General features: G+C 42.2%; 4 protein-coding genes across 4 annotated transcripts; 3 read left to right on the top strand and 1 right to left on the bottom strand.

Moving 5' to 3' along the window:
* Window positions 1–34,858: 34,858 nt before the first annotated feature.
* Window positions 34,859–41,983, bottom strand: LOC121605955 (fibronectin type III domain-containing protein 7-like). Its single transcript, XM_041936100.1, has 13 exons — window positions 41,930–41,983; window positions 41,713–41,728; window positions 41,286–41,537; window positions 40,756–41,016; window positions 39,468–39,731; window positions 38,843–39,106; window positions 38,397–38,651; window positions 38,020–38,277; window positions 37,328–37,582; window positions 36,125–36,379; window positions 35,311–35,571; window positions 35,008–35,037; window positions 34,859–34,890 (listed from the first exon to the last, which is right to left on the bottom strand). Exons 1-13 carry the CDS (start codon window positions 41,981–41,983, stop codon window positions 34,859–34,861), a joined length of 2,457 nt encoding a protein of 818 aa, XP_041792034.1.
* Window positions 41,984–42,876: 893 nt separating this feature from the next.
* On the top strand, window positions 42,877–53,023 carry stxbp3 (syntaxin binding protein 3). Its single transcript, XM_041935018.1, has 19 exons — window positions 42,877–42,930; window positions 44,159–44,208; window positions 44,437–44,518; window positions 44,645–44,721; window positions 44,860–44,932; window positions 45,429–45,529; window positions 45,923–46,068; window positions 46,452–46,545; window positions 46,813–46,937; window positions 47,086–47,184; window positions 47,271–47,328; window positions 47,418–47,483; window positions 47,847–47,927; window positions 48,311–48,446; window positions 48,940–49,046; window positions 49,265–49,363; window positions 51,233–51,318; window positions 51,915–52,063; window positions 52,366–53,023. Exons 1-19 carry the CDS (start codon window positions 42,885–42,887, stop codon window positions 52,467–52,469), a joined length of 1,779 nt encoding a protein of 592 aa, XP_041790952.1. The 5' UTR covers window positions 42,877–42,884; the 3' UTR covers window positions 52,470–53,023.
* Window positions 53,024–54,670: 1,647 nt separating this feature from the next.
* ankmy1 (ankyrin repeat and MYND domain containing 1) lies at window positions 54,671–61,285 on the top strand. Its single transcript, XM_041935017.1, is given in 20 exon segments — window positions 54,671–54,889; window positions 54,998–55,144; window positions 55,257–55,480; window positions 55,577–55,586; window positions 55,745–55,789; window positions 55,869–56,107; window positions 56,259–56,475; window positions 56,689–56,850; window positions 56,977–57,122; window positions 57,259–57,852; window positions 57,956–58,127; window positions 58,338–58,478; window positions 58,583–58,690; window positions 59,075–59,182; window positions 59,298–59,420; window positions 59,952–60,053; window positions 60,275–60,437; window positions 60,537–60,642; window positions 60,736–60,890; window positions 61,122–61,285. Coding segments are annotated over 20 exon segments (3,345 nt in total).
* A 1,457-nt stretch (window positions 61,286–62,742) lies between these two features.
* LOC121605817 (E3 ubiquitin-protein ligase RNF14-like) lies at window positions 62,743–67,459 on the top strand. Its single transcript, XM_041935910.1, has 7 exons — window positions 62,743–63,029; window positions 63,317–63,447; window positions 63,596–64,198; window positions 64,392–64,470; window positions 64,843–65,052; window positions 65,662–65,834; window positions 65,975–67,459. Exons 1-7 carry the CDS (start codon window positions 62,876–62,878, stop codon window positions 66,116–66,118), a joined length of 1,494 nt encoding a protein of 497 aa, XP_041791844.1. The 5' UTR covers window positions 62,743–62,875; the 3' UTR covers window positions 66,119–67,459.
* The last annotated feature ends 4,077 nt before the right edge of the window (window positions 67,460–71,536 follow it).

Here is a 71,536-nt window from a genome sequence, read left to right as displayed (position 1 = left end):
AAATCTAAAATTCACAAAAACTTTAGAAAATGTATTGCAATTCCCTGAGTTGAAGGTGATGCTCACAGGTTTGGTATTTGCTTGAAAATTTACTTAACAGACCAAAATAGTTGCAGATTATCTTTCTGTCTATTAATCATTTCAAAATTCTCAAGATCTCAAATCCCAAACCGAGAAAAGATGCATCTCCTCTCCAATGGAGAAAGATTAAAAAAATTGTTCTCTCAACGTTTATTCTCACCTGTCATAATGATAACCGTTTCCGTTGAGGTGGACACGCCTTGGCACACGTGATTGTTCGCCGTGACGTTGATGCTATACATTTGGCCACAGTTCATGCTGTACATGGCACAGTAGGTGTCGTTGGTGGTGCAGGAGACCATCCGGCCCTGCTCCGTCACCCCCTCAACTGTGTAGTAATCAGCACCAGCGGTCATGTCCCACAGCACCTGGCCGATCGTCAGGCTGTACTGAGTGCTGATGTGCTCTGGGATGCACGGCTCTGGAAGAGAGGATCGAGGAAAGCACTGATGGGTGAAGAACATTATGTTATCTGTAAGCTTTAGGGTAGAAATAGTGTTAATTAATTCAAATTAATTATGTAACTCCCTTACAATGAAACCTTAAATACTCTAGAAAAGCTATTCCAGTAGGAATGTGGAAAGTGGAAATGTGCTATAAGCAGGAAAAAATATTGTGGTACTTTACAGCTGAAAGACTATAAACCCCCTCTCCCCCTGTGGGAAGAAGGGACCATTAATACAAACATAAAACTTGTACTAGAGTACACTTGTCAAGACTCAAAATTCAGGGTTAATCGGTGTCATTGTGAGATAAAACTCTGCATTGAATATATTATATCCCTCAGTGAAAAATCCAGAAGCCGTACAAATATTTCAGAACTGCTGGACACAAGATGTCTCCTACTTCCCTGAAAAGTCCATTCTCAGTGTATGTGAACTAGGCTGAAGTCAAAAAATAATGCCCATAGGTCCTTGTTAGCCTCAGACTCATGGTGAGCACAGAGAAACTTTCCTTCTTCAGTGGATGAAAGTGAAAACAGCCTCCTACTGTCAAACTCTGCACGAATCATTCTGCTCCGTGAAGGTCAGACCAAAATGATGATGTGACGCAAAACACATTACTGAGTCGGAGGACACTGAACGTTCATGTGGCTTCGCTCACCAGTGACCAGCTGTGGAGTCATGTGAGCGATGCTGCTGCAGGTCTGTCCCACAGCCTTGACAGAGACAGAGTAGCTCTGGCCACAAAGCAGCCCGTCCAGATCACAGTTGGTGGTGTTGGTCTCACAGGTGACACTGTGGCCTGACGCGGTGGCCACGACCATGTACATCAAAGCTCCATCACTTGGGTACCACTCGACCAGTGCCGTCTCCGTCAAGCAGTCCATCGCCGCTTTGATATGTCTCGGTTTACAGGGAACTGAGTGGACAAGCAAGGCAGATATGACCATCAATGACCAATTTTCTGTCATATTTGTCCATTTTTTATTGCACAGAGAAAAAGCACACATTTCATTTAAATTCAGAAGACTTTTAGAAAGGGTAAATCTTGGTTTTAGCAAACCATTACCCATTCAGATGTTGAAAGGGTTTCCACTCAAAGACTCTCCTCAACTCCAAGAGACACTATGAAACCCTTTATTTCAAGTATAACATATGAAAGCAAATACAAAAATTTGCTGACAGCAGGAAGTATTTATTTTGAAGCTGTGTAGTATCTGTCACATTAGCGCATTCATTTCTGGTCTGGTCCGATTCCAGCCTCCATCCATAAAGATACACATCTGCCACTTGACTATCTGTCCCACCTGACGGTGTGTCAACCATAGGAGTGGACGGGCTGTTGCAGTATCCATCAGAGGAGACCACAGAGACGTGGTACACCTGACCACAGCCGACTCCTGTCACATTGCAGGAGCCCTCGGTCGTGCCCTGGCAGGTTGTGGTCTGAGCGTTACTGTCCTGCACTGTGGCGATGTAGGAGTCAGCTCCTGAGCTCTCAGACCAGGACACAAGCAGAGTATTGGTCTCACAGTCCACCACAGAAGACCAGTTTGCAGGGATGCATGGCACTGGAGAGAAGAGATAAAGAGTTAGATGAGAAGATCGACACCCGTATCACGGCTGTACGCTAAATATGAAGGTACAGGCACCAGCTGGGAAGGTCTGGACTGCTTCCAGCCCGTGAAACCGTTTGATCCATTTTAAATACAAAAAATCAAGACCATATTAACATTCAACTCTCGGAAAGAAAGAAAATAAGCATATTTCCTAAAATGTCGAAGAACACCATGAACAAAAAATAAATCGGAAATCACTTGCATAAGTGTGCTTTTTTTTAAGGGAAATTTATGACCATAACTTGTTGAATGCTGTTTAATAGCACACAATGTAAATTATTTGAGAATTCAGCAGTGAAAGTGTGCACATACCAGTCTTGATCGTCACGCTGTCGCTCGGTTTGCTCTTGCAGTCTCTGTGTTCAGCCAACACAGTAGCTGTGTAATGCTGTCCACAGCGCAGACCTGTAAGGTCACACTGGTTCTCGTTGGAGCTGCACTCGTCCACGTGGCCATCGGCACCCACAGCCCTCACCCGGTACAGCTGTCCTGCTCCCCTGCTGTAGTTCCACGACATGGAGGCCACATTGTTGCTGCAGCTCAGATTGGCTTTGAGGTTCTGAGGAACGCATGGCGCTGAGGGAGGAAGGGTCAATATAGGAATTTGTTCCTGAACACTGGAGCTGTACGAATGTATTTTCTTCTGTGTTCCCAATTCTTTCCACCATTTCTGAAACAGGAGTGTGCATAGGTGTGTGACATGTACTGACCTGTCCTGATGATCTCCCCTTCGCTCTGGGAGCTGTTGCACGTTCGTCCCTCAGCCACGACGAGCAGAATGTACATTTCTCCACATGGCAGATCGGCGATGTCGCAGCCGGTACCCGATGTGGTACAGCAGGTGGTGGCGCCTCCGTTTATCTGCTCCAGCGTGGCCGTGTACCTGACTGCGCCAGGTATATCTGACCAGGAGATGCTGGCCGTGTGATTGTCGCAGCCCACTGATTTCTCTACGTTCTCGGGAGGACAAGGAGCTGGGGAAGCAGGGGTGCTGTCAGTTGTCAACGGTACAATTTCAAATGAGCCTCCTGATTATCCCCCTTGTATGGCATAAACCTCAGATCTGTACTGACATTACAGCAACTAAACTGTTGGTGCATCATCTTACAGCCAACTGAGCCAAGGTACATGAATTAAAAAGAGGTAAATAAATCAACAGATGGAACAGCTGGCATTACAGGATCGATGTTCTGAAAAATGTTAACTAGTAAGAAAAAAATGTAATCAAAGCAAAAGTCATTCATCATGTTTTGAGGAAACTGAAACTCTAAATTCAAGTCCATTTCCATCAACAACATAGCTGGACACTGACATTATCGACAGTTACAGCACAACACATCTGTGTTATAAGTTTAGAGTAACTTCCTGTTTTTGTCTTTTGGAAGTGATAAATACTGTTTCCAGCTACCTGTCTCAGTTGTGACAGCGTTGCTTGGTGCACTGAGGCACTGCTGGTCGAGGGCCTTGAGGGCGAAGGTCAGGTTTTGGCTGCACATCAGCGGCGGCAGACCACACATCCCATCTGACGTGGAGTTACATTCAAATGTCTGGACGTTACCCTGCCTGTCTGTCACCATGACGACGTAGTCCTCAGCCCCGGCAGACTCCTCATACATCACCCAGGCTGAGTTAGAGAGGCAGTCGATCTCCACGTCTGACAGGCGAGGCACGCAGGGGACTGGAGGTTGACAGGGAACAGGTCAATTAGTTGTGCTTAGTGACCACATTTACAGATTTCACTTCAGGTACAGAGACTTTCTTGTTGTTCTTTTTAAATAATAATCAGACAATTTGGGAATATGGTTATTGGCTTTTTTGCTTAAATCTAAAATATTATTGATCCTTGCCTGTCGTGATCATTTTTCTGTGGCTGTCTCTGCCCACACATCCATTCCTGGATGGTGTGACGGTGACATTGTACTCCGTGCCGCACTCCAGCGTGCTCAGATCACAGCCGCTGGTTGTGCCGCTGCAGTTGTGTCGGCGACCTGTGGCGTCAACCGCCGACACCATGTGCTCGACCTCCGCCACGCTGTTGTTCCAGGTTACAGATACAACACCGGTGGCACAGTTGACAGTGGGGAGGAAGGTCATGAGAGGACAGGGAGCTGAGAGGAAGGGTGGGAGAAGAGGAGAAGTTGAGATGAGGATGAAAGATGAGGAGCAGAGGACAGTCTTTTGAATCTCTATCAGATCTGATTGGATATGCTCAAAAATTCAAGGTTAAAGGTTTTCACGCAGCAGCAGCATTCAAAGAGCACAGAGACAAAGACAGACATACTTGTATTTGTTTGCTATCAGATGGACTCTACCACCTGGAGCTTTACCTACCTGTAAGGACCTGCTCTGTGGGGCTTTGGGAGCTGTTGCAGGCCTCGTCTTGGGCCACCACTGTAACACTGTAGGTCAGACCGCACTGCATGTTGCGCACCACGCAGTGATGCGCTTCTGTCTTGCAGCTGCTGATGTGACCTTTGCTGCTCACCACGGAGGCGCGGAACTGAACGACGTAGCCCGTCGACTGCCAGGTAACATTGAGGACGCCGGACAGACAGTCGAGGTTGTTCTGTATGTTCTGTGGCACACAGGGAGCTGGAGAGAGGGAGCAAAAAGAGTGGTTAGAGAAATCATCCTGTCACTGTATGGTCACAGGTTTGAGCCAGCCACAGGCTCGTGAGTCCTCGAGGGAGACACTGAATTGCTGGCAGGGCTGTTTGAAGCTTCATTTATAACATTCGGATTTGAATTCTAAGTCAGCATTTCAATGCTGTGCAGCTTTAAACCTGGTATTTCTGCACAGTTGTCGATTACATTAATATTATTGGTATTAAACTATTAGTAGAATTAAATTCCAGTGGTAACTGTGGAGGATGGTTTCAGACTCGTGTGATCTAATTTCCAAAAGTTACTGAATATTGACGTGTCTTGCGTATTGGCATAAAGAAAGCTGATTCAATATTAAAAAAAAAACATTTGATCACTTAATCTGATGAAAGACTTTATTCAAATGAATGATTTTGTTCGAGGATTTTTTAATTTTTTCAGGGCATTTGAAGCTTAATTCAAGAAGTTCAATAGAAGCTTTTAGAATTATTCAGATATTTCAAATATTTTGTCCACCTCATTTACATGTTTGGAGGAGCAATAATATTAAAAGTCAAATCAGTGCTTGCCTGACAGTGCTAACTACAATTGAATATTATAAGTTTCCAAATGTATTAATATAATTTATTTATTTATTTTGTTATTAATAACAGGAAAGTTGTATATGGATTCAGCATAAATGTAAACAAATGTAAAAGCATCAACAGGTGTATTTTCTAATATAGTAGAAGCTTTATTGGTCAGTTTTATGTGATTATAGCATCTTTAAAATTAGTCAAATGTCATAAATAGAATAAGCTGGAATGTGTAGTATGTATTGCTCCCCGGGCGCCTGATGCGGCAGCCCACTGCTCCTGTGTGTTTCACTGCATGTTGCATGTGTGTGTTTCAAAAACAGTGATTGGTGAAATGCAGAGAAGAATTTCCCAGTTTGGGATCAATAAAGTAAATTAAATTAAATTAAATTAAAAATGAAAATGATTGCTGTCTGACATGTTGTTCGTTTGTTTGTTTTTTGGATACTACAGCTAGGGGGCACCAAAGATGACCATTTTAAATCCTTAATGAGGGAGATACGTGAAACCTGAAGAAGACATGAATAAGATAAGAATATCATGCCATCAAAAATGAAATAAAATTAATATAGTTTGAGATGATGATAACAGTTATATACAGAATATGCAGTTTCAAATTATGCTAGACGAGACAAATCATGACTTGGCTTTAAATGCTTACCTGTACGAATAATTTCAATGTTGCTCTTGGCTCCAATGCACTTTTCATCAACACCAGCAGCATAGACCTGGTACTGCTGTCCACAGGACAGACCAGATATCTGGCAGGTGGTGCTGCTGGTGTTACAGGACCACCGGCGGCCCTCTGCATCCTCAGCTACGGCCATGTAGGAGACTGAGCCCTGCGAGGCCTGCCACGACACCGAGATGTTGTTTGATTCACAGGAGGAGTAGACCCGCAGCAGGGTTGGAGGGCAGGGCGCTGGAGGGGTGACAGAAGAATGGTGAGTCCGATCAATAACATGCAATAATACAGCATAAAACTGCATTTTTTTTACATGATTATATTGGTAATTAGGGTTTTTTCTCTCAAACAGTTAAAATATATGAGCTATTTAAAAGCAATGGATAAACTGTTGTTGAAAGTCACTGGCAGCCAAACTAGTAAAGTGTACTGAGGTTACCTGTGTCGATTCTGTGCCAGGACTGGGCAGGACTGGGGCAGTTCTGTCCCTGCCCACTGACGCTCACCCTGTACCTCTCCCCACAGCGCAGAGAGCTGATGTTGCAGGAGGAGCCACTGGTGGAGCAGGTCTGCTGGTGATCAATGGCAAAGGCATTGGCCGAGGCGTTGTAGTAGAGGATCCCGCTGCCGGTGGTCCAGGACATCACAGCTGTGTTGGTGTCGCAGTCCAGGGAGGTCTGCAGGCCGCTGTGGGGACAAGGTCCTGGGCAGAGAGAGATGAAGACAGGCAAAGTAAACACATAGACAGAGGGCCTTTGGGTGTGCACTGTGTAAATACAATTGAATCCATGTAAGCAACAATAAAAATGCAGTAAAGCCCTTCAGTTTTGTATGGTGGCCCATCAGAACATACGGCTGCATTTCACACTTTGCGGAGATAGTAGTTTTTACACAGTGACAGTCACTGTTAATCCGCTGATCTGCTTCTGCTTTATTACCTGTGGTGGCAGTGATGGACTCGCTGGTCAAACTGACGCAGGAGTCATGGCGAGCCACCACCGTAATGCTGTAGTCCTGCCCACACGCCAGGTTCGGGAAGTTACAGTTGGTGTCAGTGCTGTTACATTCAGCGTTGTGGCCGAGATTGCCCCGAGCGAACACGGTATAAGATGTGGCACCACGTGCTGCGTCCCATGTGACCACAGTGATACCAGTGTCGCAGTCCACTCGTGCTGTGAGGTGGGTGGGAACACACGGCGCTGGTGGAGAGAGAGAGAGAGGTTACTTTGAGTTCAGTATTCTGTATCTATTGAACACAATTATTTCCAGCATCACTCAAGCTTGTGGTAGGTTTCAGTTTCACAGTTTTGATTAGTAAGAGTGGCTGAAAATGACTAAGTACACTTCCTGTACTTGAATAAAGCGAGCCTTTTGCACAGCAGCCATTTTTACTTGTCATAGTAAGAAAAGCACAGGTGTTACTACGTGTCCCTGAAAGCCAGTGGGACCATGATTCAACATGCACAATACCAGGACCCTAATACTGACACAGCTACATGGAATTCAGCCACATTTTATTATTGCCACTTTTGTTTTTCCAATTGTGGTATTTCAAAGCGTCTTCTGTGAAACAGCCAACCTTGCAAATCGAATAATAAATTAATTATTCTTTACTGAATCTGAGAAATTCAAATAAAGTCACAGGCTGAGCAGTCATGTTATGCTGACACTTTGAGTTCCTGAGCAGCTCGCTGTTCTTCTGCGCTAATTTATTAGTACCTGTGTTGAGGCTTTCTGCAACAGCTGGTTGACTTCTGCATGTATCTGTGTGACCGACCACACTGATGACGTAGCTCTCCCCGCAGGTCAGCTGGTCAAAGGTGCAGTTGGAGCTGCTGGAGTTGCAGGTGGTGATAATTCCTCTGCTGTCCACTGCTGACACCACCTGGGTCTGGTCTGGCCCTGAGTTTCCCCAGGTCACTGATGCCTTGTTAGTGCTGCACTGCAGATTCACCAGCACCATTTCTGGTTTGCAGGGGGCTGAGGATGAAGAGGTGGGTCAATGAAAGAGGCAGAGTCTAAGAACAATTCATAAATAATAAGACAGGACGCAGAGATGTGAGTTTTACTTAGTATCAGAGGAGTATGGCATTATTTTACTATAGGGCCTTTAAAATCTGTTTCCTTTTCTTGGTTCAACAACTCCCACTAGTGGTCACTCATGCTGCAAAGGCTCCATGTGCCCTTAGTGACTATTCAATTTAATGTACTGTAATTACAGTAAAAACTTGAACTTTTGCACCTGACTGCATCATGTAGTCGGAGCCCTCGATGGTGCCACAGTCGACTGATGATGTAGTGACGACAATGCTGTAGCTGAGGCCGCATATTAGGTTCTGGATGTTGCAGTTTGTATTAGTGGTGGTGCAGGTTGCACGGGTGCCATCAGTGCCAATGGCGATCGCAGTGTAAGAGTCTAGGTCGCTGATGCTCCCCCTCCACTGCACGGCAAAGGAGTTCTCATTGCAGTCTAAGTCTGCTTCCACCCTGTCGGGCAGACAGGGAGCTGTGGGAAGGGGCAAGAGCACAAGATGATTGCTTCATGATGATACAAGTCATTCATTCATTCAGTAGTTTTGAGATTTAAAACAAAAGGAGTCGCTGTAGGTGCACCCCAGTTATCTGCAGGGAGAAGCAGGTGTTATTAATTACCTGAGTCAAAAGTTAAGGATGCTCCCGTGCTGCTGTTGCATGTCGCACTGGAAGCAATCACAACGGCTGAGTACTGGTGTCCACAGTCCAGCTTCACTGAACAGGATGTTGTGTTGGAAGAACAGGAAACTACATGGCCGTGGGTACCAGTCAATGTAGCTGTGTAGGAGATCGCGTGGATACTCGGCATCCAGTTCAGCGTTCCCAAGTTGGTGCCACAGTCAGCTCTGGCAGTCAGGTTGGTTGGAGGACACGGAGCTGGCAGGAAAGACGGTTTGGAACAAATCATTTCATGTTTCTCTGAGAAATACTGACTGCTGTGAAAATGATTGCTTCTCACTGTAACAGCTCTGCAGTGACAGATCCAGATATTAACCTGTTTCAGTTCGTGTGGGCTCGCTGAAGACGCTGGTGCACTCGGTGTCTCTAGCAGCGACTGTCAGCGTATACAACTCGCCACACTGCAGTCCGGTGAGCATGTGAGACGTCTGGGTTGTGGAGTAGCTGGCATTCATCCCGCCAGCTTCTTGAGAGTGGACGAAGTAGTCAGCACCACTTTCTGGACTCGGGTCCCAGCTTACTCTGATGTCATTGTTCATGCAAGTTGTCACCCCCATCACACTGGTAGGTGGGCAGATGACTGAGAACACGAGAGAGAAGACAGAAAGGCTTTCAAAATGTTGTAAATGGAGTGATTTAAATACAGATTTTTGCAAATTAAAACAAATATGATGTTCATATGATTGTAACACATCACACAGAATACAATAAAATACGTATCATGAAATTGATTATATTATACTAACAGGTTTAATGATAATCAAGAAAAAACACTAATGTGTTAAACCTAAAAGCAGAATTTTGAAGCAACTATTAACTGTGAAAAACATTATATACTACAAATAAGACTCAAGGGATTGATATAGGTATTTTGGGAAATACACTCTCATTTTCTTGTGGAGAGGTTAGATAAACGTCATGTCTCATTGTGTCTGTTAATGTGTTTTGTTCACTGGTGTCATGTCTTGTTATGCACCTCTGTTTTATTGTGAAACCTAACTCTACTCTCATTTCAGACCATTGACTTCCTGGTGTCCTTCCCATCTGTCTGATTGTCTGCCCCGCCTTGATTGTTTCCACCTGTTCCTTGTTACCGCATGTATATATAGTCCAAGTCTCCCTGTTTCCTGTGCCAGATTGTCTTGTGTGCCATGTCTCATACCAGCCTTAAATTCCCTAGCCTAGGATCCTTGATTCCTTGTTTTTGCCTTTTGTGAATTGTGAGTAGTCCAAAAGACCTTTTTGTGTTTGAAAGTATTTTGAGAGTTTTGTTTCCTTTTTGCCTAGAACCTAGCGCCTTTTGTCTGTTACTTTGTTGCCTAGAGCTTCTTGTTTTTTGTCCTGTAATATCCTGAGCGGCTTTTGTTTATTAAACCACGCCTTTGTGCGATAACCTTCTTTTGTGTGTTAAATCTACGTTTTTGAGTCCTGAAAGCCTTGCGCCTGAGAGCCTGTCAATAAGAAGGTCGATACCACTCATGTCTCAAAAAATGCACTAAATTTTCTTTCTTTGGTTTCACTGTTAATGGATCACTACGAAACACAACCAGATACAGACAAACTCAGCTGCTTGCATCCACAGCCTGAGCACTATGATCTGTATGCAGCATTGTTATCACCATGAGGCTGCACTGAACTATTGGGTGATATGCTGTTCGTAAAGAAATGGATATAGCACATAACTCCCTCTACACTAATCTCCTCATCGCTCCAGTCTCGTACTTAATGCACAGCCGTTAAGAGTGTTTTCAAACTTCTCTTCTAACTCTCAACTGGAAAACAAAAAATGTCAAACTATTCCTTTAGTATCTGCATATTCATTTTCTGACCTGACTGGAAAGTAAAAGGCAGGCTGGGCTCGCTCATGCAGCCCCTCTCGACGGTGACCACCGTGACGGTGGCCGTCTCGCCACAGTGGAGGTCTGTGAAAGAGCAGTTTGTTCCACTGGAGGTGCAGGTGTGATTGTGCTCATCCACGGCAGACAGTACCGCTGTGGCCACATACAGATCTGCTTGTAGGGCGCCAGTCCAGGTCACATGGCCCACGTTACCGACACACTGCAAGGACACATCAACATTGGTGGGAGGGCAGGGGCCTAAAGACAGACAAGGGAAGAGGGAGTTAAAATGGAACGAGCACTATGGCACGTAGCAAACTCAATCAATAGTTGATAAAAACACAGTATTGAAGATATTAATTTAAACCAAGGCAAACATATTAAGAAGTGAAATTAGCTGCAAGAGTTTTCTTGGAGTCAGCAGTCTCTAGTGGCATCTAGAGGAACTGCATCCACATTTAATATGAATGATCAAGATGGAGCAAGTGGGTTCAAGTTCTTTATCTTTGTATTAGTCTTTCACCTTCATAAAATGACAGCATTAAAATATATAGGCTATAATATTTTTCTCCATTTTTCTGGTTCCACCTCACCTGCGACGTAAGTTTTTGGGTAGCTCTCGAAGCCCTTGCACTGACTGGAGAAGGGGGTGATGGTGATCACGTAGGTCTGGGCGCAGTGCATGTTGGGTAGGTGACAGCTTGTGCTGTTAGTGGTGCACTGTTTGACATCACCGTCCCTGCCGTTGGCCGTCACTTTGTAGTAAACCGCACTGGGACTGTGCTGCCAGCTCACCGCCGCCGTGTTGTTGTCGCACACCAGGGAGCAACTGACATTCTTAGGAGGACAGGGGGCTGATGGGAAAATAGAAGGAGAAACACCATTGAGTCTTGCGAAAGCACAAATGTTCACTTGCACAATGGAAATATGGTAAAATCCAGTCTTATCAAGCTGCAGTATCATTAAACAATACTAACATTTGTTTGGGAAGTGTGCGTATTTTTGTACAGGCAAATACTGGTGCTGCTGTGATCAGCTTAAATGCTACCTACCAATTTGTATAACTGCATATACAGATTAATCATATTTGTAGTCAGCACTCACTTGCTTTTAATGGGCCATACCACTTTATACTGCAGCTAATCACTTTTGTAATCACTGCTGTGCTGTTTTATGGACAGAATGCATTTTTTCCACCATTACAGACATCCTATTTCAGTCATTTTCTATTAATCTATTAGTCCAATCTTGAAACCTATTTGCATTGTGTCAATTATTGCCATTGAGTCTGGAATATATTTTTCAAATCAACCTGCTATGTAACTGCATTACCATGCAATGATAATGTAGGAAACACAAAAAGAAATATTCTCAGCTCTATAGTATACAGAAATAAAAGGAAACCAAGGCCTGAAACTTTTTTCACCAAAAATTAAAAAATGCCTTGGTTGCATCCACAAAATGCTATGTAGTTGAGATAAAACTAAAGCAAATGCACTGGTTTCGAATAGAGTGAAGTAGAGAGCAAACCAACAGAAGCTCGAGCCATTCTTCACCCTCGTCCACACACACACCCCGTGAGAGTCCCTGCACCCAATCCTTGCTCTCTCACCTGTCTGTATTTGTGTTACGCCAGGCACACTGCTGTTGCACTGCTCAGCCACACCTATCACTTTCACATCGTACATGCGACCACACAGCAGTGTGGGCAGGGAGCAGTCGGTCTGGTTGGTGCTGCAGGAGGCCTCGTGGTCTCCAGAATGGACGTGGACATAGAAACTCTTTCTTCCCAAGGTCTCGTCCCAGCTCAGGAAGGTGATGCCGGTCTCACAGGAGTATGTGTACTCCACGTTTGCAGGGGTGCAGGGTGCTGGGTGAGAGAGGAGCACAGATCAGTTCCTGAACACCTCATACTTGAGCACCTCCTGAACACCACATGCAATGCCAGCAACATCAAGGTGGCCCTGACCTCGAGGTTTAGAAACTAGGGTACGTATATCATTAGAGCTCCTATGAGATCATACCATACACACCATATCAGCATCTTACACAACACACAGAAAGGAAGGAAGCATTAATGACATAAAATCCAAATTATGTCCCAGAATTAAAGAATCACAATGCACCAAAAAAAAGCATCCTGAACACAAAGACAGTGTGAAAAATAACTGACCTGTGACAATCTGAAAGGTAGAGCTGGGTTTGCTCAAACACTGGACTCCTTGTGCAACAGCCTGGACGGTGTAGGTCTGCCCACACTCCAGTTCATCCAGGACACAGCTGCAGTTGGTGGAGGAGCTGCAGGACGTCGAGTGGCCCATGCTGGAGGTTGCGCTGACCATGACGCTCATGGCATCCTCATCCTCAACCCAGGTCACCGAGGCGTGGTTGGAGACACAGTCCAGGGAGTGGTCCTGGATGACTGGAGCGCATGGGGCTGGGGAGGGTGCAGTCGCACATTACAAACTATCTTTTAGAAGAACGTTGTGGGTGAGAAACAAAGGACAAAGGACTTTCTGCTGTAGACTCGTAGACTCTGTAGAGTTTTTTGTCAAGATGACAGAAATAAGACTACTCTATATAGTATGTCATGTGAGATATATATCTGTGGGGTATTTTTGCAAACTGGGGGGAATTCAGGACAGGAGAAAGACTGGAACACCATTTTGACCTCTATCGGCAAATTGCACTTAAATAAAATACATGAATTATGAACATTTGACTGACATCTTTTTCATGTCTGATTAAAAAATTGTGAGGATGTTGAGAGGATTTGTGACATTAGTTTTTCTAAAATCCTGTCTTAATCCTGTCTTAATCCTCACTTTAGCACATCTGAATTCACAGATAGCTGTCAGTGTCCTGCTGGAGGCACTGACTGCATTGACATCTCAATAAAAACAGGATAAAAAGTCACATATCCCACAAAGAAACAACCTTCTCTCATGACAATCTGAAAATGGCTACTCAATGTATCCTAAATAAATCTCCACATGTAAATCTAAAAGCAAAGTCTCTTCGCTGTCACTCTTTCTTTACCTGTCATGACATTGGTTTTGGCGAGTATGGAGCTGTTGCAGCTCCCGTCCCCTGCCAGTACAGTCACAGTGTAGTTCTCCCCACACTGCAGCTGGGTCAGCTCACAGGACATGCTGCTGGAATTACAGGAGTCAACGTGTCCACTGGCCTCAGCGAGGACTGTGTAATAATTTGCTCCAGCGCTGGCCCCCCAAGTCACCGTCACTACACCAGAAGGGCAGTGCAGAGCAGCGCCCACATTTGTAGGGTCACAGGGTGCTGGAGAAGGGAGGGGAAGATGGGCATTACAACTAGATTTATGTTATGACCTGACATAAAGTATTATTTTCAACTTATGGAATTCAACCTACAAATATGTTTTGACAGTTCTGATCAGCTGTACTTTGTCAGCTGTGCTTTGAGCTGAACGCTTACAATGTTTCCAAACTCATGAAGCAAATCAGTCATAAAAATGATATGTCAGAGTTTTGAAATGTTTTGCTCTAAATGACTCCAGAAAGTCAAACATCCTCAGAAAGAAGTCCAAGAAAACGATGTTATGGTGACTTTCACAATGACTGATGGAGAAACAACCTGAAAGTGCAGTGCAGATACTACTACAGTTTAATATTGTACAAAAGAAATGATATATCCGATTAGGTAGCAGAGTTGTAGAAGTTTAAATTATGGAGAAAAGTTGATTAGTCAACTTTTTTGATAATGTTGTCATTATTTTATATTTAGAATATTGTAAACAAATGAAAGGACCAAAACCAATAATGTGTCAGTCCACCTCTGTATACTTTCTGATTCATCCCCCTGTTTGTTTCACTCAGCCACTGGTCCACTGGTTCCTACTGAAGATGCAAATCTTGAAAAACAAATGACCTATATAAAATTTACATTTATTTAATATCCTTAAACAGCTGGACACTGTGATTTTCAGTCATTACTCATACAAGAGTAAAAAGAGAATTTATTGGGGACTATTTTCAACAGTGGATTAATACACTTTGATATTCTAGTGAGTATTTATGAACAGAGGAATAAGCAATGTTTGTTCCACAGAAAATATTTATGCGTAGGCTCAATTCATTGTAGGTTTTGGTCTTTTCATGGGATTTATTCAGCAGAAAAATGGAGAATATCACTAGTCCTTTGTTTTTTAATGTGCTCACATATGTCCAAAATAAAAGGTTCAAATCCCCTTGTACCTAAAATTAAAACCTTAAACCTACTTACCTTCCTAAAACCTAAAAAAAAAAAAAAAACATTTACCAGTTCTCGCTGAGATCACGGCACTCTCAGAGCTGTTACACCTGTCGTTTAGGGCCACCACACTGAGCATATACGTCTGAGCGCACTGCAGATCAGGGAAGAGGCAACTTTGGTCAGCTGAAGGACAGGAAGAAGAGAAACCTCCCGCTCCCGTCAGTGTGGAGATGTAGAACACTGCCCCAGCAGCTGCATCCCAGGACGCCTGCAACGTGTTAGTGGAGCACTCCACAACGCCTTCGACATTCGCAGGGACACAAGGAACTGAGGGAGATATGATGTTGGTGGTAAAGAGGCACGTGAGGAGGAAGGAAGAAGCAGAGAACCATTTTACTATCAAGTAACATCATGTCATTTACTGTGCTGCATTGTCTGTATTTATATATATGGTCTGCCCTGTGGCGTGAACTGACAAACTTACCAGAGTTAACTATTTCTGGGACACTGCTGCTTCCTTCACATGTGCTGCTGATGGCTTTGACCGTCACAGTGTACTGCTGTCCACACTGTAAATTAGCCATCATACATCTTGAATCCTCTGTCATGCAGCGAACTGCAGTTCCATCTCCGGCCAGGGCGGTGGCGCTGTAGTTTACCGGCATGGATCCAGGCTCCCAGTTGATGGTTAGCATGTTGGTGCTACAGTTCAGGGTGTTGTGCACATGTTGAACAGCACATGGAGCTGACACAGAAGGCATAGCGTGAGACTCACTGGTAGTTGGATTACAAAAGAAGTTGCTGAATTACTTAAAACTGAGTTAATAGATTTTTTTTTGGCCACTTGGGGGCAGAAGAGCACCACAGCTCTTACACAGTACTAACTTATCATGTATTCACTCAGTAAATAGCTTTACAGATATACCTCTGATGCACATAGTAATTGCACTACACTATACATTACACATAATAAAACATTACTGTCAGGTTTCAAGGCAAAGTAATATCACAGCAAAGCCCATTTAGTAGCTGTTCTGGAGCTTTCAGTTTCACCACATGATCTTCCTCAGCAGACAGACTTTACCAGGCTGTTGTGGAGCATCGTCCAGAACAGCTACTCCATGGAGCTTTAATTGAAATTGCTGTGTCAACTAATGTTTTTTGGCTTTTGTGTAGGATGGAGGACGTAGAGGAGGAAAAGGGTGTTTTTTAGCACCCATCCAAGAAGAAGCAAGACGAGAGGATAAAAACAGGATAAGCACGGAAGAAGAAGGGGTTAGACAAAAATAAAACAAAGATGTTAAAAGGATGAGTAAGGACAGGTTCAGGGAGGGAGTAAGAAGAAATCACAGATGTCACTCCCTCTCACCAGTTGTAAGCATGACCGGCTCGCTGTCAGGAGTCTGACAGTCGCCATCGGACGCTGACACAGTGAAGGTGTACTCCTCGCCACACTGCAGACCATTCAACCGGCAACCAAGGTTCATTCCTGCATCACAGGTGACCGTGTCTCCGCCTGTGCTCACTGCCTTGCCAGTGTAGGACACCGCGTTGGGGCTGCTGTTCCAGGTTAACATGGCAGAGTTATTGGCACAGCTCACTGAGACGTTGAGCTGAGAGGGAGGGCAGGGTGCTGCAGAGGAAGGGAACATAACGGATTTACTTATTTCAGAGCTGACAAACACTTCAACACGGATAGATTCTTGCTTGTTTTTACCTGTCTGTATTATCCCAGCAGAGCTCTCATTGCTGGTACAGTTGTCGCCCATGGCCGTCACCCTGACGCTGTAAACCTGGCTGCACATTACGCCCTCGAACCGGCACGACGTCACATTGGAAGTGCACAGCAAGAGGTGGCCGTCTTTATCTGTTGCAGCTGCTTGGTAGGATAGGGCGCCACGGCTCGCTTGCCAGGTTACTTGCACAAAACTCTGGCCACAGTTTCTCATCGCCGTCACATTAGTGGGCACACATGGTGCTGAGGGAGAGAAAACCTCAGATCAGCTCAGTACATTTTAAGGAAGGGCAGTTTGGTGTCACTCCGAGTGAAGTACAGATGATGATTTTATATAACGATGATCTCTGTACTTACATTTCTATCAGGTCAGATTTACCTGATATATAATGATTTACAAGTCATTTATGACTATACATGACAAACACGTCTTGGATGTTGAAAGTCTAAACAAAAACGTTAGTAACAGAGGTCCCTTACCTTGCCAGACAGGTAGTACTGAGGGTTGACTGACACAGGTGCCATTGAAGGACATCACTTTCAGTGTGTAATCAAGTCCACACTCCAGTGTGTTGATCCTCAGCGCTGGCTCTGTGGTGTTGTAGGACATTTGCTCGTCGCTGTTTGAGATCATGGTTATGTAGCCTTCTGCGTTAGTCGACGCGTTCCAGCCGAGGGTCAATACCTGTGACCGACAGTCTAAGGAGGCGTTCACGTTGGGCCCACATGGAACTGGACAGAGAGATGAGAGAACGTTGAAGGCTGGCATCCAAGAGTCAGATGACTATTATGTTTTGGCCTCTGTCAGACCTTCTGCATGTAGATGGTCATCTGACATTGAGACTAAGACTAAATGTCATGTCTGGACAAAAAATGAGAAGTCTTGCTATTGTAAGATTCTTACTGTTCGTGGGGTAAATAAGGTTTGATCTGAGGGTGGTGCCAGAGTCATGTTTGCAAAGGGTTTATCTGTGCGGTCGACATTTTTGAACTTCTCAGACTCATCTTGTCAGGCTCATCTCTACACTTGCCCATTTACCTTTCATCGATATGAGAAGCACTTTGTCAGCCTTAAACCTTAAACTTAGATTTTTTGACCACTGCTCTACAGGCTGCAAACACATTATCACATTATCACCGTGTGTGAGACAAAACCCAAACAGCAAAGCCTTGTCTGAGAGGCCATATTCTAAACTTTTTGTGCTGCTTATACCTGTCAAACATTTCTCAAAGGAGACCAGAGATGCAGTGACATGAAGGGAAGGATCACATGTTTCCTACCAGACTCCATGTAGATGGCCTCAGACGGCATGCTGGGGCACATGCCATCATGGTGGCAGACAGTTACTGTGTAGAACTGGCCACATTTAAGGTTGGGTATCCTGCAGCTGGTGTTTGTGGAGCTGCAGCTGAGGAGTCCTTGATCTTCATCCACAATGGTGGCGGTGTAGGAGTTCATTCTGGGCTGGCCATGCCACGAAATCAGAGCCTCATTGGCTGCACAGTCCAGGGAGGCCATAACATGATCCGGTGGGCAAGCAGCTGAGGTGAGGCAAAGGGACAGTTGAGTATCAGAATGAAAAAAAATATTATTAGACTTTGGACACTTGGAAATGAAACACTTATACAGAATTTAATCATGAAATTCAGCAGCTTGAGATTCTGATTCTTATAAGGCAGCTCTGTGGTCTGTGTATTCAGTCTGATTTAACTGGCAAATAACTCTACATGTATGTAAATAACAGCAATATCCTTCTGAGATTTACAGATTTGAAAAAGTGTTTCCAGAAATGTGGTAACCCGAGTTTGCTCAGTCCTTCCAGACAAAGTTTAAACATATGACACATTTTAGACCTTATAACAGCTTCCTTCAGATGGAAGACGCATGTTTCTCCTTTTCCGTGTGAGTTAAATAAGAAACAAGCAGCCTCATAGTACCTGTCTCTATGATGATCATCTCGCTCTTGGAGCTGTTGCACAGAAAGTTGGAGGCAATGACGTACGCCGTGTAGTTGGTGCTGCACCTCAAACCCTCGATCTCACAGGTCAATTGCATGGAGTTGCAGCTGTGAATGACGCCATTGCTGTCCATTGCTATGGCCACGTAGAAGATTGCACTGACGCTTTTCCAGGTCATCACGATGGAGTCGGCCCCACATTCCTTCACTGCTGATACGTTCTGAGGAGCGCATGGGACTGGAGGACAGATCACAATGAGAATAAATGTAACCCCCTGACAGCTGCAGGTGATCAGAGTCGAGGTCCATCCTGAGGTCAACACAATCACTCTCTCACAATCATGGCTGGCTGATGCCTTGACTTTCCTTTGTCTTTGAAAAGTGATAAAACTACGCCGACAACTTAAGATTATTTTCTTTATTTTCATTAAAATGACACACACAAAATTTTCAAAAGCTAATACGAACTCCACCTTGATGAGTTACAACATCAAAATACCTCTGACACTCTGTCAGTAACAATAATCTAACGTCTGATAATAATATAATATAATGCTTTGCCTCTTGTGTGTTTGCGTTGTCTGTCCTCTTTCCAGGTCTCCATGGTGGAGACGAGGTCATGTGACCCAGGTTTGTTTTTCAGTGGCCTCCCAGACTCATACTGTGTTTTGGGGGGGAGTTTAATTTGAATTAGGGTCTCAGGACAGAGGGTATTGTATGCTGCACAGACTGTAAAGCCCCTTTAGGTAAATTTGTGATATTGGGCTATATAAAGGACTGATTAACAGTGAAAATGGTCATTGTTGTGCATTCTGAGTACTTTTACTTTTGATACCTTAAGTACTTTTTGCTGATAATACAGTACCTCTTTTCGCATTTCTTAAGTAAACTTTGTTCTCATTGTGGATGATTTTTTTATGAAGTGAAGAAGTGAAGGATCTGCTTCTACCGTTTCTGATATCAGACAAGCAGGCACTAACAGCTTTTCCTCACCTGTCTCAGCCACTGGCCCCAGTGTCCTCGGGCTGGCACAGTCGTCGTCAAAAGCTGTGATGTAAATGGTCAAGTGCTCCCCACAGTGGACGCCCTGTATGGCACAGCTGTTGGACATTGAGCTGCAGTTGTAGTGGCTGTTGTTTCCCTTGTTGCCAAAAGCCTCCACAGTGTAGCGCAGAGCCCCCTCAGCAAGGTCCCACTTGCTGAGCAGAACATCGGAGCTGCAGTCGGCTGACGTTTCCAGATTCTGGGGAATACATGGTGCTGGAGGCAAATAAAACCAAGGGTTAGCTTATTTAACTTCATTCTTAAAAGCGCTTGTGTTTATTATTTATTTATAGAAGACAATAACTGAAAATCACAAGCTAAACAGAGCTGAAATAATATTGTAGAATCACAGTAGGGTAGACACCCATGTCATTATGTCAGTATTTAACAGTATCCACCAGAGGGCGCACACATGCAAATGGATAACCGTCTCAGAGCTCAGTTCAGCTATTTACTAAGCCAGCACTAATGTTTTGAACTGTGTTGTACAAAAAGTGGCAGCAACTTCAAATTATGGAAATTAAATTAATGTTACATACTGCAACCCTTCCTCACTCTTTGCATGTTTGTAATAAAAAAAAGAGATTTTCCTCTCCCAGATTGTTTTTATGTGAATACTTTACTTAAAGGCTTGAGGAGATAAAATTGTCATATAAGTCACAGACAAATCAAAATGAGAAAAAAGTTACAAAAAGTTATGTTTTGTTACATAAAGGAATCTGTGTATCTACTACTGCTGAAGAGATAATGCAGTCATACCTGTGCGAATGTCAACAGTGGAGCTCGTCTCACTTCTGCACTCCCCTGAGATGGAGTAGACTGTGAAGAAGTAGTGTCGTCCACACACTGTGTGTGTGAAGTAACAGGAGTTGTCTTCAGTCAGACACTCCTGGACCACTCCCTGAGTAGAGAAAATCACAAAATGCTTCAAACATGCACTAAATTACAGACAGTTCAACACTGTGGGGAATATGATGTGGATTCTTTCATCAGTTACTGGCTTAACCCTTTAGAGCAGTGGTCCCCAACCTTTTCTGTACCATGGCCCAGTTCAATGTCTGACAATATTTTCACAGCCCAGTCTAAAGGTGTAGCAGATAAAAACTAAATAAAATGATAAGATCGGCATTAAAAACTGTGGTATTTTCTCTTTAACAATAATAGTAATAACAATAATAATGAACGTAAATCCACTTTTTAATCAAGAGGACCTGGCTGCAGACTGGCACTGTCAGGCACCACCTGTTTTTCAAATTATGTGAAAAAACAAACAATGGAAATTATTTTTTCTTTCTGTGCGGCCCAGTACCAAATGACCCACGCCCCACTAGTGGGCTGCGGCCCACGGGTTGGGGATCAATGCTTTAGAGTGTGAAGTCTAAAAATGGCAAGTTGGCCTGAGTTTGTCAGAAGAGACTTCAGGGAGTAACAGCTCCCAGCCAGGAAATAGTCGGGCACATAATGAATTGCCTATAAGAACACCCCTTGTCATTTTTTCATGGCCTTTTGAACAGTTTACACAAACAAAAAATGTACCTGACATAGAAAAGTTTTGCTGGAAACATTTTTGGTCCAGAATGCAGTACCTGAGTGTCCACTGCCCTGGCCATGTAGTGGTCTGTATTGTTTGTGTTGTCCCAGGAAAAGACGATGACTTCACTGGAACAATCTCTCAACAACTCCAGGTTCTCAGGGGGGCAGGGAACTGAAAGGAAATGGATATTTATACATCAACATCACATAGATAGATAGATAGATATACATATCGACAGATCGATCGATTGATATAAACTAGAAGAGAGGTTAAAAAAGAAGTAAATGGGGTTAAATATCAAGATCAAAGTCAAGTGGCTCAAATCCCTTTTCAGGTTAAAACGCCCTGATACTGAAGATTACGCTCCAGCATTGCTTTTCACTGTATGAGGTATCAGGTTTAACACAAACACAGGCTCATTCTTAGCAGCTTGAACACAACACAATATGATATAGACAGTGGAGCTCAATGGGAGACCCAGTTTTCAAAGCTGACACCTATAGTGATGCACTCAAATAAACGTGTGAATTTAGACACCAAACAAAACAAACAAGGGGGAAAAAAGATGTAAACAGCTATTCCCAAACGACTGCTGACTGACATGACATCAGCGACTCTTATCCTGAGCTAAAAACAAGTAGGTCAAAAGCCTATTGTCTTAAAATAAAAATTCAAACCTGACGGCACAGTATCGAAGTCCAATCCACAATCTAATCTTGGTTCTAATGATCAGCTTGGTGTGGTTTAACGTCAGAATTCAGATGTGGATCATATTCTGTGAATATAAGAACTATACCCAAGAAGAACTTTATTACTGAAAGACTAATATCATCTTCCTTTTGCTAGTGCCTTCAGGCTGTTGCTAAATGGTTTAATGACACCAGATTGCATTATTCATTGTTTTTTTTTTAAGTATTAAATGATTGTAAACTTCGCAAGTCGGAAATACTTGTCATTAAATCATATTCAGCATCATCCAAGTTCCAACAGCTTAGCGGGGGCCCCAGGGGTGGGGCAGCACAGAAACACTTGAGCAGGCTCTCTGAATAGAATGATACGTGAGATGAAAGGATTAAGAGTATGCACAAAATACATGACAGGGTGGAGCGTGCTGTCAGCCAGAAATTTAATATCCATGGAGCGATGCAGTCAGTGACTGGCACTGATGGGTTGGTTAATTGTTGATTCACTTCGTTAAAATAACCAAATCCAGAGCAAGGTTTCAGTTTGTTTTGTGGATTTTAAACCTTGGTGAAATGGGATGAATCTGCCAATATTTATACAATCACGTGGACTTGGACTTATTGTTACAGGAACTTTCCAACGTCTAAAAAACTAACCCTAATGATGTTATCTCAGTTTAAGTTTGGAAGCTTCAAGTCCATATCAGAAAGCTTTTGTTACAAAGTAGTTTAAAAGACATGGGTGTTAATCAGGCAGTTCAGGTTTAATAAAAAATGCTATTGAGTTGCATTATGGAAATTTTAAAATCCTTTTTAAAGCTGTGGAGATATTTTAGTCTGTCCTGCTTTATTTTTGACCATTCTTCTTTTTAATGTCACTAGTTTCCTAACTTTGTGGAAGTGTGGTCCTCAATTGCTGAAGTATCTCTTTAAGGCAACATCATCATGAAGGATGTCCATGGGTTGTCTTCCTGCCTAATTTTTCATTTTTTTTCTAATGTAGTTCACTCAAGGGCTTTGCCCCATTGAAAAATAAGAAATGGCTTAAGTAAAAAGGAATGGCGGTTAATTAATATGATGCCCATTTAGTCACACAATTGCAGCAGACTGGTTTTCACTACTTTACCTGTGCAAAAAACCCAGCTTCTGACATGATTTGAGAAAGAGTTTAAATGGAGACGCGGAGAGAACAATGCCTCTATTGAACATGTACTGTGAACATGTTTGGTGGAAGAATATCCAGCAGGTTATTTCTTAAGTCCTAAACAAGCTGTTCTGAGTCAAACCTTGGCTCAACCAGCCAGGACTCTGACTTCCCCTCTTCTGAAAGGGGGTGTATCATTTTGTTGTTTATAACAGCTAAACAGATACTGCTGAGTCACTGGAGGAAATACCATCCACTCCCATGAAGAAAGGCTTACAATGACTCAGCTGAGTGGTTATGAGGGGGTCGCACACTCTTCTGTTGAACAAACTTTGGAGAAGATGTCGCTGTGTGTACATAGGTGTTTATGTCTGATAGTTCACCTTTAGTGACCCTTGTTTCTTTCTTTGTGATAATTGTGTCTCACCCGTCTGAAAAGTGGCCGAGGTGGTGTTCAGTATGTTTCTGCAGCTCTCTGACATGGGAGTTACATGCACCACGTAGCTCTGGCCACAGCTCAGGCCAGTGATCTCACAGTGGGTCCACTGACTGGTGCACGTCAGCTGCGTGCCATTTTCGCCCACCGCCGTGGCCTTATACGAGTCGGCCCCGTACACAGCCGACCAGTGCACCATGGCAGAGTGGGTGGTGCAGGCATAGTCCACGGAGACTGATGAAACTGGTGTCAGCTCTGTGAGGAACACAGTACATTTGAGTATTATACAACATGGCAAAAAAAAAAGAAAGTCGAATGTAGTGGAATGACACTTTATATAGCTGTTGGGCAAGAAATATTGACGCGGTGATTGTTGACTGTTTTATATCCAATGTTTACCGTAAATAGCCAAAAATAATCACCTTAGATTTCTGTTTGTTCTTAGGTCTATGTTTCGTGAAAATCAAGTAGGTTGTCAGGGCACCTGAATCCTTTTCCCCTAAGGATCATATTCTGCATGTCTGAAAGGAACACCTCAGAGAGAATAGCCGACCTAGATCCTAATCACTGAGTTATTGATATTGGTTTGGCTCTGCCGACTCACTGTTAGTGGTGTATGTGTAGTCTGTGGGCTCGCCCGGTACCAGGAACATGTTGAATGAGGACACTGATATCAGATAGGTGGAACATGGGAGGATGCCGTGAACATCCAGCTTGGTGTCTGAGACGTTGTACACAGACGGCGGGCTGGTGGGTTCATCGGTGTCCTGGATGGTGACTCGGTACATGAGAACGTCCTCCACCGGCTGCCACGTCACCCTTGCTGTACCCCGGCCGGTCTGTGTTGCTGTGACGCCCACTGGAGGCTCCACCACTACAGACAGACAGAAGGATTTACAGAGGGTCTGCCATTCAATCTGCTATATGCCAGATGACGTTCAGTATATGACCAATATATTTTAATTTACTAGTCTGAAGAAATAAAAGTTTGTTATTTTGTTGCCTCCTTGATCCCAAGAAGCAAACAGGGTCACTGTTACTATTCAATTTAAAAATTAATATTCCACTATTGCAGCCAATGGCAAGTTCAGTAATGTTAAAGGATCAGTTCCACGAATGACGTAAATACATATATTCCAATTTACTCCAAGCAGTGTCTATGCATGCTGAAAGGTTTTAAATATCAAATATCTGCCTCTGAAACTGTCCCCAAATAATGTGTTTACAGCTCAAAGAAACGAAAAATTACATCAGAACAACTCAACAGCACGAGAAACATTATCCCTGTTACTGATAATCCACACATTTTAAAGTTTTAATTGAAACGATTCGTCCTATAGAGAATAGCTTCAATGAAAACTGTCATGGATGAGGTCTGGATTCTGAAAATCAGAAAATTGAGTCTGGAAAAGTTTGAAATATTGGCCACATTAGATACATTGTTGAGTTTTCCAATGTAATTTTTCAGAACTTTGAACACCTCAAACAAACTTCACCGCAATGAGGAGAAGGCAAAAATCTCTGACACATTTATCTTATCAAAACTTGGAAAAACAAACTTGGAGCTACCAGCAAGGTTATATTTACATTAGTCAAGATAAGAGAAAAAAAAAAATCATGATTTTTGGTGAACTGATCAGTTGCAATTTGTGTTAGAACCACTATTATAGATAGTGTGTTGTTTCTTGTACTGATTATGAAGCCCTTTGAGGATAATTTGTCTTTTTCTTTTTGCCATATAAACTGACTTTACTTGACCCCATATTTAGGCAGACCTTGACACTCAAGACCCACATTTTGAGGAACAATTCATAGCAGTGTAATAACTCAAATCAGCAGCACTAAATGGACAGTTTTGGCACTTTTAGTCCTTGTAGCTTACTCTGGTGGTGTAATATTTTAATGACGTTTAATGCTACATCCATACATTCACTTTAGCTGTAGCCACCGACCATAGAACACAGAAAACTTGTCTCTCTTTGATATGCGTGAGTGCGACTTTTCCGGCCAGAAAGCTAATTCTTTGCAGAGAACACTAAATTTATATCAAGGATTAATATCAGCAAAATCATCTGAACAATAGCTGTTGATCATTAATCATCCACGTGCATTACGCGAACATAAGCAGAGTTTTGAGGCTCTGTTGCCAACATGTAGAGACATGTCTTCAGGTCAACTGATAAACATCCACCCTGTCTTAAACAGCTTTCTAGGTTTCAAGTGGACTGAAACTGATCACTCACGGGTGGTGATGGTCCTCACTTTGCTTCTGTCTCCAAAGCCGGCATCGTTAGCTGTGTAGATGTAGCAGTCGTAGTTGGTGGAGGGATGCAGGTTTTGCACCACTGCGGAAATGTTGGTAGTGGTGAGGTTGAGCATCTGTGTGGTGGTCTGAGAGCGCACCGTCAGGTAGTAGTAGTGCGCCGAGGGTACTTCAGTCCATTCCACCATGATCGAGGTACTCGACAGTGCCAGGCCAACTACTATCTGCGATGTGTCGGGGACTGGGAGGAAAGAGCAGGGGAGAAAGCATCGTTTAGGATGCTACATAGCTGCGTTGTGTTCGTGCGTAATGGCGCGTTTTCGCGCGTAAAGACGCAGCCTGAATGGACTATAATTTGGCACAGCTATTATTACGAATACTTTTTGGTTCAAATTACTGTTTTGAAGCTGCTTTTTATATAGAATATCTTAAAATGTTGTGTAAATATGTCTATGTCACTTGATACAGTATACATATGTATAAATGTGTGTCACAATTTGATCCCTGAGATCTTAATAATTCCAATCAGTACCACATTTTAAGTGTTTATCGTGAATGTTGTGTTGACTGTCTCCTTCTTTACCTGTGGACGCCAAATCTGTATCCACACACACCACAAAGTAGAACTGAAAGACTTTGAGAGTCACATTATACTCAGTTCCTGGTCTCAGGCCATTGACATCCTTTTGTGTCGCAGTGGCTGGCAGGGTCACCACAACCGGTGCAATATTTGTATTGTTTTTCACCCGAAGGTCCAAAAAATAGTTTGTTGCCCCAGAAAATTTTTCCCATTTTACCAGAATCGATGAGGCGCCTGAGTGCTGTGCTGACAAGATGTTGCAGCCTGTAAGAGATGAAAATACATGGCAGTGAAGTTATTTAAGGTTTGTGAGCAACAAATAACATCACAACACACACACAAAAAGCACTCAATGTTGTATATTTGCCATTATTTTTTATTATTTTATCTGAACTACACTTCCTAAGTTCCATTTAGTGCGACATCATTAGCTTCAGTGATCCATTGTGCATAACAGATATTGATAAAATAACACACATTTTTCTATCCAAATTATCACACATTGGGTCTTCTGCAGAATTTCTTGGTTTGCTTACCTTCTGCACTATGAGGTATCTGTAAATAACAAAAAATACATCAATAAAAGGGAATATTCTAATACCATATCAATGCTATTGAGTTTTACAGATTTTAACATAAAACATATTTACCTGAGTTAGAGATACCAAAGCTAAAGAAAAGCCTATGGCTCCCAACAATCCCATCTTTGACATTGAGTGCGGGATTACAATCAGTTTAGTATACAAGGGAGCCAAATACAAAAGGTGTTCTGGATTCTTTTGAGCTTCAGCCTAGCATGCATGGGAACCAATCAGTATTCCCCAAATGGGGCCAGGCTGTCCCACCAGCAGCCCCAGGCAGTCAGGAGGGAGGGATGGAGGGCGGGATGGATGGATGAGAGTTTGGTCAAGTCAAGTCAAGTCACAGATGAAAATAAGGTCCCTCTCTCTCTCTCTCTCTCTCTCTCTCTCTCTCTCTGTGTGTGTGTGTGTGTGTGTGTGTGTGTGTGTGTGTGTGTGTGTGTGTGATCTCTCAGTTTGTGTGTAACATCCATCAGGCCAATTTTGTCTCATAACTGAGCTGTCTGCCTGCATTTAGTGTTTCATTTCATTCATTTCATTTCTGAAATCTGATGACACGTTTCAGAAGTCCACCCCAAAAAAAAATCTGCTAATTCTGTTTCTGTTCAAATAAAGTAAATTTTCATGGGCTCTAAAACAGTGGTTGGGGATGACAGTACTTTTTATTCAATGTATCCACTTGTGTGTCAGTAGTTTAGTCGCATTTCCGTTGCTTGAGTTTTACAACAACTTGTTTTGTTCAGAACAGGCTGAACTACCTGTTGGGCTCCAGATAACCCTAAACATGTCACTTTAAATGATACAATATTATTTATGTATTTATTTTTGTCCATGAATGACTGTTCGGATGGCATATGGAATATGTATTTGTAAATGTGTTGCCCAGCTAACATAGAAAATATGAATTATTTCCTTATTTAGTGCAATAACAATTCTTTAAGGTCATTTCTGTATTTTTTTTTTTTTTTGCCTAGGTTAGTTTTGCAATTATTGGTTTATACATTATTATTATTATTGTTATTATTAGTAGTAGTTGTAGTAGTAGTATTGTAGTGATAGTAGTACCACACAGTCACAGTTTGCATCCACTTCTCTCTGTGGGTCAACAGGCAGTAAACAACATTTCCACAGTTGTGATTTAACATCCGCTGCTAAAACTGTAATTAATATCAGCAAATATTGTACAAACATGTTGTGTCAGATTTCATCAACTATGGTTGTGTTAGCTCAATATTTTTTGGGCTGAATTTAGCCTCATTTACTGGTCGGGCATGGTATGAGAGAGAGCATTAGACATGAAACCCTTGAACATCAGATCGTCACAGAGATAAAGGAGAAACTCTGAAGAAATCTTAGTCCAGACTCATCACCAAACTGCGAAGTGCACTTTGATGAGCTGAACTCAGCTGTACTAATCAATAATGCAACACTAGTGAAAACAATGAAGGACTCAAGGGGGAAAAATTAGGTGATCCACTTTAAAGTTCAGTGATTCAGTTCAAACGGATCCCAGGTGTCTGACCAACATTGATCTTATCACAGCAATGCCATAACTTCTGTATTCAGGGGCCACAGTTTACATGTTGCTTCAACTCTCCTGACCTACTAACACAGCCTGTCTCCCATGAATAGAATCAACCTATCACTCCTAGCATCAACCCAAGCAGGAGCATGCTGAGTAGAAGCTGTGCAGACATTAAACATGTCATCCTCTTGTTTTCTCTGTGCCTGCGCCGTTCTTTATTTCTCTCTTTGCAATCAGGGGTCTGCATTTTGTTTCTGTTTCTTTCCATCCTTCCTCCCCGTCCGAGATACCGTAAATACGAAAACTGTGAAGGCACGCTCAGACTTCACACATGGCCATGTTTCTGTGTTAACTGTTTTTTTTTCATCCCTGTAACAATACATGAGAACACAGTGAATGACCTGAACCAAAGAGATAAAGGCTTGGGAGGGGCCGCCCGAGCAAAGGAGACAAGTGACACTGAAACCAAAGTCAAGAATGCAAACTTGGGAATTGGGACTCCATCTCAACGGGATGAACTTACAAAACACATCACGCTTGGAACTGTTAGTTTGGTCTCCAAGCTTTTAGCTTTAGAGGGTTGGTAATGGTCTTCGATGAAATATGTTATTTTCCATAGGCTAATCCCTTGGCTACCTTTATGTAGGCTACATGCTGGGCTGAAAAGGGCCTTTTATCACAGGAGAATAAAGGCCTATCACCTCCTACCTCCTCATCGTGTATTAGAAAAAAGGAAGTCAACATGAAAGTGGATATGGGCCATAAAGCTGCCAGGAAACTTAACCTGCCCTGCTTAAACAATAGAGCAATTTTGAAGCACGGCGAATAGGAACAAGTCATGTGAGCATCTTGATATTTTATTGTCGTTTTATGTGGCTGTGTGCTGCACAGACACTGTTAAAGGTCACAGGTATTGAGGATCTTATGATGCAACTTACCAGAAATATCTCAAGCCTTTTTCATCACAGCTCTGGCTGCACCCGAAAATGCAGCTAAGACAGTAGTCTTTAGAATAAAAATAGAGTCGACTGGTTGCTAAATCAGCTTCACACACTGTAAATTCAGAATCACCGGGAGGAGGATGAAAAAGAGTCACAGTAAGTGGTGTTGTACCAATCAGCACTGATTTGATGCTCTGCAATTCAAAGCAATGTCTTTATTATTTATTATTATTAGATTTCTTTATCAGAAGTGGGATGAATATGGTTCATGTGAAGCAGGGTATTGGAGTCAGTCATCAGTCGTTCTTCTGAAGTGCTGTCACTGTGTGTTGTGTGTCGGCATGTTGTCTTTCAAAGGTGCCACATTTGGGACTTGTCTCCAGACTTGTATACTGAACTGTTTTTTTTTTTTTGTTTGTTTGTTTTTTTTTTGCAGTCCATACATCTCCACAATGCTTTAGTGGTTTGTGGCACAAAGACACATCACTCCACGGTACGAAATGGGATGGACAGCATTGCTTTTCCAGCTCAAACAGAATTACACTGCAGTTTCTGGACAGCTGTGTGGTCTGTTTCAAATCCTGAGAATCAAACTGGCCAATCAGCCACGCTATTTAACTGCTGCTGTTGTTGAGTGCAATGTTGAATGGTAAACTGTTGGGTGATTAAGCCTAGCTGAGATGTTATTTTAGTTACTCTCCTCAAGGTCATATGATCATGAAGACTGGTCATCACCATTTTTTTGAACTGGTGTCCAGCCAGCAGTCCAAAACCAAAGGAAATGGCATCTGCAATAAATATAATATCTTTGGTTTTGAGAAGGTGGAACTATTCAGTTAATTAACTAAACATGTTGCCCTATTTTCAGGCCTGTTTGTTCGGGTGTAGAGGGAAAACGTCTGATAACTCTGAGGAGTTGAGTTAGAACTATGTGGCTAAAATAAATTGATTGACTGGAAAGACAGGTAAGGCTGACCAGCCCATTATCATCCATCCCCTTTAACAGGCCCTGCCTAAAGTCATACTCCATTCAGATGATTCAAAAATGCAGTTCTAGCTAAAGTAATATTCACATGAAACAGACAAGACAACATTGCCACCACTTAGACAGAAAACTGCACTGACATCTGATCGGATTACTCCTGACACAGATGACACAGTGAATTTGATTTTCAGAATTTTACATAGTGAAAAGAAAATCCAAAAAACGGAAGGTGTTCATGTGTATATTCAGTGAGGTGTTTGTTTTGCAAGGACATTATACAGTGAGGTGTCGGCAGTTTTGGCAAGAAACATCAGATAAGCTATGTAACTTGGTGGGTTTCCAACAGTGGGATGTTATGTAACACGGTTAAAGAGTTGGGTGTGGAGATCTGCAAGATCACTGTGTCTAAAGTAAATGCCACCTCTTTGGCTGAGTCATATTCCACATTTTACCTGTGAATGGCAACTATTCCCCACTGAGAGCCACCACAGTATCCTTACTGATAACCTATACTGTGTACAGTGCAATGGGAGTAATAACAGAGCTATTCCTTTTGTGTTTGGAGGGACTTAAGCCAACAGAAACTTGTGCTGTTCAAAGGAGGCAAGGCGGCACATGTTTCTGGGATGGGTGCCCTGTGAAGCTGGTGGATATCCTGAAGTCACGCTGGCGGTTAACCCCTGCACTGAGGTGAAGGAAGGCGTCGTTAACGTTCAGTCGTCTTCCCCTGCGCCTGTTAATGACTTACTGTGAGATCCATTGCCATGAACATTAAAATGTTAGGATGAGTGCTTCGGTATTGCCATGCACATGAGCTCTGGTGAGCTTGCTTTTCTTTTTACTCCTGGATGGATTATGATCACAAAGAAAGTCTAATAGTTCATTTACTCATATACATGCATACTGTATGCAGATATAAACCCAGAAAGTATTTACAGTATTTGCAAGATGAAACTGACAGAAGGACTGAGGAAAAAAAAGGTGAAATTATAAATTTAATGGATTTATCAATACACAGCACAGGCTTCTGATATTTCAGAGCCACGGCTGGGGCCAAACATTCTAACGTGCACAAACCTCAGTCAGATTAAGGATCAATGAGTTGATATATTCACCTGAACAACCCCTCTGTCTGCACTCTATGTGGTTGAAGATGGAGAGGTGGGATGGCAGGTTGACAAGGGGGATGCATTTTGGTCATTTTGCAAACAAGGAGGATGGCATCCCACCTCATCCCCCTTCAAATCCCATACTGCATATCTATAGTTTTATTTTAGTTTATTGGCACAACGGATGTGATAAAAGCATAAAGAAACAAAGAGCATGGATTTAATACACTGCTCAAAAAAATAAAGGGAACACGTAAACAACACAATGTAACTCCAAGTCAGTCACACTTCTGTGAAATCAAATTGCCCACTTAGGAAGCAACACTGATTGACAATCAATTTCACATGCTGTTTTGCAAATGGAATAGACAACAGGTGGAAATTATAGGCAATTAGCAAGACACCCCCAATAAAGGAGTGGTTCTGCAGCTGGTTACCACAGACCACTTCTCAGTTCCTATGCTTTCTGGCTGATGTTTTGGTGACTTTTGAATGCTGGCAGTGCTTTCACTCTAGTGGTAGCATGAGACCGAGTCTACAACCCACACAAGTGGCTCAGGGAGTGCAGCTCATCCAGGATTACACATCAATGCGAGCTGTGGCAAGAAGGTTTGCTGTGTCTGTCAGCGTAGTGTCCAGAGCATGGTGGCACTACCAGGAGACAAGCCAGTACATCAGGAGATGTGGAGGAGGCCGTAGGAGGGCAACAACCCAGCACCCTGCCAGAGCCCTGCAAAATGACCTCCAGCAGGCCACAAATGTGCATGTTACTGCTCAAACGGTCAGAAACAGACTCCATGAGGGTGGTATAAGGGCCCAGTGTCCAAAGGTGGGGGTTGTGCTTACAGCCCAACACTGTGCAGGACGTTTCACATTTGCCAGAGAACCCAAGATTTGCAAATTTGCCACTGGTGCCCTGTGCTCTTCACAAATGAAAGCAGGTTCACACTGAGCACATGTGACAGACGTGACAGAGTCTGGAGACTCTGTGGAGAACGTTCTGCTGCCTGCAACATCCTCCAGCATGACCGGTTTGGCAGTGGGTCAGGAATGGTGTGGGGTGGCATTTCTTTGGGGGGCAGCACAGCCCTCCATTTGCTTGCCAGAGGTAGCCTGACTGCCATTAGGCACCGAGATGAGATCCTCAGACCCCCTGTGAGACCATATGCTGGTGCTGTTGACCCTGGGTTCCTCCTGATGCAAGACAATGCCATACCTCATGTGGCTGGAGGGGGTCAGCACTTCCTGCAAGACCAAGGCATTGATTCTATGGACTGGCCCCCCCGTTCCCCAGACCTGAATCCAATTGAGCACATCTGGAACATCCTGTCTTGCTCCATCCACCAACGCCACGTTGCACCACAGACTGTCCAGGAGTTGGTGGATGCTTTAGTCCAGGTCTGGGAGGAGATCCCTCAGGAGACCATCCGCCACCTCATCAGGAGAATGCCCAGTGTTGTAGGGAGGTCATACAGGCACGTGGAGGCCACACACACTACTGAGCCTCATTTTGACTTGTTTGACAGACATTACATCAAAGTTGGATCAGCCTGTAGTGTGTTTTTCCACTTTAATTTTGAGTGTGACTCCAAATCCGGACCTCTATGGATTAATACATTTGATTTCCATTGATAATTTTTGTGTTATTTTTTTTGTCAGCACATTCAACTATGTAAAGAACAAATTATTTAATAAGAATATTTCATTCATTCAGATCTAGGATGTGCTATTTTAGTGCTCCCTCTATTTTTTTGAGCAGTGTACATTTCATTATCTATATTAACAACCATAACTGTACTCATACAGAATGATAGTTAGTTAGTGTATATACAGTAAATTCACTCTGGGTAATTTTAATTACGACTTCAATTAATATGCTGATGACCTTCAAATGTTTGCTGTTTTTGTCATCAGATGAGTTTGATCACAAAACTTTAAATTGTTTGATTGATAATATGAATGTATGATGGTCCCATAACTTTCTGCAGTTGAAAACAGACAAATGTGTGGCCTTTGTAAACGTGCCTAAAAAACAACACAAATAAACAGCTCCTAAAGGCCAGACAACAAGGAAACAGCATTGATGTTATCTCACCTTTTAGTTAAGAAAGAAAGAAAGAAAAAGCATGAGTGAACAGTATTGTCCAATGAGATCTTCTTTGTAATGAAATTAATTGTAAATAACATCGTGTCTTAATTGCTGTATTGAATTTTCATGGCAAAAAAAAAAACATCTGAAAATTTCAACAGCACAATTACAGACAATAGACAGGATTTGATGAATAAGCATACTGAATTATGACTAAATTTGACTCTTGGTGTCTTCCCTTTGATTTTGTAAAACATGTTTATGTGCAAAACAAACCAGAAAACACAAAAATTATGCTGGGGATTCTTTATTAACTGTAATATGCATCAGGTTACCACAGTCACAGTGATACATACTGCAAACAGTTAAAGACTTCCTGAGAACAAGCAGCTGCCCACTGTAGACTCATGATGAGCTGCACAGTTATACTCAGGAGGCTTCCTATTTGGGGAAAAGGCTACAAAATGTGTTTTAATTTGGTCAATTCAATTAATAATTCTTTAAATGAAGGGGCAAAATGTTTCATTGGTTGTGTTAAATGTTCGTTGGGACCCTGTTACTGATTCACTAATTGATTTATTTTTTTTATTTAAGATCATTTGTCTGGAGTTTTTCAATTTAACAGCTCAGGGATTAGCTAACTTGTAATAATCCAAATTAATCTGTTGCAACTTTCTCAGTACATCACAGAAATTTAGTTCTGGTTCTTTGTGGATCAAATGTTTTATCATGAGAGCCTCATGAGAACCTTTTTTTCACCTTTGCAAAATATGATTTTGTCTCATGGTACATATTTTGAGGAGCACACACACAAAACATACTCTTGTCGTTTGCGTCTTTGTCATATTTAAGTGCTTGATCGTGATTGCTGAGGGCACAGTGATGGCTTTGCTTGGCATTGATACATGGACATCATTTAGTGGCAGCTTCACGAGACCGAACAATATCTAATTTCTCATGTATTTCTCGTTATTCATCATGTTATCACCTATGTGTCATGACTTGTTTATTTCTGGCTAACAGTTGTTCGTCTGTTTAGCTGTGAGCATTGCTTCATTCCGGCAGAGCAGAGGTGATGCAGGAGGAAGAGGAGGATGAAGAAGATGGGAGTGTTTGTTGTGTCTGTGGAGAGGAGGCTGTAAAGACAAAAATTCAAAGATTCAGCTTGCAGGAATTTTATATTTACTGTAGTCACTTACTTAAATTTCCCATCTTAAAACAACAGAACCAGGAGTCGGTGATGGATTTTTTTTTTATGCAGAACTGTTCAAAATGCAAGTAGTGTTTCATTGTGACCAGCAGAGGGAGACAGTAATACACAACAAAGCCTGATCATGAGGACTGATGTACGCTCACTGACGTCACCAAACTGTATACTTTCTCATTGTCTGCAAAGTCAAGCTTACACTGCAGGTCAGATGTATCACATTACTGTGTGACTACTGTATATTTACTTACACTGCACTAGTCCACACTTCTCTTCCCTCTGTAAATAACTGGAGAAAAACAGGTTAAAATTATATTATATAAATCAGCAGGTATCAGACACTGTTGTGTGGTGTCAAACAGCCCAATAGATATTTATGCAGATTAAAGTCAGAATGGTAACATACCCGTGCCAACGTTACTCCCTGAGCAAGTGACTGAGAGAGCAGAAACAAAAGAAAGTAAAATTCAGTGAAAATGTTCCATGATCCATACTCACAATGTTTTAGCTGCAATACATTCTGTCATCATGTGAAATGTTCAGAATGTTTTTACTGCTGTTGTGCTGATTTCTAAATTAGCATTTTAAAACATTATGAAAAATCTGTTGACACGTTAAATCAGCATAATCAGATGAGTTTAACTACAAACAAATGTTTTGGGGTTTTTTTTCCATCTTCAGAGGGTTAGGCTTAGGGTTACTGTCATACCTGAATACAGTCTCTGCGGGCAGAACATGACTTTGCTGCCCTCTGGTGTGACTGGAGCCACCACTACATTAAAGACGTCCCCACACTGGATGTTGTCAACATCACAGCTGTTCTCCCCGGGAGATGCGGTGCAGGTGTAGTTGCTGCTGCTGCCCACCATCTCTGTGATGTAGCTGTGGCTGGTGCCAGCGCTGCGCCAGTACACCCGCACGGAGTTACCAGCCATCCTGTAGAGCCTGACACCTGACGGACAGCAGGCACCTTCGAGACAGAGAGAGACAGATAATAATGAAATTATGTGGCAAACTGGAAAATCTAATGTGTGATACTTAACTCAAAAAGCATAGATTTGGGAGGCTAAATATTATACTTTTTACTGCTACTAAATACTGCTAAATACTACATTTATTTCATAGTTACTTTGCATATTTACATTATTAATTCAAATTATAAATCATAATTGCAAACTTTGGGTAGAAATTGCTGTCAACTAACTTGTATGTTTTTATGCTTTAGCATTTATTGTCCTATATTTCATAAGGTGTGACTTCTACTTTCATACTTTTTCATACAAATACAAAACATAAACAAACATCTTAGATATGTATCCTTTAAATTTGATGTTGAAGAAGTGAGAGCATGATACTGAGCAGGACGTTTTAAAGTTAGAAAATTAACAGAGTGCTGTCTGGTGAAGGATGTTACAATAACTGAAATGACCCTTGAAAAGAAGGGTCAGCACATTATGTCTGTGGGTATAGATACTCTTTAATAAAATCTTTCCTCGTCACTGGTAGGAAACATCATCACTCACTGGACGAGAAGCCCTGATAGGTGCAGTTGGAACTTCGCCCGCTGTGGCTGAACGCCTCCATGGTGACGGTGTAGTTGGTCCCACAGGTGATGCATCCCATCAGGCAGTGGGAGTCCTGGGTGTGGCAGCGGGCGTGACCACGTGGTGATGTCAGAGAGGTGATGAACGAATGCGCCCCTTTGGCGTGAGACCATGAGACGTTGGTCATCGCCTGTGTCACCTGATACACTGTTAGATTCACCGGGCAGCAGGGCTCTGGAAAAGATGATGATACATATGGATGCTAGGGTCCAACAAAAGTGTCAATGATGAAAGTGAGATAAAAACACAGGCAATAATAGAGCGTGGGGGCCAAATGCATATGTGAAAAAAAGAAAATCTTTAGCCAAGCTTTATTCCATGCTGCACAACTAATCTGGACTAAAAGGAAATCTTTTAAAAAGTGACTGATAATGCACATCGCTGAGTCTCGAGGTACTGAACTTAAAGTCCTCTGTGTTTTTAGTGCAAAACCTTTTTGCTTTGCTACATTCTGGCACATCTGCATCATGAAAAGTTGTGCTGCTGTGGTTGTGGGCGTGAATATTACTGCAAAAATGATCTTTGCATATCTGAGTAATGTCTTGTATTCAGGCACACCCTTAGTTGATAACAGGTGTATTTCTGATACTCCAACTAGTCAAAAATCAAGTCATTCCTAAAATAGCTTTTGTGAACTTGTAATGTAAACAAACATGGGGACAGTGTCAAAGACTTTAATTAAAGGGAAACTGACAGTCTGAGTCAGAGTCTATTGAAAAGGCTCTATCCATTGGCATTATGAGAAATGTGGATCTACTGTTTTTGCCACTTGACTCATACTAGGAACAGTGATCATGAGGGGTAAAAATCAAGATTTTGGCCATGAAATCATGATAAAATCAGTCTTTATGTACATCTTGCTGATGATTACATACAAGTGATGTTGAATGCATAACCTACATTTTTGTATTGCTACTTTTTAAAGATCTGAATACTTCCTGGTGTTCTTGGTGGTGTTCATCCCTTCAGCAGAGGTACAAAGACTTGTAAAATCAATATTGACGAACACTCAAGCCGTTTTGGAGACTTGTGGTGGCCCAACATGTTCCTAACATGCATTTAAACTTTTCACTGTCTGTACTTTTTAATTGAATGAATCAATCCAAACCTTCGACTACTCACCTGTTTCTAGAGAGTCAGAGTAGCTGGGTAAACTCTGGCCAGCAGCGCTGGCTGCTGTGACGCTGACTTCATAGGTGGAGCCACAGGGAAGGTCAGTGATGTCACAGCTGCTCCCGCTGGTGGTGCAGGTGTGTGCGCCATCACCTCCTGACGCACTCACAGTGTAAGTAGCAGCCCTGTTGTTTGCTGTCCAGCTGACACTGACGCAGGAGGAGTTTTTCAGATTGAGCATCAGATTCATCGGCATGCAGGGAGCTGATGGAGATGAAGGAGAGACGGAATTAGAAGCTAATAGCTAATAGTCCTGCTTTCAGGAACAGAGGAGGAAATCATAGCAATCATCTAAAGCAATTATAGACAATTATTCACAACTCATCATTTCTAGTCATTTAGGGAGGCAGCAGATTAATAATACAAAACATGTAACCTTTTACTAAGCTTTTTACAAAGTCCATTACACACTCCCTTTATTAACTATATCTGTACAATTTAATACAATCTATTAAAACAACTCTGTCATGAAAGCAGAATTACAGCCTTTCTGAGTGAAAATGTATAAACATTGTAATATTAGAATTCATGGCAGGGCAGTTGTATTGATTGTACAGGTGTACCTGATAAAGTGGCCAGGGAGTGTGTGTCTTCATCTAAAGGGGTAATGTAATAAAATGTAATAACCCCAGGTTTTTTACCTGTGTCTTTGGTGTGAGCTGTGCATGCACGGTTGCATCCACTGATTTCATTGCAGGGCGTCACCACCACACTGTAGGGACTGTCACAGCTGAGGTCAGAGAGGGCGCACACCGGTGCCGTGTCGTTACACAGGATGACCTCTGAACCGTCCGCGGCCCGAGTCTCGTACAGCTCTGCCCCCCGCGAGGCTGTCCACATGATCTCCAGAGTGTCAGTGCTCACCACTGAGATGGATACGCCCTCAGGACAACAGGGCACTGAAAGACACAGGTGACACAAACAACTAAACATTATAGTGACACTAACCTGGAAGAGAGGAAAACCAGCCTCACAATGACTCAACACCTTTGAACATGCCACCTCAGCTGCTACTTACAGGTGGTATAGTTGAGAACCTTTCCTTGAGGACTTCTGCCAGCGTGGTTGAAAGCAAACACAGACATGAGGTACGTGTAGCCACAGTTGCAGTGGTAGCTACAGTTGTTGCTGGTGGTGTTGCAGGTCTCCTCGCTGCCGTCACCTCTCTTAATGAAGGCTGTGTAGCTGTCCGCATGTGGCACCTCGTCCCACGTCAGCGTGCAGTTTCCTTCTGGTGACTCCACGAGAGCCAGAGACTCTGGTGGGCAGGGGTCTGACAGGACAGGGCAGGAGGAGGGTTGGTCACACTCATTTACTGACTGTACTTTCAGAGATGCTGTGTCAGTCTGATTAATGTCCTAACAGTAGTGCTAAAGTCAAAATCAGTATAAAAAAATAAATAAAATGCGATAATAGCGGATATAACTGTGTGGATCAGATTGGAATCCAGTCTGGACCACTCACATGTGATGAACACCACGGGGATGGACGGGTAGCTGGGCCCGGCCTCGTTTGAAGCGGTGACCTGGATGGTGTGTGCGTCGCCACAGCTCACTGCCGGCAGGGTGCAGGAGCCAGATGTGGCGTTACACGTGAGGTTCTGGTCACTCGTCACATGGTACTCGATGGACCCATAGACCTCCTGATCGAGTTCCCAGGACACAGAGAGTCCAGCCACACCGTTACTCATCACCACGGAGACGTTGACAGAAGACGGTGTTGGGGGTCCTTTTAACAGACAACAAAAGCAGCTAATGATCAGTCAAGCGCACATTAAAACACATACACAGCCATCGGGACTGTCAAAAACAAAAAACATAAGCATATGTTGATACGATTATGAATTTATGTACAATAGTAGTGTCGTAGTCACTCAAGTGCTCTATTTCTGAGGAAAATGTTGATTTTACCTCAACTGTATAATCTTCTCTTCATATATCTCTTCATGTACAATAATTCACACCCATTATTATAAAGGCACATGGTCTCATCGTTATAGGAACTAGTGTCTGTCTCCTGCTGTAGGAGATCTGATGTTCACAGCAGTTCACAGAGCATAAAAAAAAGAAATGTCTCAGTGTCTCCTTACGTGTTGTCTGGTTGATGTACAAACTGGCCTCGCCCTGTCGGCCCTCGAGGTCCCAGGCGAAACCCCTGATGACGTAGAGAGAGCCAGCATCCAGGCCAGAGATGGTCATATTGGTGTTGGAGGTGTTGTGCTTCATGTCAGTGTTTGAGCCCAGCTTGTATATGGACAGGCTGTACTGCACAGCGTGAGTGACGGGGGCCCAGGATACAGTGATGCTGTCATTCCTGGGGGAGGAGGTGGTGGAGATCTGAGGAGGAGGCAAGACTGCGGAGGAGAAGGAAGTTTGGCAAGTTTTACATGGGTGGAGACTGTACAAGACCACTATTTACAAGCCAGGAAGAAGCACAATTGATCCATGAAATGGAGAATTTGAATAGTTATTGGATGGTAGGAAAACCTGTGAAATACAAACTAACACAGACACAATGGCACTTAAAAATATATGTTTAAGATATCCAAGACTACCACAGCATGGGCCTTATAATTCAGTATTTAAGCTGTGGGGCCACACAAGGCTTGACTTGAAGCTGTGTTATTTATCTATTTGTTCTAGGATTTACGAGAGTCATGAAGGTTTTTGCTTTCAAGCATCAATTCAAGCTAAAAGGTCCTGAAAACCTTTTTTTTATTTGTCAGTCAGCCACTTACTATGAGTACAGGGATCCTACACAACACACTATTTTCTGTGTGAACAGTTTTAGTAGTTTCAGAGTCAATTTTTCATTTTTTTTCACCTTGCTCTTCCCAACTGAAATCAGAGATCAATAATGGCAAACAAAAAGGGATGACACTGTTTGTTGCATGTTTTTTTTTTTTTTTTGTCTTATGTGGCTCAGATTTCTCCTCCCAGGGTGGGAGGGGAGGTGAGGGGTGACAGCTATGTTCTCCAGATGAGGTCAGCTCATTGTGTTTGACATAAAATCGTCAGGTACAGTTACCACCGATACAGGAGAGCTCCTTAGGGTTCCTGATGCACTGATTGGGTAAGACAAACCTGGATTTGACTGAAAATGATATGTGTATACATTCAATCCCAGTTCTGTATTGGCTCTGCAAAGGGGACAAAGAGGCAGATCAGATGACCTCTGCAGGGCATGGGGACTATTGAGAAAAGTACTTATTGTTTCTCCATAAATGTGTGACTCATTTCTGCACATTCACCAGGTGTAAGGTGTTATCTCTTTCACTGAATTCATTTGTGAGGCTTAGTTTCCAACCTGTGGAAGCGAAAATGTGAAAATCTAACATTCTTCACACAAATAAAGATAAATGTGAAAAACAGCAGTACCTGTCTTTGCAGTCACCGGAGGAGATGGCTGGCTGCGGCCTCCGCTGTTCACAGACATGATGCTGAGTGTGTACTCAGTGTATGGTGTGAGGGACTTAATCTCAGCGGGGGAGGAGGACACTGTGTCTTCTCTGTAGAAGCCATTGGCGTTCTGGATGCGTATGATATAATGAGTTGCCCCAGTCTTCAAGCTGAACCCCACCATCAAGGTACTGCTGTCCTTCGACTTCACTGTCTGGATGGGATCCATCATCTCAGGGGCTAAAATAGTAACAGTCAGTTCAGGTCAGAGACACTGTCCAAATAAAGGACACAATTATAAAGTTAATAGTGAATTATTGTGCCTCAATGAGGCCGCATAAAATTGTTCAAACAAAAAAAAAGCTACATTTTAAAAAGTAATTTCAGACAAAGTCAAACACAACACCAGAATATATAGCAAAACAAATTTATGACTATTGACTATAATTAATGACTATTGTGTCATTAAGTGCTTAAACAGTCCAGGTATGGACAGGAGTGTATCTCACCTGTGGATGACTCAACAGCTGCAGTGCTCAGTGTTATTTGGGAATTATCCAGAGCTTCAACTGTGAATTCATACAAGATGTTCGGGGACAGAGAGTTGACGGAGCCCAACACTGTGTTTGGACCAAATGTGGCAAAAGCAACGGGGCTGCTTGGTGAGCTTTTGGGGGCGACGGTGATCTTGTATGAGGTGGCTCCTGGGACCCTGGTCCATCTGAGAATCATGGTCTTGGATGATGCTGAGAACATGGATGCTTGGATAGCTGACGAGAGAAAGAAGTGGAGATTATTAACGCCCTTGTTTATCACACTTGTTATGGATTCTTTTACACATAAATGTATAATATAACCATTGTGCCCCTTCATTATCATATGTGACAGTGATGTAAACATCTACAGTGAATTTATGGAAAAGAAAACATACAGTACCTGTTTGGGCTGCAGCCTGCAAATTTAGATGAGAAAATATAATTAACAATAATTCTATGTCATGATATCAAATCCAAGTTACTACTGACCAGTTAGCTACTTTTAAGTTAGTTTTCCATTCCTTTGCGCTCTTCCCGCTCTCAACAGAATGTTTGTGCCTGAATTTAAAATAATCTTATAATACATATTATGATATCATTCTATTAGTCTACTGTACCTGTGAGCATATGCCCAGCAAGACAAACATCACCAGCCACTTCATAATGCCCATTCTTCTTGTCTGCCTCATAAAACACTCCTCTCACTGTTTCTCACACTTTGCAGCTTCTGTTAGATTTTTCAAAATGCTTCACTCCTAACTGTTTTACCGTTTTTAAGCATATCTGGTGGCTGTGCAGGTTGAAATACCCGAATCTGGCCCCTCCCACTGGAGGCAAACACCCAGTCACAGTAAAGCAGATAGGTGTACTTTGAGACAGATGCTCATTGAGTAGCATGAGCCGCAATCACCCTTGTAGCTAGAGGCATGATATTCTATATTCAAGGATGTAGACAAGATGCCACACAATGTGGCTATGGCAGAGGATTTGGATTTCCCTACCCAGAGGCCTGAAATCACTCCCTCTTACTTTCAGGTGTGAAAGGTATGAAAAGATTTGCAATTGCAAAAGCCTATATCTGTCAGGAGAGGAAAAAGAGATTAAATGTTAGGAATGAAGAACTCAAAATTATGAGCTATAAATCAAAATCAATATATGAAGTCAAAACATTTGATGTAGCATTCTAAATAAGTTAATAAGAACTCAATGTTATGACATAACTTTAACTCAAAACCTCATATTTGTGATTGTAAGACACAATATTTAATTATTATCTCATGTTTGGCTTAATATCGAAAGATAATATTAAGTCAACTAAAATTTTTAATATAAATCTTGTTAGACTATTCTATATAAGATTATGATAGCTTCTCGTGAATTTGAATTACTAAATATGAAATGCTACGACATGCATATGAGATTACAAAAATCAAAACATTTGAGGGAGTTTTTAATCTGCAATTATGAAAACTACAGTCGCGCTCCGTCGCACACTTGATGACGCATTGACGTAAGCGTGCGAGGACACGGGACAGGAAGAGAGGCGCGGAGGAAAAAAAAAAAAAAAGCAAGATGGCAACTGGCTCAGATCACGGGCTGAAAAGAATAGTTTGGAAAAGTAAGTTCACTCCAATTACAGAGTGCCCAATGTACATTTGAAACAACGGGACACTTCCATAATTTGAAAGACTGTTCACTTCGTGCTGAGTTTTTATTTACTGTTTCCTCCTCTGTATCCTGGCATGACAGTGAACGTTGAGTTTCTGTTGTTTATCGCAACGGAAGTTGTCAAACTTGGATTTGTAGATGTATCGATAGGTGTAAAGTTGATAGCGGCATGCTACATATGGGTTTACACTTTGTTGTTTATCGCAACTTTACTGTCATTGACTCTTGTATCCCACTTTTGGAGAAGTGGTCGGAGTGAGGTCACTGTCTATCGCCAGGAGCCCCACCTCATATGGTACAGGCTAACGTTAGCACGACACTGTTCGAAATAAGTTCTGCTAACGTTAACTGACTCTAAACGAACGTCAACCTTTCAAAGATGTCTTGTGTCTAAGTCTGTTTCTCTTCCGACCAGTGTTTCCTGTAGCGCTGTCCTCCGTGGTCGGGGTTAGATCACGGTTAAGATGTCGCACAGATGACTGCTTAGTGTTTGGGTTGAGGTTAAACTAATGGAAAACTTAACGCTGAGTTACACTCAATTTATTTGGTAACGCTAGCTACTTCCTACCTGTGTAAAATTTATGCAGTGTAATGTAACTACTGTGGTGCAAGTTATATTCAGTTTTTGTGGATGTTGAGTTGTCGATTCAACTTTATGCCCCACAAATGATAGCCCCAGTCCAAAATGACATTAAGTTGAATTAACATCATGTAAACCTAATATTGTGTAGCGATAAATCAACAAAGAGACACAGAATGGCATGCTTTCTTTGTTAAACTAACTTAAAAACACACACTGTTAAATACAGTTAACATATCATGCAAGTCTAATGGAATAACTAATTCACTGCCATTGGTGAACACTGCAGTGACCTGATTATTCGTCATTTTTCCAGTGATTATTAAGTATAATGTTATGTATTATAAAAGAAGACAAATTTGCATTTGCACATTTTTGTGTTTATGCTGTAACCAACCTAAAAAATGTATTTTTACTTGATCAACAACTTAAGTAGCTAATGGATTGCTGAAGTTGTAATCACTTGACTTTCTGTCCAACTAAAGTCTTGAAATGCTCGAATCAATCAACAGCTCAAACAGTGAAGTCATGAGCAGTAACTTTTTTCAGGTTTCAGTCAGTGTTGTTTTTCATCACTCTTGTTCTGTATATCTTACAGGAATAAAGGATACAATTATTGCAGACTGCAGAAAATCTGAAGTATGGAAGGTAGGACAGCTCTCCATCTTTCAGACTGTATTTGCATGAACAGACAGCCTCCAGGTTACAGATCTAACTTTTATGTGATTGATCCCCCTTATGCACTGTGACTCAAATAGAATTGTAATTTCTTATTTTGGCAGTGCTACTACTTTTCATGTGGGGCTTCACAACCAAGGAACATATTACAGTGTGGTGATAATTTGACCGACCACTACCGATTTATCTCCTTCACAGATATTGATTCTGGACCACTTCACCACCAAGCTCCTCTCATCATGCTGCAAAATGTCCGATCTGATGGCAGAAAAAATAACAAGTAGGCTATATTTCCATAACAGTGAAACAATTTTTTTGCATAATTTTGGTAATATATCAAACTAACTGATGTCTATATGTGAATGTCTGTACCTGCTCTGTCATAATATATATTTTGTTTCTGTAGTCGTGGAGGACCTGTTCAAAAGCAGAGAGCCTGTTCCAGAAATGAAGGCCATCTACTTCATGTCACCAACCGCAAAGGTCTGCAATTATAACCCTTTAGTTATCATATTGCATTTGGATTTAAGTTTGAATTTCTAAAAAATTAAGTTTGGTTTAATTCTAAAGTTTTTCTGCCAAACTCTGTTGTGATATCTTAAATTTCATTTTGTTTCATAGTGCGTGGATGCCTTTATTGCTGACTTCAAGTCCAAACCCAAATACAAAGCAGCATATGTTTATTTCACTGACTGTAAGTAATTTATAAACCACTACTTTACTATAATGACAAATAAGGCTGTACTGAATAGTTTGAAGGTTCATCATGATGTTGACATGCGTTTGCTGTCTGCACACAAAGGGATTGTGGGTATTAAGGGATGTCTAGAAGCAATAAGCTTAAGGGTGCAGTTATTGTATTATTATTATTTTATGCCTTTATTGGATTAGCCTGCAGTCTACATGTATTCATGCTGACAACGCTGACATGTTATTTTAATTAAAGAAGTTGATATAATAAAGTTGATCGTAAATTAAGACTAGCCCATTTAATTTAATGAATCACTTTATTCAAATTGATGATTTTGTTTGAGGATTGTTTTTTTTTTTAGGGTGGTGATGCCATAAAAAATGACAAACATATATATTTAACTATAACAAATAACAGTTTGTACAGCCCTAACAGCAAAACAACTGCTTTTGTTTTGTTAACAAATAACAAACCAACTCAAACCTTTTTGATCCAACAGACTGTCCCGACGACCTGTTCAACAATATGAAGCTGTACTGTGCAAAGTACATACGAGTCTGTAAGGAAATAAACATGTGCTTCATGCCACAAGAGGCACAAGTGAGTAGTTGCTTTAAGGTTCTTTTGTAATGCTTCTGTAATGTTCCTTCTTTTTTTATCCAGACTCTTATTTGCTAACTGATACAAACTTCACTTCTTTTGGTGTGTTCAGTGTCATGTTGCTACTGGGAGAAAGACTGAATCTTTAATGGGTGTTGGCTGCTTAGACTGTAATGTAATGATTTCACAAAATGTTTCTTATCCCACTGGCTTGGGAGTTGAACTGGTAGTTCCTGTTTTTTGAAAAAACAAAAAAGTTCTGGTCATTTTGTGATTTTTACAAAGTTAAATCAAGCGTGCTTTATTATTTTGTTGCTTCGTTATATGATTGCATGCAAATTATTCACTAAACAATATTTGATGCATTTTTTTTTACACTGGCATGTCTTTCAGGTATTCACATGTGATAATCCGAGGGCATTCCAAAGCATCTACAGTCCCAACAGTCAGGACAAAAAGAAGACACTGGAGACACTCGCGGACCAGCTCGTCACACTCTGTGCCACGTTGGACGAGTACCCAGGGGTCAGATACAAGAAGTAAGCCAGAGCAGATTTAGTTTCTCTGCTTTTAACACACCTCAGCCCCGAAGCAGAAAGACCTTTTATGAGAAAAGCTTGAACTCAGACCATGGAATATGTTACCTAACTGAGGCAGAAAACAAGCAAAAGCATGTGCAGCTTTTACTTTCTTATAAAAAATCTGATTTTAATTTTCCCACACTATATGTACAACATGTGCACATTCATGTGTACAAAAGTAACAATTAGACCACATAAAACCAAACACAAAAACAAACAGACAAAATAAAACAGCCACCCATTTTAAAGTTATTTTCTACAAATGGCCTAAACCAGTACATGTGTGATGTGTAATAACATGACTGTGATAACTGATGGGGAACAATTTATGTCATAACTAGAGACAGCAACATGGAGAACGCCAAGACCTTTGCAGAGCTGGTGGACAACAAGCTGGCCAGACACTATGAGCTGGATGACAGTGGCAAAAAAAAGGTGTGACGCCTACCGAACAAAGAGTGTTGACAGAATAAACAGGGTGTTAGCCCAGGAAGTAAAACCTAGAAATACTGTATTATTTTCCACAGACACTCAACACAAGGCATAATCTAAAAGAAAAAAAATATTCCCTCCGTTTCCTTAAGAAGGTTAAATTAATGTTGCTCTTCACGAGAAGCTTAAAGTTTCTGTGAACAGTAACCACGGTATAAAAATTAAGTGTTGTATTTAATGTCTTTTTGTGTGTTTCCCTTGTATCACAAGGGAAAGACCCAGGCCCAGCTGCTGATAGTGGAGAGAGGTTTTGACCCCGTCAGTCCCATCCTGCATGAGCTGACCTACCAGGCCATGGCTTACGACCTCATTGATATTCAGGCTGACACCTACAAGTAACACAAGCTTGTTCTACTGTATCTCACTGTATTCACGCATACATAATATCCTCACTGCACCATATCGCCAAGTTGATATGGCTGACAGGGTATAGAGGTGTAGATTTCTAGCTGAAACCCATCATCTGGTTATTTTTTTGGCCAGGTACAAGTCTAAAGATGGCTCAGAGAAGCAGGCCCTGCTGAATGAGGAGGACATGCTGTGGGTTAAGTTGAGGCACAAGCACATCGCTGAGGTCTCAGAGTAAGTGTGCAGGATCTAAAGGATGGAGGTGGCCCATTCCTGTCTTCCTCACCCCAACCCTAACCCCATTTCTTTTCTTACAATAGACAAATCCCCAAGATGGTAAAGGAAATATCTGCCAGCAAGAAGCAGCCAGATGGGAAGGTACAGTGCTGTAGTTTCTACTTTACTGGTGAGCTGTGTATCTCATACTTAGAGTGCATATCTTGAGCAAACATGTCACTTTTTTCCAGATCACAATTAGCAATTTGGCTCAAATGATGAAGAAGATGCCTGCATTCCGTAAACAGCTGACTGAGGTATGCAGTACCAGTACAATTAAATAGTACTCACGTTAATCTTATCTATTCAACTTGAGGTTGAGATTTTCAACATAATTTCCTCTAGGGTCAAATGGGTCTTCAACACTAATATTTCTTGCTTCCTACTAGTAATAATAGAGCTAAGTAATTATTATGTTGTGGTTCGGTGTGGTGCCTCCGAAGCTTGGAATTATGTGGGGTTGACATCATGTTTTCAGCAGCAAAACAGATAGGAGAGTCATAATTTCCTTACCTCTATGATAAGTGTCTTTCATTAATCATTTTGAAACTCCAGTAACAGTACTCGTGCATTTTTTTGGTTCATATTGTCCTTCACTTTTCTTTCTCTCCGAATTCTAGAAAACTGTTCATCTGCAGTTGGCCGAGGACTGCATGAAACACTTCTCGAACAACGTGGAGAAACTCTGCAAAGCTGAACAGGTCTGTCTGTGCTCCATCATCTGTTTTGGTGGAACAAATGCAAAACATTTTTACCACTCAACCCTTCATGAACAAGTCAGTGGGTGGACCGTGGTTCATTGAGTAGGGATAACATGCTTGGTAGAAAGCCACATGACGGCAAGCATCTTACCTTAAGATGTGTACTTCAGCAAGACACTGACTCCTTATGAGTTCCAGAGGACTCTGTATCTGAGTCTGACCTCTGGCCACGTCCTCAGGAGAGACTCAGTAGAAGTGTGTTAGTTGTACTGGTCAGCTACCAGACGTGAAAGATGTGGAGCTTTATAAAGAGATATGTAAAAGCGCAAACACGTACTCCCAGCCTGAACAAAAGATTTAAAAAATGGTTTGTCTCTGTGTAGGACCTTGCAGTGGGGTCAGACGTGGATGGGGTAAAGGTGAAGGATCCCATGAGGACCCTGCTGCCTGTGCTGCTCCACCCATACAGCACCCACGACAAGATCAGAGCTGTGCTGCTGTACATCTTCAGCGTCAGCGGTACACCAATCTTCTCCTGCAGCCGACTGGTCTCCTTTCACTGTCTGTTCACAAGCATCCTGTAGAGTCATGTCTTGATTTGTAGCCATATATTATATCGATGGAACTTTCACAGTGACCAACAGACAATTGCAGAACAGTATAAGGCAATAAGAATCAGTCAGCCAGACTATAAACAGTTGGCCTTTCCTGAGAGAAATTCTTAGGTCATTACTGATCCCATTACTTGTTATAATTTATATATAACTGATCACATCACACAAACACATACACATATATACCACAGCATATTTGTGAATATCATGGTGATGGCTGGAATATGAAGTTCATTTTCCACTTATGATTACTCGATGATTCTCTCCAAAAAGACCATGAAATTGACCTAAAACCTAGACTTTTCGTTGCCGAACAATTATTTGACTAAGATGATGCAGCCCATATAAAATATTACTAGATTTTCATACTGTTCTGTTTGTTTGCTGCGTGTTAACAGGAACGACAGACGAGAACCTAAGCAAACTCATCCAGCATGTAAAGATTGAAGATGAACGAGAGTTTATCCTGAACTGGAAAGAACTCGGGGTCCCAATCATCACATCGGTATGTGGAGAAGAGGAAAAAGGAGACGATTGATTGATTGATTATTGATGTTGTACCCATGGTTTCACATGACCAGCCGGTGGTTGGAATTTTCACCATGGGTCACCTCAGGGTTCCTTTTTTCAATTCTGTCTTCATGTTCTCGTCTCATTCATCTTCTCAGTTCTGTCTTTCAGTCTCTGAATCCTTCTTATTGTCTCTTCTACTCTTGTTTGTAGCCTAGTTTCTTCTCTCGCAAACCAACAAGACGGGATCGTTCCCAGGAGCAGACATACAATCTTTCCAGATGGACTCCTGTCATAAAAGATGTAATAGAGGTCAGTGAAAGGACATTACCACATTGTATAATGTATTTTATTAGCAGCTGTCATTTCTGCATGATCACATAGCATTTCTATCTTTGCAACTTGCATACAGTTTTTTGACACCTCTTTCCAGCTAGCTTTTTTTTTCTTTTGCTTAATTGGAAGTTTAGCTTTTATGGATCCTATAATGAATTAAGTGGCATAACTCCGGAGAATTTAAACTAGGTATAGATAGAGCATAGGATGGGAAGGAAAAAGAAAAGAAGTTCCGGCCAGTTTTGTCTTACAAATCAACATGTAGCTGGATGTAGGTCACTGTGCCAACCCAGTCCCCCCTCTGAATGGCATACGTGAGAAAAATTATCGACAGAACTGTAAAAGCACCACAAAAGAAGGTTATCAGATTCAGGTCATCTGATAGGCAGTGTCACATATATGTTTGTGTTGCTCTGTAATGCTTCATTTGTGAAAGACATCATCTTAGCATCTATAGTGCACCAGTTGTGTGTTGATCCCTGGGGATGATCCTTCTGTTTCAGCAACAACCTTCTGTCCTGATCAACAAATGCGTTATTGTATGTTAACTGTGTTCCATATAAGAGGATATTGTGGTTAGGTGAGATCGTGTTTTGTGTTGAAACATAGGTAGGATGTCACCGTCACCTGCTGCCTTGTTCAAGAACTATAAAAAAACACATTGCTCATACAGTATTCTAATTTACCTTTTCACTCTGTCTTGAGAACAAGGTTGCTTGTGGCTGTTTGTTTTGAGTCTGGTAGTTTGAGCTATAACACATAAAATGTGGAAGGAATAATGTAGCAGTTCTGAGGCTGTTGTTGCTCATTTCAGTCCCTGCTGTTCCTAGAAATGGGGGAGAAGTAAGAGGCAGAGTTACTCCAATGCTCTTTGGTCTTCAGATACTTCTGTGATTCCACAGAACTGAAATTACACTTGCTGGCATCATGTGATGCTTGTTGAACATGTAAGAGGAAATTCTTGGCCACAAAGAAAGTGAAGTTTGTCTTTTTGAAGACATTTTTCAGAAATGGGATTTGTATATACTGCAGTTGCAGTGTTAAAAAACAGTAATTAGATCTGTAACATAACAAGTTCTGCTCTGTCTTCTCCTCATTTTCACCTCTCTTTCCTGTTATGACCTGAAAGGCCATTTCTGAGCAGTCTTAACCACCTGAGCACCTGACTTCCTGTAACCAGTGATGAACAGTTTGGTCTTGCAGCAGGAAACAGACTCTTTTTTCAGGCAACATAAAGTCTAGTTGACAAATCAGTTGAAACCAATCTGCTCCTTTTTTAGAAAAAAATCTGTGTATTTTTCAGTGAAAAGCCAAAACAAAAAGTGCCAAAACAATGAGCCTGATCAAAAACTAAAATTCTTTGACATGTGCTTCAAAGCAGATTTGTTGCTAATGCATCTTGTTGTTAGCTGCAGAAGTTGTCAAGTAGTTTTGTGCTTTTTTCTTTGTTCAAGGTTTACACCTGCTTTTGGAGTTTGGTCACAGAGAAATCTTCTGTTTTTGAAGTAGTTTCACTGACTGCATGTTTGATTCATTCAAAGGCATTAAAGTGAAAAGTCAAACTTGTGTTCCAAATTTAAAGAGAAGGGTAGCACCTCCACCTAAAATCAAAAGCTGGTATTCGGTGTTGGGCAGACCACTGAGCCTCTGAACTCCAAAACTGTCAATTCAGCCTTTTATAAATTCCTAAATATTGCATAGAGGTTGTAGATTTCTGTGCATATGAATTTCAGTAGGATGCCTGCAAAAGTCAATCTTCAAATCTATGATACTGGATTGCCAAAGAGATTTGGCTTCTGTGGGACTTGACCTCTACAAATGACATTAAAAATCTGGTACTTTCAGGATGCCGTGGAGAACAAACTCGACACTAAAGAGTGGCCACACCAGTCCGAGTGTCCTGCTGCCTGGAATGGCTCCGGGGCTGTCAGGTACAGTAGCTTTTTATGAGTGATAACACTAGAACTGATCAATAGTTTCTGGACATGATTATGAATTCTGCTGCAGATGATCTGACTTTTAGATCCCAATTACCAATTTCATGCTCTTGCGTGAGACTGTCAAAGGCAGCACTTTTTTCTTAAATGATGTTTTGCAAGTTAGGTCACTAATTAATAATAGTAGTACATTTCTTTACACTTCCAGCTACTCAGAAGTGATCGGCAGTTGCCTTTTCAATTTTCATTTGAATAAAACACACAACAAAATAATTCTCAGGAGATATTTTACTCACAGAAAGTTAAGACATGCTTTTACAGACAAATGGAGACAGTAAAAGAATGTGATAAGTTGGCGCCCTCCAGTGATTATTTCTGATACTACTTTCACTTCCAGCTGTTTGTTTGCTGGTGCCTTTGAGTTTACAAATGGGAATGATCTGCATCTGTTTAAGAAATCTAGAGAGATTCCTGAGTATCCATCCCTCACTTTCTCCCTGTCTGTCTTTCCAGGGTTTTGATTTTGTTGTTCATGTTCTTTTTCTTGTCAGTATTGTCTCAGTAAATCACTGTTCTGGTCTGCTCCACAGTGCCCGACAGAAGCACAAAGCCAGTGCTCAGGACGAACGCCGGACCGGCTCACGCCTCATCATCTTTGTTCTAGGAGGAATCTGCTTCTCTGAGATGCGTTCTGCCTACGAGGTCACCCAGGCAGTAAAATCCTGTGAGGTCATCATAGGTGAGATTACACAGATAACAGATTAAATCCCCCCTTTCTCTGGGTATATTAAGTATTTGAATTGTAAAGCACTTTGGCTTCACGTTAAATTTCCAGAGGAGTTACTCACTGATTATGAGAGGAATATTTCTGTAGTCTTATTAAATGCAGTTGGTGACTCACTGAGCTGCGGCCATTCAAACATAGCCACTGTCTGGTTTTATTTCCAGCTCTTTTATGCCACCTGCTGGAGCCAGGCAGAAATGTGAAAGGGGTTTTATGCTCTAATTTGGAGCCTAATGGTTCTTTTACTTTGATTCCAGGGTCTTCTCACATTTTGACCCCGACCAGTCTCCTGGATGACATCAAGGCTCTGAGCAAAGGCCCCATGGAGACGTTCACAATAGAGGAAAGGAGCAATGCCTGAGAAGTCTGGCCCTCAAACTAACAACTCCCCAAATTACCCTGCCTCCAGACATCTCGTATCACTCAGCACAATGCACTCACCTCAACTTCCTGAATGAAGACAGAAGGGAATTTACCTTATCTTTATGTTTTCACACTCTTTCGGGGGGAAATTTTCTTTTAACTTGGTCATCTTGGGAAGCAGATTTTCTTCTTCAAGAGTGTGATGATATAGATCATATTAAAAGTGAATTGACCTCATCCTGCTATGAGCATTTTAAGGAAAGCTTGTCTAATCTGCTTATTTGTGTTTGCCTTTGCCCATAAAAGAAATTATTGGTTATGTTACATGTTGAAGGATCTCTGAGAAACTTTCAGGGACAGAATGGTTTGGAAAGTAGTGCAAAGCTAATGTATATACTGTATGTAAGCACTGAGTCCCTGCAATGTCATTCTGACTTATTTGTCGCTATTGTTTCTAAACACTTAATGTAATTTTGCAGAGTGTTTTTAACAGAGTATTTACGTTTTTCTTGAATCGAACAACTGACTAATAAATGGATGAAGTGGTTCAAATCTTGTTTGAGTTCCAATTACAATTCTAGTTAATTTTGCCTTTTTTGATGGAGCTAAACATATAGATAATGTACAAAACAATGTAAGGAACAACCTGGATGAGTAACACTTGATTCTAGATACTCAACTTATATTGACCTCAGTGAATTATACACAAATAACTACCGTGTATGTTTGCACTGAGGAGGATGGTAAAAATGATAAAAATGGTCCATCCAAACAGCAGTAACTTAATATTCATAACAGAAAGCCCTTTCATGAGCAGATAGCCACATGTTCAATAGACGTCCAGGAGCAGCTGGTGTCCAATGAGAACGTGCTGCGCTCATACTGTAGCTGCTAAACAGACAATAGGTTAACCCAAGATATGAGGTTTCTGAACTACGTTCAAAACTGCACAATTCAAGTGGGGAGTTTTGTGTTGGAAGTTAATGGAACAAACATATATATATATATATATATATATATATATATATATATATATATAATTTTTTTTTAATTTGTTTGAATTGCAGCAGAGGGCAGGACACACATCATGGTCTAATCTGTGATGTGTGTTATCAGAGTGATTAAACTAGGGAACTGAAAAGGCTGGCTCTTTTACAGTGAGCTTCAAGTCAGAATCACATTAAATTCAACATTATTGTATAATTTATCAAACTTACAGGATATTAACAGGATAAAGAAGCTGTGAGGATCATTACAGCCTATCCGTACATTTGAAACTGATTATTTATTTATTACTGCTAGTTTAAAAAGGGTGCAGCTGATGTCCTCCTGCAAGGTGCAGGCTGAAGCCAGCTTCTGGAGCCAGTTACAGGGGAAAGTGTCAGGTGACGCATGAGCTTACCTACACACACACACACACACACACAGGTGGCCCTGCTCCACTGACCCTGAACAGAGGAACCCTTTACTTAACAAGGATATCCATGCTCCCTGACAATGGCCTACTTTCCTTTCATTTTTCACTACTGTTCATCTTTAATTGTCCCACCCTGCCTTCACTCTGCAAAGGGCTGCTTCCTTGTTCAGTCTCCAAACAGGGACACAGGACATGCAGATCATTTGTGCCCACAGTTTAATTTGGCTCTTTAGCTTGTCTCCAACTGTGAATGCTTAATTTCTACTGCATAAAAACAAGGCAGATATGTCTAAACTCCTATTTGTTAGGAGAAACACTCCTTGATCGTAATTGAGTAACTTTGAGTAACTTTTAATTCTTCAAATGAAACCATCATATCACTTCTTCTATCTCAAAGCTGTAAATTGAGAAATGCGGTGAATAAAAGGAATAAAACTGAATGTTTTTATTTGTGAATCTGTGGAGATTGTGCTGCTTTAATAAGTCGACCACGGGAACTTCGCCCTTCAATAACTGAACAACAAAAACATCATTACTGCGGTTAAAAATCCTGCAGCTTTTCTCACGCTTCTTTTTCTTTTGCGCATGCGCGAGAACCCCACCCGCCCGGGAGTCTCTTGTCGCCATGACAACGCTGCGCTTACAGGAAAAGTCAAAACTCAAATCTGATCTCTGACAGCTGAAGTTTAGCCTCCAAACGCCTCAGTTAGTCCTTCCCGTGGCTCTAAACTGTCGTCGTGCTCAAATGGATTCAGGCGAATGATTTCAGGAAAGGCTAAAAAATGCTGTCAACCTGCAAAGGTGTTGCAGCGACCCCGGGGAGAGGAGGTGCGGAGCCGGGGGCGGGGAGGCGAAGCGACCGCCATAGAGGAGCCCAGGGCGGCGGAGATAAACGACAAGGGCTCAGTGTTCAGGAGTGGCCCGACGGATCCAGATATGAGGGAGACTTTATGGACGGGTTAAAACACGGCAGGGGAAAGTACACCTGGAGAAACGGAGAGGTAATAGAAAGGTTTTGTTGTGGTATGGTCCACGCGAAAGACAGAAAACGCTTATATAAAACAGAATTCCATTTTAATGGTGTCCCAGCATTTCCCTACTTTGTCTAGATCTATGAGGGCTCTTTCTACAAAGACTACAGGCATGGGGATGGACTCTACTACTGGCCCACAGGCCATAAATTCACTGGCAAGTTCTACCTCAACAGAAAGGAAGGATATGGACAACAGCTGTTCCCCGATGGAGCCACCTTTCAGGTGAACAGGATGGATCAAGCGTGTGGATAGATTTTTTTTTTAATATCATCATATCATATCATAGACATTTTTAATATCAGTAAATAGCAATGGGCCTCTCACCTCCTCTCAGGGTTTGTACCGCGCTGACCAGAGGTTTGGTCCAGGTGTAATTAGTTATTCAGATGGGCTTGAGGATGTGGGTCTGTGGCTTGGGCAGCGCCTCCTGAAGCTCTGTGCCTCGGTGGAAGAGGGCTTCAGCCTGAGGAGCTTTCCTGAAAATGCTGCCTATGTGGACCCAGCTGCCACCACAGATTCTCAGACTCAGGTACATGCTGGCTGCTGACTCACCCACAGGTGAGCAGGTATACCAGGCTAAGGCATCTTCATTTTCATGCATGTGGTTGAATACGAACCTGTTTTATTGTTTTTAAAACACTGCTGAGATCCAAGCCTCAACCAGGTCTGACCAAGACAAAAATATGCAAAACATCTCTCCTACAGTCATGCTGTCCCAAGCCATCTACAAGACACTGAATTGTTGTATTTGTTATAGTTGTTTTTTTTTAAAAACTCCATTGATTCATTGATTCTCTCCATTGAATCTCTTCTCCTTACCAGCCTCCCACTAGTGGTCTACAGACAGAAGCCAGGACCGACTCTAAGGTAAAGTGCTGCTATAATGAACAACTATATGAGCTTTGTGTAACTCAAAACCGATCAGTTGACTCCTCATCCTCCTCAGGTGGATATGGATGGAGATCTGCTGTCAGATGAGAATTTTATCCTTCCCCCTGGCATTGAGAGTTACTCAACAGATGGCGACCACTTGCCGCTGCCCCCTGGCCGAAGAAGAGAGTTGGATCAGCACTTTTATGGCGAGCTGTGGGAGCCAGACGCTTATCCGCACCGAGGCTATGAGCGAGATCCACTATCTGCCCTGCCCTTACAAGCCCGCATGGAGGCTCACATACGCAAACACAGGTCATCATCAAGAAAGTGTTGCATTAGTACTGATAGCAAAACACATTGTATTGGCACCAGTCATGTACATGTATGACTGCAAGCGCACTGCAAGCAAGCTGGGACAATATGCTTGCTAATATGTTTGTATTTGTGTGTGTGCTTCTCTCAGAATACAGGCAGAAAATGTGGGCTGGGACGTGGCAGCTGTTCTCTCTCTGAACAGGGAAAGTTTTGGTCCTAAAGGGCCTTTGGAAGTCAGTTCAGAGTTGTTGATCCAGCACGCCTCCCGAGGGGACCTGCAGGTGGTGTCACAGATCCTCCAGACTGGTTTGGTCCACCCTGATGTAGCAGATTCACAGGGACACACTGCACTCATCGCTGCCACAGTAACACATTGATTCAGTTGTTCATCCTTTTGGTTTTTAATTGGTTTCCTGTCCAGGTTGAAAATAACTACAGTGCAGTCAGATATTCAACATTACCGTTAACAATTAGAACAGAAGAGATAAATAAAGAAATAAAAGATCCAAAGGTTAGTTGTTTGGTTTTAATCACATGTGTCTCTCTGATTGTTGTGTCTTGTTTCTTGTACTTGTCAGGTAAATTGCCGTAATGATGTGATCCAGCTGTTGTTGGATATGGGTGCTGATGTTGACAAGTTGAACTGTGAAGGCATGTCTGCGCTGGCTGTGTGTCATGTCCTCTACTATCCTTTTCAGTCTCTGAACACCACTTTCGCTGAACCACTTGCCAAAACTCAAGTAAGCTTCTACCTGATGTTGTTTTTATCTATGTTTCCTCATCACTTCTATATCCTGTGGCTCACATGTATGAAACCGTGTTTCGTACAGACAAATTAAGCAACTTGCCTTGTAATGTGTCATCAGGTTTTGAGGTCCCCATCTACATGTGGGAATAGTGCCCAAAGCAGCCAAGTGGACTTCTGTGCAGATACACCCGGATTTAATTACAGGCCTCAGACCACTAACCCAACCCTGAGCAGCCACACCAACCAGAGCCACCTCTCTGACCAGTAGGAATGTCACAGATATGACCTCTTTTGTTACTCCCTATAACACTGTTACCCCCTTTGACCAGTTATGAAACATGTCTCTAGAACAAGCTAATGTATTAGTTTACAATGTTTTTTTTTTTTGTGGTATTTTCAGGACAGCAGATGAAGTAACAGAGCACATCTTACATCACAGCAGTAAAGTGTCCAGTGACAGTGAGCTCAACACTGAGCGCTGGCCTGGCCTGAATGAGCCTGAGACCCCCTCAGACACCGAACACCTACAGCAGGAGCAGAGCAAGGAGAAAGAGGGAGACAGACGGTACAGAGAGGAAGAAAGGAGTAGAAGGGAGGATGAGAAAGATAGCGAAGGGGTAGAAAGAGAGCTAGAGAGCAGATGTGATCAAACATGGGAAAATGGAGAAAGTGAGGTGGGAATAGAATTTAAGAAGAGAGAAAAGAAAGAGGAGGATGTTGAGCTTGGTGAGAGGAGAGGAGCAGAAGGAATAGAGAATATGGAGGTGAGGGAGGGGGTTGAGGAAGATGTAGAGAAGAGAGTAAGGAATATTGACAAAGACAAAGAACTGACACCAAAACCGACCTTTGACTCCACCTGCTCCATTAGCAGCTACAGCATCCAGGTCACAGAGGAAGTGATGCAGCACTCAGCAGAAGCGCTGAGTGGCGCAGGGATTCCTCTGTGCTCTGACGCACAGGAGACTGCACGGAAAATGGCTGCCTTGAAAATCAAGTCAGTTCTGTCTTGTGCTGTTGTGATTGTTCTGTTCTGATGATACAGGTTTTGTGTGTGTGTCTCTGTGTGAATTCAGTGTGTTGTGTGCCTGTCTGACCAGACAAAGTGTTCGTTTGAACACCCTGAAGCTGTTATTGGAGCGGGGAGCTGACCCCAACGTGTCCAGGATCCCCATGCCCATCCTCTTTTTAGCCGTCATGGCGGCTGACACTGAGGCCGTCAGGAGGTTGCTGCTGTGCGGAGCTCGCACTGACATTCCCCTTCCCCCTGAGGCAGGATATTATTTTTTGTACTTACGGAAGGAATCTTTTTAGTGGAAACCATCATCAGAGTTCAGTTTATTAAGGGTCTATTTTTTGTAATCTGTTTTAGCGTTTACGGGATTAACGTTTATTGAGCCAAAACAAATGAGTGAGCCTCAAAATTCAAACCCCTCTCCATTGTTTCCATGAGCTATAAAACTCCCCTCATCCTTTTTCTAGAGGAAAGGTCTGTATCCCCTGCATGTAGCTGCAGCACTGCCAGGTCCAGCAGGTCCCAGAATCACAGAGTTGCTGCTCCACGCTGTCACTGACCCAGATGCACGGGCATACGATCAGAATGAGATCTATGAACCAGATAAGGTGTGTGTGCTTTTATTCATTAAGCTTTTTTGGGTCATCAATAATAATTGTTGAGGTGGCAGTTCAGTTTTCAAACTTCATTCTTTTTGGGGTTTTTTTTAAAGATTTTCCTGAAGACACAGGAACCACTGAGTGCAAATGAGAGGCCACCTCTCAAAGAAGGAGGCCGAACAGCCTTGCACGTGGCCTGCCAGAGAGACAGTGACTACCGGGTCAGTACATACCGTGCATGCGCACACTCACACCTATACATACCACCAATAATGTTGGCTGTTCTAATCTGCAGCATGTTGCACACATGACAACCCACCATGTTGAATTTATTCATGTAACAATACATGTTAGGCACACATGCTCTGCAAATGACACACACACACTGCAATGAGTCCAAGGTATTTGTTTTGTTTAATATATTATGTTTACTGTGCTTGGAAGCACATTTATTCTCTAAAATGTAAGGTAGTAATCTGGCGAAGGATATATTTAATATTCAGGTATCTACTAAGTAGTTCCAAAACCTTTGATTTCTGTCATGAAGTTTTCTCACCACATCAGTGCTGTCTATTTAAAGGACTTGTGCGTTTGTTTTTTTGCAGAATGCCAGTAAGGTAGTGGCCCTGCTGCTCTCCCACAGAGCCAGCACAGACCTCCTCTGGAGTGGACACTCACCTCTCTCCCTGGCTATAGCGACTGGGAATGACCTGGTACACCACCTACCCCCCCCCCCCCCCCCCCCCCCCCCCCCCCCCCCACACACACACACACACACACGTACAAAACCCTCACTTTGTCCTGGACCTGTTTCTTTTCTTTGCCCAGGCGGTGGAGGAGCTGTTGAAAGGAGGTGCAAATCCCAACATCCCCCTGGGCTGCAGGGTCGGCAGTGCCCTCTGTGCCCTCGCCAACATCAACTATCACTTAGGTGGCAACAGAGCTAAGCTGGTACGCAAGCACACATGCACAGACAAATAGCCATATATGTTGATGAAAATGTTTGACAGGTATTCATCCTAAAGGTACAGTGGTATGAACTGTAGAGAGACATCCCATTCCCCTTAATGGAACATGAAACACACGAAAAATGAAACTAAGAACCCGCAAGTGTTCAGAGTCAGCAGTCAAATTGACCATGCTGATGATGTCTATTTTATTTCTTTATTTCTTTTATTTCTCTATCTCCTCTACTTGTTTACAGACACACTTGTTTCTGTCTGCACACAGGTGTGCCAAGATCACTTTTCTTTGAGAAATATGTTGCGTCCCAAAACAACACAGATAGCTGTGTTCTTAGTGGCCTCAAATGAGCCACATTTAATTAAACTCAAGAAAACATTATTGTTGTATCAGTGCGATCGTCTTCAAAATAGTAAACAAAGAAAGATGTTCTCTGTACTTGGGTTTTTGGAGGAAAAAATGTTTAGTAACAAGTTGTGTGTGTGTTTGTGTGTGTGTGTGCGTGTATCTTTGATGTAGTTGGACATGTTAGCTAAGGCTGGTGCCAACATCTTGATGCCAGTTACGGTGGGAGATGTTGTGGGAACCGCAGTCGACTATGCACACCACTCCTTCAACCAGGTAACACACCAACTGTAAAAACACTGCATGCATTTCAATTAGATTCAGTCAAAACCAAAAGCCTTGCAGTAAATCAGAACTTAGTTAACACTAGAAGGTTTAGTTTTGTCAGAGAGTTGTTGATTCAACAACTATTTTGTGTTCCAATGGAGTTTACATTTGCACTCATACATTAATACTTAATCTGAACAGCTGTCTGTCGGTTATATCTTACTATTCAGGACTTGGATATTGCCAACACTCCCTTCCACGCTCTGAACATGCGGCAGAGGGAAACATTCAAAGCACAGCACCAGCTGCTGAGCATGATGGGAGATCTGCTGAGACAGACTGCTGGCCAGGAGAGAGAGAATTTAGCGAGAGAACAACACCTCACATTGACTAGTCAGTACAAACACATGGCTATTTGTTTTTTGATTATGACTGTAAATCACAGTGTGTGTGTGTGTGTGTGTGTGTGTGTGTGCTGTATTTATGTAACAGGTACCAGCAGCACAGAGGGATTTGTGCACACAGAGGCAGGTGCTGATTCCTCAAACATACCCCTCCCCAGCTGTGAAAGTCTACCACCCATAATAGAAAAACACAGGTACATACACACACTCATGTACGACACCTGCATATTGTCCTTTTGTTTTTCTATTCCCTGTTTCCAACCCTCTGTGGGGAAATCTTCTCTTAGGAAGCCAGCTTTTAAGTTCTGCTATCACTGCGGTCGCTCTGTGGCTGTGAAGCTGGCTGCTTGTACCCGCTGCCACAAGGTCTTCTACTGCTCCAGGACCTGCAAACTGAAGTCATGGGATGACAGACACAAGAAAGAGTGTATGCGGGTGTCAGGTGGGACTCAGTTACAACCCAGCAAACCCAAACAACACCAGCCCTTAAACCTTACCCCGGAGCAATGAAGCTCAGACCACAAATAGCAATAAATGACAATGTGTGACTTTGCTATAGTGGTTTGAATCTGTGATATCTGAGGGATAAGTTAAATGAATATTGATTAAGTTTTGTCCTTTGGATGAACAGAGCATGTAAATACTTTTTATCTTTCTGTCTCTCGCAATCCAGTGTCCCCTGAAGGCACCCAGAAGAGTGTTGTGTTTAAATCCCAAACAGGCCACAGCACCTTGACTGCCCTGCTGAAATCCAAAACAGTCCCCAAGCCCTTGAGCATGGCAGAGAACGTCTTGGAGAAACAAGTCAATCTGAAAGAAAACTACAGCTACAACTGATGGACACTAACATTTCACACACTTACTAACAACTGAAGTACAACTTTTTCTGCCTTATTTTACAATGAACTTCTGTTACCTCATTTTTTTCTCTGACTCTGACTAGTTTTATATAAATATGAGCCGTAACAATAATATTTTGTGCCATAATGATTTCTCTTATTTATACCTAATGGTTTGCAATCTGTTCTGATATTGAAATAATCGCTGAATAACGCCTGTCCCTATCTGTACCCTTGCCTTGACATATTTAGGAAAAATTTCAGTGGAAACCAGGACCATATTTTTGCATATGTTGTCTTTATATGTAAACATTGTGACTAACACTATTACTTATCACATGACTCCAACTGCTGATGAAGACCTTAAGATGCAGTTAAAAGCATTGGGAAAAATTAGTAAATGGACCTTGAGTTGAGATTTTATTTAATTTTTTAGTCAAACTACTGTTGCCATGGTCATGCCTTTAATTTATTCAAATATCAAATTAATTAAAGAACAGAAAGCTGTAAGGACTCAGCTGCAATGCCCTTTCCTTTAGCACCACCCTCAGGACAAATATTACACTTGCATCATACATAGATTTGAAGAAAAAAAACAATGACAGTGTATCTTGTAGTCTATTATGTATTCATGTATTCTGGTGTGGAATGAACGGGGTTGTTCCCTGTGGGCTTGCAGCCAGGGTTTAATCTTCTAGTGACATATCTGCAGGTTAGAAAATGATGCCTACTGAATGAGGAGCTTGTATGTGTCTGAATGAAGAGACTGTGACTGGACCTTGTGACCCAGATCCTTTACTTCTGTACAAGTACAACAATGTAAAAATACAACAATAGGTCCTGCATTCAAAATCTTACTTGAGTAAACATGTAAAGTTTTACAAGCAAATTGTAAGCAACCATTTTATATACTTATAGGATTTTTAGTCCAGTGATTTCTACAGTGGTCAGGACCCCAACTACAACTGTCTGATAAATGTAGTGGAATAAAAAATACAATAATTCCCAATGAAATGTAGTGAAGTATAAAGTAGGCCTATCATAAAATGGGAGAACTCGATTAAACTAGAAGCATCTCAAAACTGTACTGGCCTGTACCACTGTTTATACGCTGTTTAAATGACATTACATGTCTGTGATCTCAAATAAATGTCTTATTTTTGTTTGGATGTATCAGTCAGCTCTTTACAACAACACACTGGTTACTTGCGCATAGAAAGGTGTGTTTGACATGATGACCTTAAATGGCTCATGACTCATGTTGGCCTGTTTTGCATAATCATAAGAGCAGCACTGTAGACTGATGTTGCTGCCGTATCCCCAGCCTTGCATCAGACTCAGATGAGTCAACAGAGGGACGGACCGCCACAGACCAGGAGCAGGCTGGACCAGACTCCCTGCGAACAGCCAAGACCCAACGAGGACCTTTAACTCAGTCAGTCACCGCTCGCCGAGTGAAACAGCCGCAATTCCACATACAGGACAGTCAACTCCAGCAGGAGACAAACTAATACAACTTCTACGCTGAAGCAGCCTCACAAACAGTGCGGGGAGGAGGTGAAGTTCGTATCCGTGTTCGCCTGGAGTTATGAGTGCGGACACACAGGAACAGGAAGACGAGCTGCTCGCTCTTCACAGTATCTTCGGTTCGGAGGAGTTCGTCCGGGATGAGTCGAGGGCTGCCGGAGAAATCCGAGTATCTGCTGAGCTGCCGGCAAACTTCACTGTGGCCCTGAAAGAAGGTAAATAACTCGACGAGGGACAGCAGGGTGTGCATTATTACCAATGTGTTTAGGAGCCGTAACTGTACAAACTATGATACATTGTTAGTATGATATATTTATATATTTGTATGCCATTTTTTAAATGTATTTTAGAGTTAAGAATGAAAACAACAACAACAAACAGACTGAAGTAAAGTGATATATATGGATAAGTTCAGTTCAGAAAGAAAGAATGCTGAAACCAGGACAGTTTCTTCAAGTATTTTTTACTTTGCTCATGTTGTCGTGTTGTTTTCATTCTTGAGGTGAAACTCTGAGGCAGTATGAGATGTCATTCCTCCCTCCTCTGCTTCTGACCTTTGAACTCCCTGAGGACTACCCATCATCCTCCCCTCCCTCCTTCAGCCTCACCTGCACCTGGCTGACACACGCACAGGTAATCATTAGACACAATGTGGGTCAATTAAAACGTTATCGGTTGTATTGACGACTTGCTGCTGTGTGTCACAAACAGAGAGAGAGAGAGATGAGGGCCAATAAAGATTGGTTAATAAGATCAGGCTATTTGTGCTCTCCTCCTGCAGCTCTCTTTGCTGGGCGATCAGCTCACTGATCTCTACCAGGCCACCGGAGGCGCTGTGGTGCTCTTCACCTGGGCACAGTTTCTTAAAGAAGATGCTCTCAGGTTTCTGCACATCCATACTCTGCTGGAGCTCCCCTCTGTTGAACACAGCACCCAGGACCCATTACATGATCTGTCTTCAGCAGCAGTTGCTCAGGCTGATCAAAGTGGGCAGGAAGATTTCCTGCATGAAGGGAGCGTTTCATGCCCGCTAGATCAAAGTGTACAAGGAGCTGCTTCTCTGCCGATCCACCCGAGAGAGCCCTCTCCAAATGGAGACCAAACCCTCTCCGGTCTCTCCTTAACTCCGTCACAAGCTCTCCTGTCCCAGCTCTTGATCTATGACGCGGACCAGCAACAGAAACAGTTTGCCACCATGGTGTTTGACTGTGGTGTGTGTTTTATGAGCTGTCTCGGTTCAGACTGTGTGCAACTGTCCGACTGTGGCCACATCTTCTGCCAGGTCTGTCTTGGCCAGTTCTGTAAGCTCCAGATAACAGAGGGGAACGTCCGGGGTGTCACCTGCCCTCAGGCAGACTGCACCGCCACTCCTACACCTGCACAGGTACAGTCCTGACCTGCTCTCTCCTCCAACTGCACCTGCCTCCTGGAGGTCTCTCTTGTGTTGTGAGGCATTTTGATGCTGGGCAACGAAAGAGCACTTTCGTTTTTTTCTTTAGAGCTGTGCTGAAAGAAGTACTTTAACTTAACTCTGTCTGTTTCTGCCCTCTTTGCTGCTGTGTTTTTATGTTTGGCAGGTGAAGAGTCTGGTGGAGGAGGAGCTGTTCAGCCGCTATGATCGTCTCCTGCTACAGAATACTCTGGACTGTATGGCTGGTGCGTTTCCCTTTCAGTGTGTTCATGTAAAACTGAGGATGTATACTAAGCCTTTATACGTTGGAATGGCCAGAGATAAGAATATGGCAACACCTCTAGGAGGGTCAAAGCATGTTTTCTATTGGTCGCTGCACAGGAGTCTATTAAAATGTTTCTTTTTTGTTTGTTTGTTTCATATCATGTTTGTGATTTTCAGCTGCTATTCTCAAGCCAACTGTGAAAACAAGACTAACACACATGCACACATAAAAAAACAGCCATCAAACCAGACCAAACAGCATTTCAGCATGTTCTCATTAATAAAAAAACATCATTTGATTTAAAAAGGGATTCATGGAAGAGTGTGTGTGTGTGTGTGTCCCCTCTCCTAAGATGTGGTGTACTGTCCTCGGCTTTCCTGTGGTTCGGCCGTCATTCAGGAGAAGTCCAGCAATGCAGCGATGTGCTCTGTGTGTGGCTTTGCTTTCTGTGTCGCCTGCAGAAAGACTTACCATGGACCTGACTGCCAGGCCAACGGCAATATGAAAAAACACACAGAAGATGATGCAGAGCAAACCAAAGCAGACCTGCCGCAGTCGCAAGGTATACAAGCATGTGTGGGTGTGTGTGTGTTTGTTTTTTTGTGGGGGTTTTTGTGATCAGCACACCTGGAAATGGCACTGACACATGACAAGCTGGAACTACAATGTTTTTACCAAGCCAATGCCTGAACATTGGCTTGGTACATGTTTTGTGTTGTGAGACGACCATAAACTGAAATAATATTTTCCATGAATCGACTGATTTTAAATATGTATTAAGCTTTTCCTGCTAAATTACTCAGAGTGGATAAATGTCTGAAGTAACCTGGTGTAGAGGCAATGTTCTATGATTAGCAGCTCTTCAAGCCTGGGGTTACCCACAAATATTAGTACTAAGAGTCGTATAATCAATTAACTATTAAATTAATAAATTGTAGACTAAGACTGTTTTCTTTGCAAAAGACTGAAATATTTTTATGTAACATTGGTCAGAGAGGAACCATAGTGGAAGCAGCTGAAGTGACTGGTCGACCTTTAATAATGCTGTAGATAGCAGGCAACCTTTGGTAAACCTTTAGTCACCCCCCTGGATTGTACATTCAGTTTGTGTGGATGCACATGTGTCTCGCTGCGTATCTGACGTCATGCTCTGTGCATCTGTGTGTGTCAGCGGGGTTGAAGGCTCTGTGGGACGACTATGCCACTGGCAATAAGCAAAGGCGGCACGTCCTGGAGAGCAAATACGGCCACAATGTACTGCAGTTCACTATGGAGGAGTATCTGAGTGAGGACTGGATAGTCTTCAATTGCAAGCACTGCCCTCACTGCTACACCAGAATACAGGTATTTATTTACTCACCTGTTCACACTTACTGGCACACAGAGACATGAACTCGTGAGCTTGTGTTTAGTCATGTGTTCACAGAAAGGATGTCTGTTTTCTGGCTTCACTAATACATACGTTGCTGTGTTTTGTGTTGCAGAAGAACAAAGGATGTAACATGATGACGTGTTCTAGGTGTGGACAGCTGTTCTGCTGGGCCTGCCTTGCCAGACTGTCACCACTTGATGCTTGCGAACACTTTCAGGACAGTCCCTGCTCTTTATCCCGGTACAGGGGGATCTAGTCTTGCAGCTACTTACCCCTCCAGCTGCTGGCCACGATTTTGCACATTTGCAGTTTTGAAAAAGCACACAAATGCAAACCTATACAAAGCAATGATGTGGAGCATGTTTTTAAAATGATTATCATCTCAGCAGAGTTTGACTCTGAGCAATCTGTGATAAACATTACAGGCTATATGGTAGTGTGGTGCAGATGGGCCAACAAATTTAGTTACAGTTATTGCCAAAAAAAAAAAAAAAAAAAAAGCCAAGCACATAGAAATGTCACATTAGTCTCACTGTTAGAGATAAAAAAAATGCAACACTAAATATTTAACATTTTACTATCACTGATGTCTACTGAAGCTTTACAGTCATTCACAATATCACATCATGTCCCATACTCTCCCATGACCAGTAGAGGGCGATAAATAACAAGATACCAAATCCCTCCTGGCTCTATCAAAGCATGCTTTATCATTTAGTATTTAGTAATCAAACAGAGCATCAGTGAAAATTCTCTGACATGCATGTTTGCTGCTCTGGATAAAAGAATCTATGAAAGAAAATCGCCCAGTGTGCACGTTTCAAGCTAAGTCAGAGTGTCCATACACAAGCCATACTTCCTCTCCTGTTATGATTAGGGTACCTAGTGAAGATGCAGCTGACGATTGTTTTCATTTTCAAACAATCTACCACTTATTTCTTCTATAAACTGTTTGATCGCTTAAACTATTACATTAGCAAGTAGTAAAGAATTCCCAGAGCCAGTGGTGACGTCTTCAAATTCTTGTTTTCTCCATAACACCAGCAGTTCATAACCCAAAGCATATTCCTTTTACTGTCACATCTGACTAAGAAAGCAAGCAAACATTCTCATTTGAGAGGTTGAAATCATTAAAATTTTGCTTCAACAAGAGATCATCTTGCAGTGGGATCACACCAGCTGTGATTTCCCTCAATGTGTTGACGTTTGGAGTACTCATGGGTTGGACCTCACTCACCTCTGAACTAAGCCTTGATTTTGATCTCAATCACACACCTGTAAAGTTTGGTGACTGCATCTTGCAGTTTGTGACACTATTGAGTTGACATGCAGGCAGACAGACAGACACACAGACACACAGACATACATTCATGTTCTTGCCAAACAACTCATCATTTATCTCTTGCCAATGACACATTGTACTTTCACTCACTGTGTTTAATGTTGTACATTTTGTGTATAAAACGAGAGGACATTTTCCTTTAAGCAGTTGATCATGTGAAGATGGTTAGACAAACTGAATAAATCTGGCAAAGTTCACCTGTTTCAATCATCATTCAATCATGATCAGTGACCTTAAAACAAATGTGGGCCAGTGGCGGAGGAGCAATGGCACTTTCCCTACTTCCTCCCTAGAGGCATGACCTATGAGTTATGTACAGGTATGGGACAAAAGTGCATTTTAACATTGTAAAGGATAACATTTTAAATAAACTCCAAATGGGACTGTAACCACAGTGGCTTTGGAGGTTTAATTGTTCTTATTTTAACAGTTTGGTCATGTTTTTTTTTTTTTTTAAATCAGCAAATGTCTTCTGAGTCACTTAGTGTCACTTTGAGCACAGAGTAAAAAGGTCATATCAAAGACCGCTGGACAACCTTATAGCCTCGAACTGGTACATTGCATACAGGTGTAGGTGCATGTGCAGCCCCAAGTCATCAGACATGCACCGTATATACACTTCTAAATTCCTTGCAAAGGGCAGGTATTTATTGGTCATTTTGCATCCATTCTTTGATTGATTTCCTGTTTTTGAAACGATTCCCTCCCTTCCTCCACTGTTCTGTCATAACAGTGGAACAAAGACCGCTGTTGCATGTCCCCAGGCAGTCTGAGACATGATCGGAAATCTACAGCTGTCTTTCATACGAAGCCAAAAAATACTGGGCTCTCTATTGCTGTCTCTCTCTCTCTGTCTCTCTCTGTCTCTGTGTGTGTGTGTGTATGTGTTATCCTGTGTCTCTTTCAGGAAAAATCCAGTTTCCACACAGGGGTCATCACTTCCTCATAAGTGAGAAGAGGTCAGTCAGAGTGACGAATGACGAACCTAATCATCACCCGAATCTGGCATCAGGTCACTGTTTAGCTGTCACAGCTTCCATAGTGCCATTTCTGGCCACAGCAGGCAGCAAATTTAGTGAAAATGCTCTAAAAATTCACTGGACACAGTTTTCAACCAGATGGTTAAAGGTCCAGTGTGTAGGTTTTAGTGGCATCTAGCAGTGAGGTTACAGATTGCAACCAACTGCATACCCCTCGTCTCACCCTCCCCTACAGTGGTCACTAAAAACATGAAAGAAGTGTTTGGCTTGTCTGTTCTGGGCTACTGCAAAAACATTGCGGTTCAACATGGCAGACTCCGTGGAACCACTTCCTCTCTAGATATATTCATCATAAGGTAACAAAAACACAACAATATTTTTGGAATAAGACAAAGCAATTGTGAATATTATATTCATTTTCTGCCAATAGATCCCCCTAAATCTTACAGACTGGACCTTTAAAAGAGTCTATGGGGATTCAGGAAATACCACCAGGACAGTGTGTTTTTAAATGATCTGTGCTAATGAGAGGGGCGAACAGTGGGCTACTTAAGAGTCAGATATTTCACTCAGGAGTTGGTGGAGACCAAAAACATAGCGACAGTGAATATTGGACTTAAATTCAGGGATGGCCAAAAGCACAACTAAATGATAACACTCTGGTCAGTAAAAGGCTTTTAAATCCAAACTAAATCATATGGGGCAGAAAGCTGCATGTTCACTTGGTGCACTTGTGGCCATGTGAAACTCCATCATTTGTCAAAGGAAAAACATCAGCATCGATCAATCAATCAATGATTGGGGCGTGGCCACAGGTACAACATGCATGAACCCATAGAAAGCAGTAAAGCAGCAGCACTGAGGTTTTCACTGCTACGTAAACTAGAGGAAAAGATGCTTTCAGACCTCTCTTTTTGATATACTTTTGATAAGTATGGTTGAGTAATTTCGTGGCCAATTTCTGGCCATAAATTTGTTCAGATACCGATTTTATTGGATATTTAAAGAGAAATTTGGGTCCAGAACAACTGCCACATTTTTTCCAGATACCAAATCAGATGAATTGAGAGTTGAAATGAGTGGTGGTATGTTTTTTGTACGTCGTCCCTACAGGAAGGGTTCACACTGATGTGAGGGAGACAACTGTCAATCATCTACTTTAACTGTCTCTCTGAAGCAGTTTTGCTTCTTGAGTCTTTCTGGAGCACAATGACAGATGCAACATTGTAAGCTGGCGCTGCATGGCTCGACATTTCTTTCAGCGCTTCGGCATTGAAAAAAACGGGCTGTACTCTGAACCAGCAGCGATGCACCTGCAGGACACAAATTATGCAGTAAAGCTATTAACATCAAGCTGCAAAAATCCCATGTAATATTAAATTTTAACAGCGATTCATGAGAGTGAATAATTTAATCTTCATAATTTTATCCAGCAGCTTTGTGACTAAACATGTTCCTTTAACACCAACTGCAGATTGTTGCCTCCTCTAATTGCTTGTTTACAAAAACTGCACCACTAGTACCTATACATTGATTGGAAGTGGCAGTACTAACTAATTAGAAAGCTGGGCAGACATCTAATATGCCAGTACTCCATACTGGTGAGTACCGGCCCAGTGGAAGCACTGATGTCATGGGTGAAAATAAATACGAATCATCCAGTGGCAGAAATCCAAGCTTGTGGATCCTCACTAAAAACTTAAACCTGAGGCCAGTGCACCACATTTCAGGCAATCTGTTCATTAGGTTTGTGCGATATCCTGCTGACAGGCAAACAAACAGACTACCGGGGGCACAAGAACAGCTTTCTTGCCAGAAGTAATTTCATGAATAACGAGTAAAGCCTGGCTATCAGTGCTGTGGAAACGAGGCTATGTAGGGCGTCTTCTCCCTGCGAGCCAATAACAGCATCCGCTAACAGAATGGTTATTTCCCCCGGAGCGGTACGAGCTGAGCCGTGGAGGAGAACACATGAGACACACTTTCACTGCAATAATCATCAATTCAGCTAGGTTATTAATATCATCTGCACGTTTATTCATCTGTCAGAAAACACACACGCAGCCTCAGAAATCAGTGTATCAGTCGTCCAGGCACCCATTCAGTCAGTCAGCGGTATATTGGCAACATTGTTCAGAGGCACTGAGAGTGTGCTGAGGTTTTCACAGAGAGTACACGAGTGTATTCTGTCCTGCAGGGGCGTTGCTAGGAGGTTTGGGGCCCCTGACAGTAGATGGAGGTGAGGGGTCCTGAATTCTGTCAGTGTACAAGACTCAATCAGTCTGCAGACCAGGGTACATGGGCTCTTCTGTGTGGCAGCCTATATAATATGTTGTGATTGATTGACAGCATTAGAAATCAATTCAGCTCAAGTGGGCAGGCACATAGAGTACTTGCAGGCAAAACAAACAGTACGCCTATTCTCTTTCTGGCCAAGAGTTAGATGAGGAGATTGATACCACTCTCATATCTGTATGTCTAAGTATGGTGCTGGAGCCAGGAGCTGATTAGCTTATCTTAGCAGCTGTGTAGCAGATTTGTTTAAACTTTGGAGATGTGTGCGCCATCCAGACTTGAGAGTGGTTTAAATCTTCTCGCCCACTGGTCATCTAATAAGCTTCAGTTCTGATCATTGTGGGGATGTGATTGTGACCAAGAACCAATGTTAACACTACTGGTGAGAATAGTTGCCTAAAACTACTATTCCCCACAACAGCTGGAACGAAGAAGACTTTCTAATGACTGTTTGTCACTGTCATTTGTGTGTTTTTGATGCAAACCTTAACAGCGCTTCTGTAATAATTCTTGCAAAAAAAAAACTAAACAAGGTATGTCATCTCTTGTTTTTGTCAAAATCAGACCAGGGCTGTCTAATTTCACTGAAGTAATGGATAAATATCTTTTGATATAATATTTTGAGGCAAAGTATTTTCACAGGTTTTAGTTCTTCTTCTTTTCCCTTTAACCTCACAGTGTTTCCCATCTACCGTGGTCTGATCAGCCCAACAGTGCAACACATGGATGAACACACAAGTACAAATATGATACATATCCATAACAGCTTCAATGTCTCACCTTGTAAACATTAGGATATAAAATATTGCGAGGCAAATCATGACAATGGTAGCAAAGTCTTCACTTGAACTAAACAACATATGGTAGCATAACTTTCTTTATAAACACAAGTGTAGCTTTATATTCAGTGCAAAGTTCTTTCCAATGCCCATTTGCAGATGCAGGACAGCACACAGACATTTCCAATCAACCCGTCATATGACCCTCAGAAAAGCCTTCTTGGACAGCATCCTCACTGTCATGTTTTCTCTCAGCAGTAGAAACATCTCTACAGTTA

The sequence above is a fragment of the Chelmon rostratus genome, chromosome 4, assembly GCF_017976325.1.
Source record: "Chelmon rostratus isolate fCheRos1 chromosome 4, fCheRos1.pri, whole genome shotgun sequence".
Taxonomy (NCBI): Eukaryota; Metazoa; Chordata; class Actinopteri; order Chaetodontiformes; family Chaetodontidae; genus Chelmon; species Chelmon rostratus.
The sequence above is the reverse complement of the archived record's forward strand: the minus strand, read 5'-3'. Positions and strand labels throughout refer to the sequence as shown.

Excerpts from the sequence above, each read along its gene's own strand:
- LOC121605955 (XM_041936100.1), bottom strand. The coding sequence starts at position 41,983 with ATGGGCATTATGAAGTGGCTGGTGATGTTTGTCTTGCTGGGCATATGC. Across the intron at positions 39,107-39,467 it reads GTACATCAACCAGACAACAC|GACCCCCAACACCGTCTTCT; the intron begins GTAAGGAGACAC and ends GTCTGTTAAAAG. Across the intron at positions 38,652-38,842 it reads CCCCGTGGTGTTCATCACAT|ACCCCTGCCCACCAGAGTCT; the intron begins GTGAGTGGTCCA and ends CTGTCCTGTCAG.
- stxbp3 (XM_041935018.1), top strand. The coding sequence starts at position 42,885 with ATGGCAACTGGCTCAGATCACGGGCTGAAAAGAATAGTTTGGAAAA. Across the intron at positions 46,069-46,451 it reads CCAGGGGTCAGATACAAGAA|AGACAGCAACATGGAGAACG; the intron begins GTAAGCCAGAGC and ends TGTCATAACTAG. Across the intron at positions 48,447-48,939 it reads GTACATCTTCAGCGTCAGCG|GAACGACAGACGAGAACCTA; the intron begins GTACACCAATCT and ends GCGTGTTAACAG.
- LOC121605817 (XM_041935910.1), top strand. The coding sequence starts at position 62,876 with ATGAGTGCGGACACACAGGAACAGGAAGACGAGCTGCTCGCTCTTCAC. Across the intron at positions 63,030-63,316 it reads CACTGTGGCCCTGAAAGAAG|GTGAAACTCTGAGGCAGTAT; the intron begins GTAAATAACTCG and ends TTCATTCTTGAG. Across the intron at positions 64,471-64,842 it reads TACTCTGGACTGTATGGCTG|ATGTGGTGTACTGTCCTCGG; the intron begins GTGCGTTTCCCT and ends CCCTCTCCTAAG.